Genomic DNA, 72,089 nt, shown 5'->3' on the forward strand with positions numbered 1-72,089 from the left:
TTTTTAGTGAAACAAAAGGTTAAAAGAAACATGCCCCTAAAACTAATATATTGATGGAATATGTGAAAGTTTAAAAAAAAAGGTGTCAAAATGTTTAATGCATCATGCTTTACATCAGAAAATGTCTGTACCAAGTGAATTGTACCTTTTGGGTTAGGTCAGCTAAAAAATGGAAAATTCATGAAAAATCCATATCCCCAGGCCATAATAAAAAAGTTTAAAACTCCCCCTCTTTTACAGCTTATTTGCCAAGATATTGTAATTTTTCATTCGGGTTCCAACAACATTTTTCATCCAACCCAAAAGAACAGAGGTTAATGAGTCTGCATGTTGATGATAGACCTGTGGATGTGTTCAAAAGTAACATGTATTAACCAGGATGGATAAAAACCGACATTACTTAAAAACATAAATTCAACAATCGTAACAACTGGAATCAACAAATTCAACATCAGAGAACGTACGCAATTGATGGTCCCTTGTCTATATTTGAAACACAATAGTACTTAAATAACTTACAAAAACTGGGGGTTATCTCAGGTTCTCAGAGGGTTAGCAGATCCTGCTCCACATACGTGCTTCATAAGCCAATTTTAAAACTCACAAATATGGTCAACCTGTACACTAAAAATGTATTTTGCAGTTCTTTTTATAAGCCTTGAAGATTTCCTAGGTAAAGCACTGAGACCAAACATAGCCGTTTGCAATTCGATAGAGCGGACCGTGATAGGTTTGCGTTCGGACAGTACCTGGTCATCCCGAATATGACGACAGTTTCCAAACGGATAACTTTCGTCAGCGTTGGTTCACTGTCTGGTCACTGTTTGATTTCTGCTGGGTTACATTCAGTAGAATCGTGACAGACTCTGTCGAATTTTACCATGCGAAAGATACTAATCGGATTAGAATCGGATTGAAAATGGGATGAACGGGAAAAATTCACCTGGAAACGGTTGCATATCTACGCTTCCTGAACAATATATGATTGTTGTCGAGATAACATATTTTTGTTTTCAAATTTTAATTAAAGTTTGAATTTCCATCATCGATTCACAGGATCTTTATCAGACTTTTGACGAATTCTAATCGGGAATGGTCCGGTCAAGGACGACAGTTAACATCGTGAATGTGCGACCCCAGCTTAACGGTCAACCAACTGGTGATGGCGTCCGTAAAATTTACGAAGGGGTGATTTCAAATTCATCATTTGGAACTCTTAATTTAATAGCTTCCTAGTGAGCAGGAACCCTCTATCTAGAAAATCATGATAGGAAATACAAGCACGGGAATATCGAATCAACTGGGAGATATATACCCCGTATGCAGGTGCTGCTGGAATGGGCTACTCACAAATGGAAAGTTCATAATTAAAAAGCTGAAATCATTTCTTTTATCGTGAAGTTTTGTTTTCAACTGACCCTCATAGCCAATTTCTAGATGTAAGTCAAGATAAGTTGTTTCTAAATGCTTTTGTATTCATCCACGTGAACGTTCTTGCAGAAGAGAATTGTAAATTAAAGATTTATACATATATTGACTTTATTTATTATTTCAGATATACTTAACTGAAATGTAAACATCTCAACTCACATAGCTTTCATTTATGATCAGCTTGAGGATAATGTAGTTACGAACCTTGGAATTATTACATACTATATAACCGTTTTATTTTTTGGGGGGATGGGTTATAGTATTTTACGCATCATACATTGGGTTTACAAATACAAATGCATGAATTTCACAAATATTCCATCATAAGTGTGTAAAACACATGTCTTTTCGATGAAACCGGCAGTTAACTGGGAACATGATTTAGATATCAAAATATTTCGGAATTGGTTGTCTTTGGTTTTCTCGTAATATAATTTGAACTTGAATATATGGAAAGAATCAACACAAAATATCAATAAAAAGGGTACGTACATATATCTAAAATTATTTAAAGATATGCAAATTAATTAACAGATGACGTTTGTTTTTATAAAGAATGTATTATATAGAGAGTAATTCTTTCCCCCATTCGTTTTTCTCTGGCAAATGGGAGATGTATAATAAAAGCAGGGACCTATGTGTCAGCTGCTTTATACTGCTTATATTTTAGGTATTAAATATGAAATAACGGATACAATATAAACAATGATAAGTTACCGACCAAATATCTCTGTATAAAAAGGTTCAACAACACGACACTTTTCATCAAAAGTAATGTTAAACTTAGATAACAGAAGGTCGAGTAGATCATGACCAACTGACAGTACTGGTGCCGTTACTCATTACAAGTAGACGCTCGGTGACAAATGAAATATATTGATTAACTTGTTGTTACAATCGAGAAATGAATATTTGTTAGATAAGAGCAGTAGAATATATGTCATTTTTATTTAACTCAAAACAAAATCAAAATGGAGACATAAAAACTTGCCACTTGACGAAGTTATGACTAAATAAAACTTTGTTTCAACTGTCTTGTAGGCAGCAATCATGTATCATAAAAACGAAATTCGCAAAATACCGAATCAACTACAAAGTGCTTTGATAAAATGATTTTTTGAAAGTTTCCGCCATTAAAATGTTATAAAATGAAGTCTCGTTTAAATCACAGTCCGACTAGAAAAGTTTTCTAGAAAAGTATATACATTGTAAATACCCTTGAAATTATGATTTCAAATCTTATTGCCTTTATTTTATAGTTTTCTAGTATTTGATTATCATAGTTTTCCCGTTTCCACTGTTGTGTTGAGCCCATGAATTGTGTTTTATTGACAACAACGATTTTCTGTAAAGGCAATGTCGTCTCTAAAATTACCAACACTTGCGTCGGCACTACATTTGAAGACGGATTTGTTTACGATCCTAACCAATGTAGTTAATAAGATGCACTCCCTTCATCAGTATTGAGAAAATAATATGTCTGTGTGGTGATAATGGGGGTATACTATGATATTAGAACAAATGCACAACATTTAAAGATATTACATCATAAAATGCACCAAGTATATTCTAAAATGTTTATAAGTTTTTTTTGTATGCTTGTGCGACTATCTTTAGCTTGTGTCACATCAACTTATTTCGATAAAAAGAAGAAACATCAATTATTATGCTATTGATTTATTGAAAAGTGCACTTTATTATATATAGTCAGAACACAATTAATAGTGTATACACAAAGCAATAACAAACGAAATTGTTCACATATAGTCATTTCAAACGCTCTTGTTCATGTATTGTTGTCGCAAATGCAATTGTTCATATATAGTCATTACAAACGCACTCGTTTACATATACTCAATACAAGAGCTCTTCAGTTTTTATAGACAGTCGTTACAAATGCGCATGTTCATATATAGTCATTTCAACTGTTCTTGTTCATATATAGTCACCACAAACGCACTTGTATACGTATAGTCTATCAAAAAGTAAAATCACAAAAATACTGAACTCAGAGGAAAATCAATTTGGTACAGGCATTTTCAAATGTAGAAAATGGTGGATTAAACCTGGTTCTATAGCGCTAACCCTCTCACTTTAATAACAGTCTCATCAAATTCCGCTACATTTACATGATGCGTTAAATAAACAGTCACAATTAATAAAATAGTCAAAATATGGGTACATCAGTCATCATCGTATAACAACTTAACAGGACACAAAAACATCTACTATCTACGAACACATGGATTGATTTGAGTGTCTGACGTCAGAAAAATTATATACGTCACATAAATTTGTCGTTCAATGTGCATACAAACAATTTTAAAATCTATATAGACAATGTACGTATACAGGGTTAAAAAATCAAAAGTATGTAAGAATAAATTACAGAAATAGACCGAGATTCAAACTAGTCCAAAAGTTATACATAGAATTTATGAGAATCCAAAACTTTTAAAAGAAACAATTTAACAGGACACAAAAATATCTACTGTCTAAGAACACATGGATTGATTTGAGTGTCTGACGTCAGAAAAATTATATACGTCACATAAATTTGTCGTTCAATGTGAATACAAACAATTTTAAAATTTTCATAGGCAATGTACGCATACAGGGTTAAAAAATCAAAAGTATGTAAGAAAGAGCACTTTTGTTTTTATATAAAGTCATCACAAACGCGCTTGTTCATATATAGTCATTACATCTGCCGTTCCTGATATTGTTTTGTTACATAAGCACTTGTTAATGTATAGTCATCTCTTGCTCATATACATGTATATAGTTGAATACGCACTTGTTGATATAAAGTATTCACAAAGGCACGTGCATTATAATAGTGAATACACAAACACTTTATGACATATGTAGTCATAATTAACCTCATCGTATCATGTTTATATATAGTCAAAACACAAAAAAAAATATAATTAATTGCAAATAAATTCAAAAACATAAAACAAAACATATTTGATATTTATAAGAACCAAAACAAAACAAAAATACTGGTTCATTATGTTTGACTTTGAATTAAAGTAAAAGTTCGAATAAGTTTTGAAATGTTTTTTTGCAAATTATTAACAGCCCCAACCAACAGTTTGATGATAATGCTTTATTAGAGCTATTATAATCAGTTGCTGTGTAGAAAGTTAGATAACAAAACACACCGAGCTCTGAGATATATTAAAACGGAAAGTCCCTAATCAAATGGTCAAATGGCAAAACCAAAAACCTCAAACAAACCAAATTAATAGACAACAACAGTGATAAATGACGTGACGTTGAAGAGATGATTTTATAAGTCATATTTTTTGATAAATGACAATACATACAAATCTGACAGTTGTTTCTTACATAAAAATGGTATCTATATGATTAATAGTCTTATATAATAGATATAAGCAGAATAACATAATATAAAAACAATGGTGTTCAATATCGAAATGTTTAGGGTTAAAACAAAAAAGTGCTTGAATTGTGAGAGAAGACAATTGTTCAAATTCATATGGTAGAAATGTTATGAAACAATTTCAAAACAACGTTTTACAGAGAATGCACTGATTACTTAGTTTAAGATGGCAAAAGTTAAACATAAAACATTTCACAATTTAAATGTCAAGCTTTCAGCTTACAATAACAGTTGAGTACTGTAGGTTCCTTCTATATTTAATATTTTATTATTTTTGTAGCATTCTGCAATTATTCGTCACATGAAATTGTTGTTTAAATGAAAGGTAATCAAAACAAATCTGATAACGTGTTTTCTACCATTTTGACATGTTTACCAACGTTACTAAATGCCTGTCCAATTTTACGCAATGTTGGTTTCAGATTGTGCGACCGGCAAAACTGATTTCTCCATTCTTCTAAAATATTCTTGTTCAGTCTGACCAAATCTCTGTCTGCTTGTCTGTAACAAATTTGTTCCCACGTCTCAAACTCCATATCAAGTTCAATCAAGAAGTGAAGAGAACTATTCCCAATTAATGGGGCCAATCTATCGATGTGTTCTTCCCTTGGTACTATATCCCATTTGTCATCTGCAAGACAAACGACAAAAACTCACATGTAATACACCAACTAAAGTATAACTTCTATTTTGTTTTGCGTTGACTTCGAAACTGTAATTTTGAAATTAAGATTGAATTCCAAGGTAGTAGATTGCGGAAGACATTGTACATTTTATTTTGTTTTAACGATTTAAATCTGTCGACATTCGTATTTCCCTGTACTTGCCGAAAATATTGTATCGGTCACTGTGAGCTTATATTTACGAAGACATGACTTCTTTTACACACATTTGATTTTATGACAATCATTTCCTAATGATGTAAAAATATTATTTTTTTACGTTTTTACTCGTCCTTTCGTTGGAAACTTCTAATTATGTCAGAGTTTATGGACTTCCCCTTCTTGGCAAAACACTTAAATAAAGTGACGAAGAAACAAACAACTTCCAAAACACTTAAATAAAGCGATGAAGAAATAAACAACTTCCAAAACACTTCAATAAAGCAACGAAGAAACAAACAACTTCCAAAACACTTAAATAAAGCGATGAAGAAATAAACAACTTCCAAAACACTTAAATAAAGCGATGAAGAAACAAACAACTTCTAAAACACTTAAATAAAGCGATGAAGAAATAAACAACATCCAAAACACTTAAATAAAGCGATGAAGAAACAAACAACTTCCAAAACACTTAAATAAAGCGATGAAGAAATAAACAACATCCAAAACACTTAAATAAAGTGACAAAGAAACAAACAACTTCCAAAACACTTAAATAAAGCAACAAAGAAACAAACAACTTCCAAAACACTTAAATAAAGCGATGAAGAAATAAACAACTTCGAAAACACTTAAATAAAGTGACGAAAAAACAAACAACTTTCAAAACACTTAAATAAAGCGATGAAGAAACAAACAACTTCCAAAACACTTCAATAAAGCGATGAAGAAATAAACAACTTCCAAAACACTTAAACACAGTGACGAAGAAACACACAACTTCTAAAACACTTGAATAAAGCGATGAAGAAACAAACAACTTCCAAAACACTTAAAAAAAGCAACGAAGAAACAAACAACTTCCAAAACACTAAAATAAAGCGATGAAGAAACAAACAACTTCCAAAACACTTAAATAAAGCGATGAAGAAACAAACAACTTCCAAAAAACCTAAATAAAGCGACGAAGAAACAAACAACTTCCAAAACACTTAAATAAAGCGATGAAGAAACAAACAACTTCCAAAAGACTAAGATAAAGCGACGAAGAAACAAACGACTTCTAAAACACTTAAATAAAGTGATGAAGAAACAAATAACTTCCAAAACGCTTAAATAAAGCGATGAAGAAATAAACAACTTCCAAAACACTTAAATAAAGTGATGAAGAAACAAACAACTTCCAAAACGCTTAAATAAAGCGATGAAGAAATAAACAACTTCCAAAACACTTAAATAAAGTGACGAAGAAACAAACAACTTCCAAAACACTTACATAAAGCGACGAAGAAACAAACAACTTCCAAACACTTAAATAAAACGATGAAGAAACAAACAACTTCATATGAAATATTACTATGGAACAAACCTGTTGGTCATATGCTAGTGTTTTATCTAACAGGTACAAAATGTATATTCAGTGTTTTTAAGTCATAAGTGAAAATCAAAATGACATTGTTGTTACAAATATAAAAACGACCAAAAGACAACAATTTTACAAAAAACAAGCCTAGAACACCATAGACTAACAATACGAACAACGCCACAAAACTTGTTAATCTCAGTTGCTTAGAAAAGGTAAACATGTCAGACACCTAAATTGGTATCCTAAAGTTAGGACAATTCCTGGGATTTTCCTAAGTTGAGACATGTTTGATAAACCCACTTAGGACTAAGATGTGTCCTAAGTTGGTCTTAGGACACGTCTTAATCTTAAGAGAGCTTCGATAAACAGGCCCCTGGTCTTTAAATGTACTTTAAGTACAGTGTCTGACGTATAAACATTTTCTTGATTATTTATCCTATTTCAAATATAAATTTGAATGAATTTATAAGCCTTTTTCTGCTATAATATTCAAACTTTATTTTTTAACGAAGGCTTCTGGTATGTAGTTTTTTTTTACAAAAGGCTCTCGAATTATAGACACATTAAAAAAATAAAGATGGAAAGTCAAACGCATGAGTCTGGCAAAAATAAACGGAATATTAAACGGAAAACGATAAAAGACAGAGTTATATATATATTTTTTTCCCTGCCTCAAATTTACTCAAATGCAATTTATATAGGTAACATAAAAAGATAGACGATAATGCATTCATTTACAATATTTAAAAATAGTTACATCTAAAATTTAATTTAACATATTAAGATCACGTTTTCAAGTGTTCACGGCCGACACCCGTTATTATTAAATAAGGGTGTAAAAATGAATGAAAAATTCTTCACCACGTACGGCAGTCTGTAATTGCATATAAAACGTATTGCAATCACTTGTAAACCATTAAATATAAAGGTTCAGGTGCTTATATTCAATAAATAAATATTATTTCGGCAATCTGTTGATTTTTTTTTAGTCAATTCGCGGCGATTTGTGCAGCAGTATAACTTTGAGCTACTTTTTTTTTATTTATATAATTATAAAACAATGTTAAATAATTAAATAGGAAGAAGTTAGAATTCAAATTGAATATTTGTTTTATTTAAATAACATGATTAAGGGGACGTGGTAGACTTTCAGTTAAAAAAATCGTCTTCTTTCACAGTTTTATTTTATTCTTGAAAGGGGAGCAACCCCTGATAAATAATGGGAAAGTTTCACTCGTTTTGTGTCCAAATTATTAAAATCTGAACACGACTGGACACGGTCTGACAACATCTTGACGTCAGTTTGTATCCATGGTCTGTTTTGGTCTGACACGGTCTTAACGGATCTAAACAGCTCGCTAGAAGATACAGTCTTAAATATCTTGACATTCCTTAACGGACTAATTTACCAAATGAGACTATCGATCCGAATGGAGACTTAACGATCTGATAAATCTTGACGTTTTCCTCTAGCGGTAAATCCAGTCAATTAAGATACGATCAGACCAAAATGACCGTTTCAGACTGAAATCGTGCTACTAGTGTAAGCATGTGACACCAGTTGTTCAAACCTGATGATATTTCAATTTCTTACACTTGTTTGTTACACTTCTTTAAAAGGAATATTTATACATCTGCACCCGCCTTGTCCCAAGTGTATTTAAACCGTTCTTAATTTAAGTATCACAAAGAACATGGTTAATAAAGGCATGTTTACTGCCTTGTTTGTTAAGTCGTAAATGATGATAACACATATCGTGTATGTCGGACATTCAAATTAAACTTCTACGTACCTAAATCAATATTTGCTCCTGAGACAACCTGTTAACAATCAAAAGAATTATCAGTAAAACAAGACAGACTGTACGTAGACGTGTATATTTCACATTTTACACTGCATTATTATAATGTTTTAAGAGGTTTCGTGATGGAAATTCCCCCCAAATTTGTTTTTGTATCTATTTTCCGAGAATGCTTTTTTCCATAATGATTCCAATTACATCAAACATTTGACAATGTGTGTGAACAGTTTAAACATATTGAATATATTTATCCTGTTAGTTATGTAAGTTATTGAATGCTAATAATCGTCAATGTATGTTTTAGTTAATGACAAGAAATATTTAAAAACGCTGTTTTATATTATATGTTGTGTTTTTTTCGATACAACACGATGCGTATATCAAATTAACTTATGTATTATCATATTAGTACCTTGCAGATGGTATGAGGATTTTGTATATTTGCATTCTCCGTGGCATCCCTAATGCTTTTAAATGTCAACGAAAATTTGTTCCGACATTTTCTGAGGATTTCAAATTTCAGTTTCTCCGGTTCGTCACTTTGACTTTCTTGGTCACACACATTTTCCCATTCAGCGTATGTCAGTCCCAGGTACTTAGCCAGTTGTCTTATCTCATCTCTGTTGTACAGCAGGGATAATCGACGCAAATGTAGATCTGATGGAATCTCTTTCAAAAACTCTTCAGTTGTAACTGTAACATATATCATTATGTCACTACACAAGTTTTGGATTTGTAATATCTTTGATAGTTGAGAACACATGTCAAAGTTTGCACATTGATAAATACATGACATTGTGGTATACATCAACGAAATGTTAACGTTTCTATTTATCCCTGGCTTAAAATGTTTTGCCAAAAAAAAGGTTAAATAAGAAAAATTCCGAACTCCAAAAAATTTTGAGATACGCCAGATGCACGTTTCGTCTACATTAGACTCATCAGTGAATAAAATTATCATAGATACAAGGATTATATTTTGTATTTACGCCAGACGCGCTTTTCGTCTACAAAAGACTCATCAATGACGCTCAAATCCAAAAAGATTAAAAAGCCAAATAAAGTACGAAGATGAAGAGTATTGAGGACCAAAAATTCTTGAAAGTTTTGCCAATTACAGCCTAGGTACTTTATTCCTGAGGTAGACAAGCGTTAGTATTTCAAAAATATCAATGATAAGTCTTGTCAGCACAGACGTTCAGATCAGAATAGTGTGAAAGCCAAGCAAGTATAAAGTTGAAAAGCATTGAAGATCCAACATCCAAAATGTTATGCAGGATACGGCTAAGATACTATTTGCCTGGGATCAGAAAATCCTTAGTATTTCAAATAAATTATACTTTTAAAAACAGTTATTTCATAAATTTATAAACAAGTATGGCTGATATACAAATTTTAATCCTGGTATCTATCATACGTTTATTTGATACTCGTGTCAACACCGTAGTGTTGACTACTAGACTGGCGATACCCTCGGGGTATTCAATCGGTTCTTCAGACGATACTTTGATATTATAAATTGATTGATATCCATTCAAGCATTTGTCTATGAATGACACAGTTTCTTAATCTGTTTTCATGTGTTGTTTGTTCTAGTTTGTGTATACTCATTACCATACTGTTATTAAAGCCTACATGGTAGTCCTTGGACATAATTTCAGTGAAACAGTAAAATCGTCATGGATGAGATTATACACAGGAAAAAAAGTAAAATCACAAAAAATACAAGTGATAACTATGTTTGCTTCTTACAAATACAAGTGGTAATTATGTCTGTTTCTTACAAAAGAAAATGAAAAAACAATACCTGGACAATCTGGTTCACATTTGTCGTCTCCCTGAAAAAAACATGTGGATACACGTTGCATTCATAATACAATAGAATTAACATGAAAAGGCTAACAAACAAAAAGATGGTAGATTATTCTCTTCATAAGAAAATACCTAAACCAATTCAGCAATATGACGTGTGTTATCTATTCGTTTGATGTGTGTAAGTTGTTGATTTTGCCATTTTGCAATTTAATTAGGTACTTTCCGTTTTAAATTTTCCTCGGAGCTCAGTATTTTTGTGATTTTTCGTTTTACTCTAAAAATCAAAGGTGCTGTATCTCCTAAAAATTAACATGTTTTGTCTTTAACTAATTTCCAAACGATGATCTATCACACATTTGTTGTCCAGTAGTAATTTTTTTTCACTTAGCTGTCAAATCCAAAGCTTATTGGATGTCTTTAGCGCATATGCTGCACTACGTATTCAAGTTAGGGTAGAAGTTAATACGTCTTAACCTGTTGTATTTCTTTGCACCTGTCATAAGCAAACATTTGTACATGAACTGTTCGTTGCCTTTTCGTCGTTTTAATATATGACCATTCATTATTAGTATTATTTTTGACTCATGAGTTTGAGTATCCCTTTGTTATATTTTGTTAATTATTTTAATATATGACCATTGCATTGTTAGTATTATCTTTGACTCATGAGTTTGAGTATCCCTTTGTTATATTTTGTTAATTATTTTAATATATGACCATTGCATTGTTAGTATTATCTTTGACTCACGAGTTTGAGTATCCCTTTGTTATATTTTGTTTATTATTTTAATATATGACCATTGCATTGTTAGTATTATCTTTGACTCATGAGTTTGAGTATCCTTTTGTTATATTTTGTTTATTATTTTAATATATGACCATTGCATTGTTAGTATTATTTTTGACTCATGAGTTTGAGTATCCCTTTGTTATATTTTGTTAATTATTTTAATATATAACCATTGCATTGTTAGTATTATCTTTGACTCATGAGTTTGAGTATCCTTTTGTTATATTTTGTTTATTATTTTAATATATGACCATTGCATTGTTAGTATTATCTTTGACTCATGAGTTTGAGTATCCCTTTGTTATATTTTGTTAATTATTTTAATATATGACCATTGCATTGTTAGTATTATCTTTGACTCATGAGTTTGAGTATCCTTTTGTTATATTTTGTTTATTATTTTAATATATGACCATTGCATTGTTAGTATTATCTTTGACTCACGAGTTTGAGTATCCTTTTGTTATGTTTTGTTTATTATTTTAATATATGACCATTGCATTGTTATTATTATTTTTGACTCATGAGTTTGAGTATCCTTTTGTTATATTTTGTTTATTATTTTAATATATGACCATTGCATTGTTAGTATTATCTTTGACTCATGAGTTTGAGTATCCCTTTGTTATATTTTGTTAATTATTTTAATATATGACCATTGCATTGTTAGTATTATCTTTGACTCATGAGTTTGAGTATCCTTTTGTTATATTTTGTTTATTATTTTAATATATGACCATTGCATTGTTATTATTATTTTTGACTCACGAGTTTGAGTATCCCTTTGTTATATTTTGTTAATTATTCTAATATATGACCATTGCATTGTTAGTATTATCTTTGACTCATGAGTTTGAGTATCCTTTTGTTATGTTTTGTTTATTATTTTAATATATGACCATTGCATTGTTATTATTATTTTTGACTCACGAGTTTGAGTATCCTTTGTTATATTTTGTTAATTATTCTAATATATGACCATTGCATTGTTAGTATTATCTTTGACTCATGAGTTTGAGTATCCCTTTGTTATATTTTGTTAAGTATTCTAATATATGACCATTGCATTGTTAGTATTATCTTTGACTCACGAGTTTGAGTATCCCTTTGTTATATTTTGTTTATTATTTTAATATATGACCATTGCATTGTTAGTATTATCTTTGACTCATGAGTTTGAGTATCCTTTTGTTATATTTTGTTTATTATTTTAATATATGACCATTGCATTGTTAGTATTATCTTTGACTCATGAGTTTGAGTATCCCTTTGTTATATTTTGTTTACTATTTGACACAAACTTATTCTTTATATACCTTTCCTTGGAACCATGATGTGATTATATTTATGTTATGTTCAATCCCATGTGAAGGACATATCCATATGTTGCTTATGTTTTTTAGTTGGCTGACGTCGATGATACACGGATTATCTGGTGAGTTACAGCAAATTCTTGTAACAAAGGCTGCGTCACTGATGTGACTGGAGTCGCTGCTTGTTCTGATATACAACTGACTTATTTTTTCTAACGCAGATGTTAAACACGCAATAATGCTGTAAGCCGTATCCCTCGATATCAGTGTGTTTGTTCTAGCATGAACAAGACGGGCAATAATCATGTCATCTTCGCAAGTAATGGACATATCCAAAGAAGGATCTAGAGTGAACACCCCTGACTTGTGGAACAGCATGTCATTCTTGGACTCTCCGTAAGTTTTCACCGCCCATACATATAGACAGTAACTTATAAATCTAAATGATAATGCAGGAGGTATCATCAATGAAGAAGACTGAAAAGCTATGGCAATACTTCTGTTAGCGATGCCAGCTGACTTAAGGTACCCAGTATCATCTTTCGCTCGTACCATACTTGCGATATAATAAAAGTCAGCAGGTATACGGTTGTGGTCTGAATCGTATTTCCTTGGTTCGACCAATATATCGAGATGGGTCATGACATTCAGTAAATAATCTTTATCATTGTAAAATGTCCGATATTTCTTTTTCTTCCAAATTTGTTGGATTACTTGTTTTGAGACCACCCCTTTCTTGCCCATTACATCCCATAACTCTTCTCTTTCTTTGTCTCCTTGACAGAAACTTCTATCAGTAACAATAGACTTAAAAGCATCAATTAAATGGGTTGGAGACAAAATAACATGACGGTTTAATCTGTACTCATCAAAGTATAACACCTTGCCTATGGCGTGTTGAAATTTCAGGAATACTTTTAACTCAGATTCTGTCAAGGATCTTATAGGTTGTAGTAAGTTGATTTTCTGCAAATGCTCCATTGTAATCAGTGGAATATTGCGTTTGATTAGCGATGCAAATTCTAGTTCTAAAGGAATAAAGCATTTTGGAAGAGGTTCACCCCATGTTGGCTGCATCTTCGATTCCCTGATTATGATATTCTTTATTTTTGCCAACTCTGGATCACATTTGTCTTTAGCGTTTACAAATATCTGATCTTCAATAACCAAGTGCTGCATAAATGGTGTTTGTAAAAACATGTGTTTGATTTCTGCGAATATCTTCATTCGTCTCTGTTCAATTTCCTTCTTAAATATATCAAAACGAATATGTTTTCTTCACAAAAGTATATGTATATCGTATATTTCAACTACAAATTACTTGATGTGTAAATGGGGAATATTTTATAATATATCATACCATGTAACATTCACATTATTCCAATTGACACACTATTGGTTAAAGCAAACCGAGAATATCAAATATAATTGATTAGATAAAAAGGAGTAAATAAGAACGAAAACGAACAAACATATTACGATTCAGTGATATATTGCTAATATCAATCTATTACAAACAACTCAGGAAAATGTTTTCTATTACCGGAGCTGTAATGCTCTTAATCCGAGACAAATTGTATAGGAAACTTATACAAACGCATATCTTACAAGAGGCAAAGTATATATAATAAAGCCCTTTATAGCTTGCTGTGCGGTGTGAGCCAAGGTTCCGTGTTGGAGACCTATAATAATATTTACCTTTATTAACCGTTACTTGGATGGAGAGTTGTGTCATTGGCACTCATACCCCATCTTTCTTTATCTATATAGTTCAAAAGCAAAAAGAACTTGGAATACTGATAATCTACGGGCAGTTGTTATATAATTCATAAGTAACGATGGCTCTTTAATTACACTTTTATACCAAATTTATTGACTTATGTTTTGTTTTGTTTTTCAATGGTGTTGATTTGAGCGTAACCTAGACACACTTATGCATTGACATATCGAACACAATCAAAACATTATATCATTTAATATACTTACAGGTTTTAACTTGTCCTTGTGGGTCAGAACAATGATAATTCTAGGAAAACCTTCAACACTTCCTTTACAGTATGTTACAATTGTGTTGATCCAAAATAGCAGATAATCTTCAAAATAAACAGAATAAAGTTTGTGTGTATATTTTCCAGACCATATGAGTATTTGGACCGTACGCGTACGGTCCGGTTCGTATACGTATATTCGTATGGTCCGACCATACGCGTACGATCGGACCGTATGAGTATACCCGTATGGTCCAGTACGACAGGTGACACTTGCTACAACAAGTAACGTTATATTTTTTACATTTAAAAATGTACATGTTTGCAGTGCATGCATGTTCCTATGCATTTGTATTTTTGTTGTAAAGTCATGTTGCTAATTTCTTAAACAACTGTCCTCTCATAGTATATTTACTCCAGATATCTTCAATTTTAGTGATCATAATTCAATTAATGTGTAACTGATCGACATGCTAAATACAAGAGATTAACAGGGTTGATCAGCGTGTTTTTTTAAATATATAAAAAATATACAATTGAACTTTTTTATATTAATTTGAGAGTTGAGTTATGTTGATCTGTAATATGCTTTTGTATCTAATAAACTTGACCAACTTCTTAATATTATTCAGACCGTACGCGGAGGTTCCGACCGTATGAGTATTTTGAAAAAGTACGCATACGGTTCAGACCGTACGCGTACGGTCCAAATACTCATACGGACATGAATGTATACACTACTTATATTTATCTTCTATCAACATACAACGCCAATGTTGATTATTGTATAATGGACCAAATTAAAAGGATTTGACAGCATAGTAGACCTTTTCAACAATTGTCTACACCTAAAGTTGAGCACGACTACGACAGGTAAGATGTGAGGGGTCGTTTCAAAGTAAAAATTGAAAATAATACTTTACATCACTAAGAGATGTAATGCTTGAAATTTATTTGATTGACAATGATATAACTTTCCGAAAGAGTAAACTGGCATGGATTTTTCTGTACGATGAAAAAAAAAACCAACAGATATTTTTTTTTTCTTTCTGATCGACAAAAAACGAATCAAAAATGAAGGCGAAGCATAATTTCCACCGTGTGAAGGCTGTACACAGTATCAACATTTTTAGAACTTGGTTCAGGCGCACAAAATATGCGACGGGGTTTTACTTATCTAATTAGATAAAAAAAAATACCTTCCTTATGCTGGTCATAGTCGAAATTTTAAAAAGAATCGTTAGTACGAAAAAAAAGAAAAAAGATTATAAAACCGGCAAAGATTTTTCAAGGAAAAAAGAAACAGCGAAACAATGTCGAAACAAAATATAAATATATAACCAACGATCCTTGATCAACACGGACCCCATCAAACTCTACTGCTAAGCAATTCCCGCTTCTTGCAAGAACCTCAGATCTCATTTTCGAGAACAAGGGAATGGGTCTACGATAAAAAGGACAGCGTCTGTTGTTTTTTCGGAACACGGGCAATTATATGGGACAATCAGTTCGTGGGGACGACCATATAATTAAATAACGAGTTTTAAAATTGACGACCGGGTGAGTAGTAATTAGCCAATGTTTACATATAGATTACACATAAAGTAAACTTTCATGATCGCAGAAATAGTTTAAATCGTCACATAAAATATTTCTCAAATACAACAACAAATAAACAGCTTTATTTCTACCGCTATAGTCGATAAACTGTCAGGCAAAAACACAAATAATGCTGAGGAATCAGCATTTACAGAGAAAACTGGAGATAAACAAAATATCTTAATCCAGCAAAACGTATCCACTCTTGTCTCTCTAGTTCTTCGGACCATAGTATTTGTATTGAAAACGAACTTGAACCCTGAAAAATGTGCCGAAAAAATCTGACCTTACAGAGATAGTCACCGAGATATTTAAATCATTATCCGAAAACTTGAAAAAACAAATTAAAAAAAGAGATTTTGTCTGAGGTCAAGTCAGAAGTCGAAAAATAAAAAACAATTATGATTCGAAAATATCTCACCTACATGACAATTTAAACACTCTTGAGTTTGAAAATGGAAATCTCCTCGAAAAAAAGGCTAGCCTGCATTCTGATCTTAGAAAAACGAGGGAAGTCGTTGATGAAAACAACAAGAAAGCCACTGAAAGTGTTCGGCTTGGTAACTGGAACGAACAATACTCACGTAAGAAAAATGTGAAAATAAAACACTTACGAGAAAATCGAAATGAAGACCTACCACATTCTCTTCTTAATGACCTAAAGAACCAAGTCAAATTAGACGTCAACCCGTCAGAAGTTGTGGCAATGCATAGAATACCAGGGAAAGAAGGGAGTCCAAGACCAGTTCTTATAAAATTTCACTTCTGCGTAAAAAGAATGCTATAAACGAAGCACTCAAAGTTAGAATTGGTGATGCTATAACAAAACTCAACCAGGGTCTCCTAAATAGATTGTACCAACATGACAATATTATCAGTTCATGGTATGTTAATGGTCATGTATATGGATCAGACGAGGAAGGAACTAGACATCGGTTTGAAATATTTGACGACATAAACAAAAAACTGAAAAAATTAAATGTGTGTATAAAATCACTTGAACATGCTTTTCATATTTGTTTGATATTGTCAAGTACCAATGTATTTTTATATAATTCCTGTTCATCTATAATTATTTTGTTGTCTACAACACCAACTTGAACCTTGGGATGATATTTGTCTCTTTGTCTCTCATACCAATGAATTATTTTTATTTTGTAACTATTTTCCGGAAAATATACGTTTCCTACGTATTTGGTTTAATTTTTAAAATACTCATATTTCCGGTTAGCTGTAAACATACAAATTTTATTATTTACTTCCACAGTTAACTCGTTTTTACACATGATATTTACACTCAAGTAACTGGATAATGGTTGCAATAATGAAGAATGTCACATACATCAATATCCCTCAATATACAGTATTACCATAATCTAAAACATAGATAATCTTAATCATTTGACAAAGTGTGTTTCTCACTTCTGTCTGCACTCGTAAATTGAAAATTAAGTCAAGCTAATAAACTTCTGTCAAGCATATTCTATAGATTAGTCTAGTCAATTTTACTGCGCTTTATTCAATTTTTGTCTGAAATTCAGGCCAAGTGTAATCCTACTTTTGCTTATTTATTTTGCTTTTGTTTTGTTTTCTACATTTCACATTATAATTACTGCCATACATCTTTGTAATTCAAAAAACACAGATTATTGCATGAACACAGACGTTGCTTATTTTTTCAATAGTATTACAGTATCACAAGATAAGTGATATCTGATATCATCAACATCTGTTATTTATTAATGTGTCCCTTTTGTATATATGTTCTGTACATGTATGTTTTGTTTTGTACTTTATCTGGTCTATGTTTGAGTGTCCTGTTAATTAATGTATACGTCAGCTTTCGGTTTCAAAGATCTGTCCAAAGTGTACATCATGTGCTTAAGTTTCACTATATATTCATTATAAGTTTTGATAGTTTTTACTGATCAATGTTTTTAACATTAATCGGTAAATTTGTAAACTATATTATTATTCATAACATAATCCCTCCTATAATCATAAAAAATGTTTTATCCTAAGGCTTTTCTACCTCAGGCATAGATTACCTTAGCTGTATTTGGCAACACTTTTAGGAATTTTGGATCTCAATGCTGACATCATAACTTATTGACAAAAATATTCCTTCGGGTAAATGGTTGCGCATTGCCAAGTCTGTATCAAATTTTACTAAAAACAGAGATTCCCCCCTTTTTTGGAACATGATGGCCAAATTTTTATACAGAGATCCTGAACAATCATTTCGCTGATATAGCTAATATTGATATAGAACCATAAATTCCTGATAATAATGAGCCTCCTCCATGTCATTTAAACAAATTTGTCATCACTGAGAAAGAAATTTTAGACCAGTAAAAATTTTTGAATGTTAATAAACCAGCTGAACCTGATGGTATCAGTCCTAGAATTTTAAAAGAGGTTGCTAGCTTTATTTCTAAACCATTAACTAAGTTATTTAATATGTCTCTATCAGTTAAACAGGTTCCACTGTTATGGAAAATTGCACATGTTAATCCTTTTTTTAAAGGGAAAGGTAGTCCACATTTAGCTCTAAACTATCGTCCAATATCTGTTACTTGTATTGTTTGTAAGACTATGGAAAAAGTTTTATTTAAACATTTGTATAATTATATGAGGAGTAATAACCTTTTGTCAAAGTTTCAATCTGGATTCCAACCAGGTCATTCTACTGTTAATCAGTTAATCGAAATATATCATAAAATTATTAGTAATATGGATAGTGGTAGTAATGTAAGGTTTGTATTTTGTGATGTATCTAGAGCTTTCGATAAAGTTTGGCATAAAGGACTTTTATTTAAACTTAAACAATCTGGCTTAAATGATCAGCTCTTATCTTGGATAGAAAGTTATCTTTCGGATCCTCAACAAAAGGTAGTTTCAGAAGGCTTTTCGTCAACTCTAAGAAGTAAACATGCAGGTAACCCCCAGGGTTCAGTTTTGGGGCCCTTTCTGTTTCTTATTTATATAAATGATATAGTAAATAACTTTGCTAAAGATATAAGATTTTTTGCAGATGACACCTCTTTATTTGTCATAGTAGATGATGATCATGATGTAGCGACTGCTTCTTTGACTGAATTTGGATGTTATCTAAAATTGGGCAAAATCATGGGCTGTTCAATTTAACTCTAAGAAAACTAAAATTATTGTATTTCCTAGCAGGAAAAGGGAGCATCCACCTGTATTTTTTTGGGATAAATGGCGAAGAGGTTGAGAAAATAAATATTCACTGTCATCTTGGGATAACATTTCATTCATTAGCTTCATGGCACACGCATATTGATATTATTTATAAAAAGGCATGCTCTCGTCTTTCTGTGCTTCGTGAAGTTAAACACTTATTAGATAGGAGTTCACTTATACGTATTTAGTATGCTTTTATTAGACCTATATTAGAATATGGTGATGTTATTTGGGGCAATTGCACCTAGCATGAGACTGAGCTTCTTGAAAATATTCAGATAGAAGCTGCTAGAATTATTACAGGATTACGACGTAATTCCGCCAGACAAAAACTTTATATTGAATAAGGTTTAGAATCTCTGGAGAATAGACGTAATAAACATAAGCTTATACTATTCTACAAAATATTAAATAGGATGACACCTGCATACTTATATGAGTTAGTCCAGCCATATCTTCCCGGACAAAACCATTATACTTTGAGGAATGAAAATAACACTTTTCACCCGCCTCTTGCTAGAACTAGCTCCTATTTTAATAGTTTCATTCCTTCCACTATAAGACTTTGGAATAGTCTTCCTTTGAGTTTACAAAAATCACCAAGTTTGGGTATATTTAGAAGTGGACTGGAAAAGTTTTATAGACTGATGATATATTTAAACCTTTCAACTACGGGATACGGAAACTTAATATAAGTCATTGTCAACTCAGAAATAATGCTAGCAACATTAAATCTCATTTTTTTAATCAGTTCTTATCCGAGAACACTTTTTGCACAAACTGTAACCATACTGTTGAGGATAACCAACATTTCTTTTTTATTTGCCATAAGTATAATGATGTAAGACAGATCCTTCTTGATCCCATTTACTCCATTGTTGATAATGTTGACATAAATATTGAATTACTACTTTTTGGAAACAGATTATTTTCATATGATATGAATATTGTTTTTTTTAAATCTGTTCAGAAATATATCAGTTACACTCAACGTTTTGTTTGAAACTTACTTAATTTTTGTTTCATCTAGTTTTATTTTTTTACTTTTTTTCTACACTCCAACATTAATTCATTTATTCCACTAAGCAAGCTTAGTGTCTCTTTCAAGCCATATATATATATATTTCTAATTACTTATAAAGGATATCTGCATGTTTCAAGGTACTTTAAATAACTGATGATTAATTGCCTATATATTTAAATATACTTTGCATTTAGTAAGTAACACTGTTAACATATATTTGCTCGTGTGTGCTCACAAGTAGCATACATGTTCCACTATATTGCATTATTTTGAATACAGTTGTTGTAATTGAATTATACCTTGTACATGTATTATGGAGAGAGCTTTTATAGGCCGTGCCTGTTGCTCAATTCTTTTCATATCTTAATGAATAAAATATGTTTAAAATCAACCCCTACTTAGCACTATCCACAAAGAATTTACAATGACAAAGCTCTATAGTAACTAGTATGTTGAATAAATTCCATACGCAGGTATGTACTGCTTAAATGTTGATACATCTCCGCTTATTCAACAAATAAAGACACCAACTGTAATACGGTATCTTGATCTTTTCCTTCGACCTTTGACATCAATATGTTTTTACCCCTCCCAAAATTGAATATGTACATCTGGTAAGGTTTAGATCGTTTTAAAAAAGTCTCGACCGTGTTGACAAGTGTGATAACAGACGGACAGACAGTCCAGTCATAATGTTTCAAAAATTTAGAAAATATTTTACAGATACACATTTATTCTTATTCATGTTATTGACATGCGGCATAAAGTTGAAGAGAAACCTGAACAGGATGTGGAATGATTGCAATATTTGTTTAATCAATTCAACGAGAAATGTCTTGTAAATACATGTAATAAGAATATTGTATAATAGAGAATTATTTGTATTTACTGTTTATATTTTTTATATCTTCTGTAGCCATTTATAACCGCCAAACCGAATTTATATATCGTAATGATAATCAGACGTTTTTGTCTTTGAGACGACCCCTCCAATATATCTGTAAACTGTAGGTGTCATTAGTCGGTGTCGGGAGTTGTTGAAAAGGTATATTAAGAATCACATTTGGGAATCACGTATGAATACTATTTTTCCCTATATTTGGCACTTATTCTAAGTAAAGCCTATTTAAATTAATGTTAATTATTTTTTTATTAGTACCTTTTGCTGTTTTCTGCCCACTCTTTCCAGGGAGATATTGTTCAGGTGGACAAGGATCCTCTAGTTTTCTACTTCCATCCAATACAATTATGTAAATCGCTCTGTATGTCAGAAATGTCTGATGAGTTGAATAGAAAACATCCTGCCCTCCAAAATCCCAGATAATTATAGGTGCTATGTTTTTATTGTGTAACAGCTTTTTCCCAACCTTAACAGACTTCTCAAAGAATTTTTCTTTTGTGATCGACACTTTGACCTCTTTAACTTTCTTGGAAATACCAAAAAAGTTTTTTAGCTTTCTGATTATTACAGGTTCAGTAACAGTTTCTATGTGCACATCTCCAGTAAAACCTGACTCCGAATGAAGATAATCTGGGACGCTCGTCGAAGTATTTTTATCAGATAGAACTTCATGGGTGTATTTGTCATCAAAAGTGTCAATGGGTTCCTGTGTGGCAGGTAGATCATATTTGTTTGGTTCATCCACATTTATAAGGTAGTCTGATAAATTACTGTTTTCGACTGATCTACTTGACGGGCTTACTGAACAGGCATGACTACTATCATGCATACCTGCTCTATAACTAATATCTCTGTTTTCTTCTATCTCTTTGTGTTCAGGCTGGTCATCCGATAGTTGTTTGAGTTCATCGTCAGGATTGAAATGCTTGTTTAGAAGGTGATGATTTGGCCGGAATGTATCATTTAGACTTTCTGTTTTGGAAGTCGTATTTGACAATTGACCTCCAAAATCCGACCATTTAGCTGTTGCATCAGACGTATGTGAATCATGCGTTTCATGTGTTTTTGCTGGACCTCCAGATGCAGGCAAGGGAGTGTCTTCTTTATCTAATGTATTTTGACTGATTCCCTTTTTAAATGTTCCTTTCTTTAGTGTTTCGTCTTGTATAAGAGATCTGGTAATGGTTAATTCTTCCATTGTAAAGTCTAAATAAAGAATAAATGTTAATACATTGAATGATACAAATAGGATTGGTCGAAAATAAAATAATCCCTCTGTCTAATAGGGATACACAAAAATGAATAATAAACAACATTGTTTCTCACGATATTGATTTTTTTTAGAGTAATTCCTTTTCCCAAAAATGCCCTAGATATCAATTATCTGTGACATATCTATGTTAAGCTATACAGAGATGTCTTATGACTGAAAACACATAATAAAATTGAGAATGGAAATGGGAACTGTGTCAAAGAGACAACAACTCGACCAAATCAGCAGACAACAACCAAAAAGGTCACCTATGAGTCTTCAATGCAACGAGAATCTCCCGAACTCGGAGCCGTGCCAAAGCTGGAGCTGGCCCCTACACATAAAATGCATACTTGTTCAGTGATAATGGACGTAATACTCCGGTATATACACAACAAACTAAAATTAAAAATCATACAAGACTAGCAAAGGCTTGGGACAGGCGCAAGAATAAGGCGGTGTTAAACATGTTTTATAATATCTCAACCGTCCTACTATACCTCTAGCCAATGTATAAAAAAAACTATACGCTCAGTTAAAGTCAGTTCAAAAGAAGTCCGAGTCCTATGTCAGAATAGGATCAATATGATCAATGAATATATGAAACATAATAATGTTTTTCTAATTTCAGATTTTCTTTCTTCTATTTTTATTTTTTACCTTGTTGTCCACCAAGCCAGCAGTTTGTTTCTATGTCCATGAATGATAAACCATTGTACAACTCTATTCCATCAGTTGACATTCTGAATTTTGTTGGTTGTTTACCGACAAGATGTCTGGCGATAGTAGTTTTTCCAGTGCCCTGCTCACCAGCCAACATAACTCTTGACTCAAAATGGCGATAGCTTTCTTCTTCTAAAAGACTAGAGAACAGCCTCGCTGATTTCTTATCGAATTTCTTAACTTCAGCTGGAAGTCCTGAATTATTGTTTTACATTAACATTTACTACTTTACAAATTTAATAGACGTGATCATAAAATATCCTTATTTTTTTTTAAAGTAAACAATATATTTTCAAAACGGTTTTGGAAGATATTTCTGCAGTCCTTCGCAAGATACCCACACACTGAAGCTGGCCTAGACTACACGAAATTCAAGGCTTTTTTAAAAACTTTATACCAGTCTTTGCAAATCATGCGTTATTACGTGTATATACAAAAACATTGTAATTATTCATTCAATCAAAACCAAATCATAAAAACTATACATTTTCGTAACCAGAATTTTAAGATTTGTTGGCAAAATAGGTTAAAAAATATTCAGTAAGATTGACAAAATTTGTTTAATAAGTACTAGGAACTCAACAATTTCGACTGTGTTATTACCGGTCATAAGTCATTTTGAATATGTCCAAGATTCGTCAAACTCATTAACAAGGCCCTATTTAAAAAAGATAAAACTGATATTGATCATTTTCAAAGTTTCTGACTTCTCGTAATGAAATTGAGAACGGTTACTCACATATATGTATCACCAAATTGTTCAACATGTTTTTGATTTAAGAATAATTCACATATCGTCAAAAAACTTACTATTTAAATGAATTAATGAAAATACGCTTAAGTAATTTAAGTAACTTATAAAAATTAAGACCCGATGTTCAAAATGCAGCCAAAAGTGTATCAGTGGAATAATAATGTTTTTCTTAATTCTCCTTATGTAGTAGCTCTAGATATGAACGATTGATAAAAATATATATGAAAATTCGTGTCATCGAAGTACTTACTATATCTCGCAATAATAGCTCAACGACATAATTGAGTTTGTCAAATTAATGTATCCCAAAATTTCACTGTTTCGTTTTGTCTATGTGTTAACTTTTACTGCAATGTATCTTGTAACACGAAAGTGTCGCGTTGAGAACCTTAGTAACATCTTTGATCAGTTAATATACGGCTTGTTTCAATTGTAATTTTCCCTACCTTCATCCCAGAAGGCCTCTATTACATAACCTGCCTATTGTATTTATTGTTCATTTGTTCTCGTCCTGAAAGAGCATGCAATATTTGCCGATGGACATAAACCAACCAACAATCAATGTATCAACTATATGGTTAATAAACGCATCGGTTGTGTTCTGGTAGCGTGTTCACCCCAAATGTGGGACGTCGTTGGTTCAAACCCCGGTCTGGTCAACCTGTAGACTTATCTTTATCTCTAATATATGACCCCCGTAACCATATTATAGTAGGAGACCTTAAGATCGTTCGTGAACGAAGGTTAAAATCATCCCGCAGTAAAAGACCTAAATATCGTCCCCCGTCAATCATTATTTGGCATGAATGTCATAATATAATCCCCAATTCATCCCATACTTACTCTTCGAAATGAATAAACTGCGAAAGAGCTGACAGGAAATCCATAGATTATTTTTTAATTCAGTAATGATATACGTATACAACATTTCAAAAGAACATTTACTCATAACAACCACCATAATGTCCATATATCTCGTATAAAACATAGATTAAAAGAACATAGAGGTTTTGCAAAGGGAAATCGCGAAATCACCAACATCGAAATTGATTCCATATTTGAGATAAAAAAAAATCTGTAACTAACAAACTGTGAGCTACATATTTTCAAGCAGCAACGAAAGTTCTTACTATATACTAGCTTCCGAAGCTTCACAAAATACCTTACAAATATATGTTTATTTCGCCTACAAGTCATTATTTTACTACTCAAATGTCTGCTCTACTTACAGGTACAGTTGGTACAATCGAAAACCGTTTTCCCTGCGAACATAATGTGTGTCTATCTGACAGATATTTCAGTTGCAGAACATGTGTATCAGGAAGCAGAATACAGTTTTTGTTTAAACTAAAGGTATCAATAGCAACTGGGCAAATCATTTTATTTGATGTTTGTTGAATGTTGATTGAACCAATGGAGGACTTATAATTCACCAAAAGGTAATCCCTGTTGCATGTGGGATTTATTGATTCCTCATTTGTTTTCGAAACTCATTCACAAGACAATTGTAATTTTAGCAAAGAGATGATAAACATGTCACACCTACTTTGTCTCTGAATACGGACATTGGTAGATCAACTTTAGAATTGGACGTTCTATCAGAGACATGGGAGCTTCAATCAATTCTGACAAGGTGTCCAGTTCAATTTGATCTTGTTAAGCTAGAAGGACTGCTTCATACTTTGATATTTCCTCAATATTGACACAGATGGACGACATTTAAATATATGACAAACGGAACAATTTCAGCTTCCGAATTATCAATTCCCCATTTCTCAGCAGTAACATACCCTCTGCCCCTTCGTATGGTGTCTACAAATCTCTACGCTATGCACGTGTATGTTCACACTATACATACGTCATATCAAGGAGTGTGCTCCGTACACAGAAACTGCTACAAAAACGTTATTAAAAGGAAAGATTTAAAATAACACTCCGTCAAATTTATGGACACCCACAGTAATTGGTTGATCCATACAATGTGTCTGTGTCTAAACCAACTATGGTCATAATTACCACGTCTTAGATTGTAATTTACCATTTTACATCGTCTGGTCTTTTAAATACCGAACATGACCTATTCCCGTATATGACTGTTTTGCTGAGTGTGATGATCAACATAATTAAAAAGCACACTATTATTAGTTCTTGAATGAAATTTATATTTGTATTAATATTGATGTTGTTCAGTAAAAAAATCAAACTAAATAGTATTTGTATACTCATATGCACATTTTTGGCTATAGAATTTGTCGACAACTGTATCGTGGCACATCATAAGATCATGTTACGAAAACTACTCACCAGGTACAAGTGTCTTTTCATAATCCTGCAAGGAGCGTTAAGACTTAAATATTTGTTTGTATTTTGAAAATATGTATACAAATTAGAAAACACAGGATAGTGGATATATATTCCATGACACAAAGTCAGTACACATTTTTTTAAAGAAAAGAATATATTAAATACTATGTTGATTCAGTAACATTCTCGGTATGACATATCTTTGAGATCATTCTTAAAATTCCTTAGCACGTTTTAAATCTTCACATACTCTATACATATTTTTTTTTAACGTATTTAAAAAGCGACATAAATCTCACCTTTATCAACCTCACTATGACGTTGCTGTTGGCTACTTCTATTGGCCTTTTCCCCTGAATCAAACAAGTTGTTTTGTATTAAAAGTTATAACACATTCATCATGTTCATTATGTGTAACATTTCAATATTGTAATTTTTGAAATACTGGCTCCTGACTCAGGACAGGCACATTCATACATAATGTGGCGGGATTGAAAATGTTAGTGGGCGCTTAACCCCCCCCCCCCCCTTATCCGTTAACAGTGGTACAATAAATCAATACAAGAACTGCGGAAAACAATAAACAAGAAAAGCATACGATCAACCGCATCAAATAACAAGCACTCAATTACAGGCTCCTGACTTTAGACAAGCACATATAGAATGTGGCGGGGCTAAGCATGATAGCAAACGCCAAACTCTCTCCTTATCTTGGACCGTGGTGTAGAATCTAAGAGCAAACTATAAAAATCAGTTGACATAGGCTTAACCTATACAAAAAAACGCCAAACTCCCCCCTTATCTTGGACCGTGGTGTAAAACATGAGAGCAAACTATAAAAATCTGTTGACATATGCTTAACTTATCGAAAAAATCGTCCCTTCTATTTTTAATTTTAGTATGAATTTCCATGTGCAAAACTGACATATTTAAATATAGGAAAGGACAGTTATAACGTCTAGAAAGTATTTCCTCATCAAGTAATCCGGCTGTATGTCCTCATAAAGTATTTTGGCAGTATGTCTTCTTCAAGTAATCTGGCAGTATGTCCTCATACAGTAATCCGGTAGTACATGTATGTCCTCGTCAAATAATCCTCAAATTGTTTTTTTTTGTGTTATTAATTGCGTTATCTGTGGAACACATGTACATATTCAATACGATCCTTCCTCAATCAATTTTCGAACGAGCCGAAAGACTTAATATAAAGGTTTACCTCATAGACGTTTAGTTTAATTATAGATTTAACTTCTAATATATTCTTAAATCAATAGCAAATGTATATTATATTTGTACTTACATGATCATTTGGTATATTTGGATCACAATTATTGTTTATCAAAGATTTGACCATCTCCGGATCTTGTTCAGCAGCTACATGAAGCACTGTGTTTCCAGCCTTAAAAATGTTCAGAGCAAAATTAAAATATATGATTTAGGAAGAACGATATTGTAACGTTATATCTGAAATAGCTATATTTCTCTATTAAGAATCGAATATCGGATGCTTGTATCATGACTTACACAATTTAGGAACCACTTTTTTTTTTATTTTGAGAAGTGCTGCATAGGTGGCAAAGTATAGTTAAGCAAGAGAAACACATTGTGATAACTATAGGCATTGATTAGTTGAGAAAATAAAGAATGGAAGAAGAACACTTGTATAAGAGACAACAACCCGACGAAGAGCAAACAACAACAGAAGGGGCTAGTTAAGTGATGCTGGAGGCCATACTATACTCCAAAGTTATGAACTAAAATTCAAATTCAAATAAGGCTTAAACATGTTAAGGTGGCTCGGGCCTACTCGAAGTTTCTGTCAGAAGTGCCATATTTTTTATTATTTTAATCTTTACAGACAGTGAGTCAAATTGGTTAAAAAAAAGTAGGGGGTCCCAGACCATTCAAGCTCAAAATTTTACTTTTCAACAGGTATGCAAAAGGGACCTTTTTTCAATGAATATTTTCATCGGAATGTCGAAAAACTGTGTGTGATACTTGGTCCAAAACAATAATATATTAAGCTGAAATATAGCTTAAAGAAAATAAGCAAAATAAAAGATATAGATCACCAATAAGAAGGAAACAAAAATTGCCTTTAAACCCAAAATTTTGACGGCAAAATGGTGATCTTGGGTGAAATGTCATTTTGAGCCTTCACAGATACACATTATAAGAAAATATTTTTTTAGTGACAAAAATACATTATTTAACATTTTTAATTAATCAAAATATTCATAAATAATAATAGTGAATTTACGACAATAACTTTCTGAACATGAATCTGCAATACGTTGTTGTAGTGTTTATCATAGGTATCGATGTTATCATAGTTGTACTCGATTAATTAAATGACCCAAAGTTCATATGTAAGCGTTATAAATTTGAAATACAGAACTAGAATGGACCTCTTAATCCTTTCATAGAATTTGGACCTCGTTTGGCATACCCTTCAATAAAATCTTAATAGCTCCTTGTTTTTTTTTTTGCTTTTGTTGCCATGTAAACTATGATACTTGTCACATTAGATATTGATAGATAAACTCCTATTTACATGATTTATGCAGATACAAATTTTGATTTGCTATATAACATATTTGTACCATACCTTGTCCTGTAAATTAACATCAATACCATTACCAATAAGCAAATTGAACATTTCTGTGTTGCCTTCACTTGTTGCAAGATGCAGTGCAGTTGAACCATCCTTGACATAAAAGAATGTTACATTCGTAAATAATATATGAAAAAGTTACAACATTAATAGTGAATTGGTTTAGGGTTGCAGTTCTCATCCTCAAATCAGTATGGTTTTACAAAGTTAAATAAGAAAAACTTTGAAATTGACGAATAAAACCACTTACTTTCTTTTAATCTGCACAATGCAATTTGAAGTTGTGGCAAATTTTAGAAAATTTTGAACAATTATTTTTTTTTAACAAAAAAAAAAAAAAACACCCAATTTATTTCTTGGTAAAAGAGTGATATATGAAGATCATTTTGTTGAACATGTCAGATCTAATCAACCCGACTGTTTAGTGCTTTAAATGTCTATAATTTATGTCTATATCCTTTGATCTCCCTATACTTTAGTGACCAGTTTAAAAAAAAAAATCACGTACATGTATGGTCAATTTTTAAACAATGAAAACAAACTTACATATTTTTATAACTAACTAGGGATTACAAAAGATGTACATAATAAACGAAAGTACAAAAAGGAACAAAACCTTTAATCATATGAAACAATTACAACAAACCATTGAACATTACTGAATGATATATCTGATAATCAACATGTTCGAATAATGCTGAACGCAAGCCTAAAATGTTTGGTTTTATTGCTAAATGAGATTCGACTTCAGGGTACAAAAGTGCAGGAAGAAAACAAGACAAGTAGATCTGAATTCTTCGTCGTAAACCTTTACTCGATACTTAAAAAAACTATCTGTGCACGAAACACATAATCCATTTTTTGGATTTGGTTGATTTCTAATAAATATAAAATGACGTGGTATCAGTGCTAATGAGACAACCCTCCACTGATTAACAAAAATGCCTTCATCATATTAAAATAAAGAACAAATCTTCCAGTCATCGTCAAATATATAAGAAGGACATAACCCGTATCATGCCAACTACTGGTCTTGGAATAAGTGAGTTTATTTACAATAGAACGACCATATCAATAATTCAATATTAATTCCAAAATATGTACTCTTTAAAGACCTGACGTAAAGATATTATAGTAACTATATCTCTTATTAATAGATCTAATCGTAACTAAATCCCCTATTAATAAGTCTGTTTGTTAAATATAAAAAAAGAAGATGTGGTATGATTGCCAATTAGATAACTGTCCACAAGAGACCAATTTGACAAAGACATTAACAACTATAGGTCACCGTACGACCTTCAACAATGAACAAAGCCCATACCGCATAGTCAGCTATAAAAGGCCCCGATAAGACAATGTAAAACAATTAAAACGAAAAAACTAACGGCCTTATATATAAAAAAAAATGAACGAAAAACAAATATGTAACACATAAACAAACGACAACCACTGAATTACAGGCTCCTGACTTGGGACAGGCACATACATAGATAATGTGGCGGGGTTAAACATGTAAGCGGGATTCCAACCCTCCCCCTAACCTGGGACAGTGGTATAAAGGTACAACATAAGAACGAACTATCAAAATCAGTTGAAAAAGGCTTAACTCATCAGATGGACAAAATACAAGTGGACGTGGCCGGGTACTTATACATCCCGAAATAAAAAGACACAATGAACAGATCTGAGAGTACTCGCAGTTATCTGACAGCTAGTTCAAAGCCACTAACAACTAAAAAACAAATCATGCATCTAAGACTAAACTATCAATCCTTACACATCCAACATCCAAAGACGTCATAAACAGCCAGAGAAAAACATGACCTTGTGCAATGCCAAGTTAAAGGTATCGAAAGATTGTAGATCCATGAATATTGATAATATGTATATAACATACTTGTAATATTTAGGTAGCTTTTCATTTACTGATACCACAATCAATATTAATACAATAAGAACAATATTCAATGATCTAATTACAGTGTTGAATAGGTAACCTTTTAGAATAAGTTTATTTAAAGGAGCGACAAGTTTACATGGATCATTTCTAAATTTCCGGGCACGATTAACAACATTTCCGTAAAAATGAGGATGTGCTATCCCGTTTGAAATAAGTATTCTACAGGTACATCCAAACTTCAAAACCAAATCCAAACTTCAAAACCAAATCTTTATATTTATGGAAAAATTCAGTAAAGGTTTTAAGTAATTTATGGTAACGATATCCCTGGTTTAATAATTTACCAGTAATACATAGATTGCATTCGTTAAAATCAAAAACGTCAAAACTGCATAGCGAACGAACTGTGAAAAATAAACACCGTAAGATGGTGCCAAGGAACATCATCATCTAAAAATGCAAAATTAACAATAGGAATCGAAAAATCGTCTCTTTTGTCATACATTTTAGTTTGGAGTTTCCGTTTAAAACCGAAATATCTAAATCCAGAAAAGGACAGTTATTACCGAATAATTTTGATTTATTGAAAGTAAGTTCCTTGGGGTAAATTTCAGCAGTATATTGAGAAAATTCTTGATTATTTTACGAAAAAATATCATCAAGATAACGGTAAGTGTTGTTAAATTAACTCCATTACAAACAAGTTCAGTTCAGTTCGTGTGGTATTTTATTTTTTTAATTACTCCAAGTAAATTCGGTTCAACGTAATGCTGCCTGCCATTTGCATTTTTATTGTGACTATACGTCGTAAAACGACATAAAAATTAGCATAGCGGAACGAAACATACACTTGATCTGTAACTCATCATGGTAGTCTCACATATATAAAAAAAAACACGAAATCTGAAGGCGTATAGAAAAAAATTCCGTAAGATTGTGATTTTTATCACTTTTCAACGTTTAAAAACCTTTATTTTCAGCAAAACGTAGCGGAGAGGAACACAACTTAAACTCGATCTGTAACTTATCATGGTTAACTTACATTCCGAAAATCAGCCCAATATCTGAGGGCGTTTTGAAAAAGTCCGTGTAACTGTGATTTTCAACAATTTTTCAAAGTTCAAAGCCCGTAATTTCGGCAAAAACTAGCAGAGCGGAACGAAACTTTACCATGATTTGTATTTTATTATTGTTAACACACATATTAAAACTCAGCTCATTTTTTGAAGGCGTTTAGAAAACAGGTCTGTATAATGGTTTGTTGTGGATGAAGGAATGACGGAATGACCGACAAGGATAAAACTATATCACCCCGACAACTGATAGAATGACTGAATGGCGAAATGACAGAATGACGGAATGACGGACAAAGGTGAAACTATATGGACCCTACAACTTAGTTGCGAGGCCATAAACAAAGGGAAAAATTATGGAAACATTGGTAGAAGACGGAGGCAAAATATAGCAGGCATTTAAAACTATGTTAGAACATTCTGTTAGTATCTGGAACACGCACAACCATAAGAGCCAGACTAATACGACTTCCCCGGATGGTGACAACCATGATACAGAAAATAATAAAGTCGATGCAGTTTTCTAGATTTTCCTCCCGCAAGAACACTCAGACATAATTTTTAACACACATGGATGCGTAAATACGGTATAACGAGTGTTTGTATATGACAAAATAGATGCTCAATATATAGCTCGATTAATTTTGTCAACGTATATATGTTGCAGTTAATAAGTAGTAATACAATACTCTAAATTAATATAAAAAGGGTGAAGTCAATTCAATTTGAAGAAATCAAACGTTATACTATGTTAACAAACATTGTTATTTGTCGTTGCATATATAAACATGTAGTACATAGTTTTGTGTCAGTTTTGTTGATCATTTGCTTACCTTGTTCTGTGCATTTAGATCAATACCAGCATCAATAAGCAACATGGTGATTTCCGGGTTTCTTTCTCGTGTAGCATCGTGAAGTGCAGTTTTACCATCCTATACAGAATGACATACAATAGTCTTAACATATCATTTAATGATAACGATAGCAGATTATGTCAAATAAGAGAATTAAACAACACCGGGTCAATAAAATGTTATCCGTATTTGGCACAACTTTTTGGAATTTTGGATCCTCAATGCTCTTCAACTTTGTAATTGTTTGGCTTTATACATATTTTGATATGAGCGTCACTGATGAGTCCTGGTACCTTTGATAACTATTATTAACAAAATTAACTGCAAAATACTTATTATCATTTAAACGAATGTGTATCTGTTTGTGTATTATTTGAGTTAACGATTAACGTGCAGTGAAAATTAATTATGTTAATGGCGCTGTTAATGTCGCCGTCATCTTGTTCAAATTGGTTACGAAAAGATGTTCGGTTAACGTTGACTATCAAAACATATCCAACGTCAATATGTAGTGTTGTTGCTCACTCTATGCAATCGTGTTTTCTGTTATTCTATGTAAACCATATCATATGTTGTGTTAAATTACAAAAAAAGTGCAATTTCTCATATAATTTTTATTTGGTTTAAATTTTCAGTACATGTCAGTTGAATATTGTTTATGTTTTATGTTTTTGTCGTATGATATTATCTCATCACATTTAAATTGTCGTTGATTGTAAGCGTCACCCCTAGAACTGTTACAATTTGCCCTTGTGTTTTCTCGATATATTGTGACCACAACCTGAGGAATTTTTGTTTAAGTCAACACACTTTTCCAATATTCTGCATTCTACAATGTTTGTTATGGAAGATTATAATTTGTCACTTTTAACTAATTTTGCAACCTTACTTTACTAAAGAGTATCCACACACACACTAGGAAGCTAATGTCGTCTTCTTTGACATCATATATGATGCAGTAAATGAATGTTTTGGTATTGCCGATAATTCAATATAATTGTAAGTTTAACTTATAATCCACTGACCTGATTTTGTATATTGAGATCAATACCACCATCAATCAGCAACTTTACGATATCTGTGTATCTGTGTTCTACAGCAATGTGGAGTGCAGTGTTATCAAACTGGACATAACAAACAAAATAACTATATATTAACATAATATGAAATAAAACAGGAAGCAACCTATTGGACTAAAGGAGGTAAAACAGCATAGACTGGCACTTAGCGTAAAGTCAAACTGGTACCCGATATCAAAGTTTTATACGAATGTGTCATTAGTTAATGTTGCATGGTGCATGGATGCATTTAAGCTGAATGAATATACATAGATTAATTATTGTTTAGGGATCAGCTTAAGCCCGACTACAGCTGTGGGAGTTTTTCTCGCTATGTTGAGGACCCAATGGTGACATTGATATTGTTATTTCACAGTACAGTATAAAAGGAGATTTGGTTTGACTGACATCGAGACCCCTATCCACCTTTAGTTTTGTTGTAGACTTGGTTTAACAATAAGGATTTAAACTGATATAATAAAATAATTGCGCATCTTTTTTTATTGTTTCGTGAATTAAAATTTACAATTGTCATTAGGGCTATTCCTAAATTTATCAGTCGACACCTTCCTCCATTGTCTTGAAAATTTTTAAAAATGATATACATTGTAATTCAACCTACGTCGTAGCCATATGTCTACCCAACGTACAATGCTCTGACTATTTGTAAATAAAATGTATTCTTTGAATTATTTTTAATAGTATCGACAAAATTGATACTAAAATGTATTTCTGTAGTTTTGTTGCTCATTCTATGCAATCGTATTTCCTGTTATTCTATGTAAACCATATTATATGTTGTGTTAAATTACAAAAACAGTGCAATTTCAGTAGTTTCGAGTACTTATATCAGTGTGATCTCATATAATTTTTATTTGGTTTAAATTTTCAGTACATGTCACTTGAATATTGTTTATGTTTTATGTTTTTGTCGTATGATATTAAGTCAACAAACTTTTCCAACATTCTGCATTCTACAATGTTTGTTATGGAAGATTCTAATTTGTCACTTTTCACTAATTTTGCAACTTTACTTTACTAAAGAGTATCCACATACACAATTGCGTCTAGTTTGACTTCACATATAATGCAGTAAATGAATGTTTTGGTATTGAAGATAATTCAATATGATTGTAAGTTTAACTTCAAATCCACTGACCCGTGTCTCTATATTGAGATCAATGCCACCATCAATCAGCAACTTGACGATTTCTGTGTAACTGTCCACTACAGCAATCTTAAGTGCAGTGTCACCAAACTGGATTGAAAAAAGGTAGAATTTTAACATAATAAGAAATAAAACAGGAAACAACCTATTGGACTAAAGGAAGTAAAACAGCATAGACTGGCGCTTAGCGTAAAGTAAAACTGCTACCCGATATCAGAGTTTTATACGAATTTGTCATTAGTTAATATTACATGGTGCATGGATGCATTTAAGCTTAATGAATATACATAGATTGATTATTGTTTAGGGATCAGCTAAAGCCCAACTCCAGCTGCGGGATTTTTTCTTGCTGTGTTGAGGACCCAATGGTGACATTGATATTGTTATTTCACAGTACAGTGTAAAAGGAGATTTGGTTTGATTGACATCGAAACCCCTATCCACCTACGTTTTAATGAATGGATGTAAACATTTCCTCCTTTTAGTTTTGTTCAAGACTTATGGCTACGACGTAGGCTGAATTATATAATTTGTATTTGGTTTAGATTTTCAGTACATGTCAGTAAGTCATTAGTTATATCTAATGTTTTTGTCGTATGATATTATCTCATCACATTTAAATTGTCGTTGATTGTAAGCTTCACCACTAGAACTGTTACAATTTGCCCTTGTGTTTTCTCGATATATTGTGACCACAACCTTAGGAAATTTTGTTTAAGTCAACAAACTTTTCCAATATTCTGCATTCTACAATGTTTGTTATGGAAGATTATAGTTTGTCACTTTTCACTAATTTTGCAACCTTACTTTACTAAAGAGTATCCACATACACACTAGAAAGCTAATTGCGTCTTGTTTGACATCACATATGATGCAGTAAATGAATGTTTTGGTATTGTAGATAATTCAATATGATTGTAAGTTTAACTGATAATCCACTGACCTCATTCTTTATATTGAGATCAATGCCACCATCAATCAGCAACTTGACGATTTCTGTGTATCCGTGTTTTACAGCAATGTGAAATGCAGTGTCACCTAACTGGATTGAAAAAAAAAATACAATTTTAACATAATATGAAATAAAACATGAAGCAACCTATTTGACTAAAGCAAATAAAATAAACAGCATAGACTGGCACTAAGCGTAACTTAAAACTGGAAGCCGATATCAGAGTTTTATACGAATTTGTCATTAGTTAATATTGCATGGTGCATGGATGCATTGAAGCTTAATGAATATACATAGATTGATTATTGTTTAGGGATCAGCTAAAGCCCGACTACAGCTGCTGGAGTTTTTCTCGCTGTGTTGAGGACCCAATGGTGACATTGATATTGTTATTTCACAGTACAGTATAAAGTGAGATTTGGTTTGATTGACATCGAGACCCCTATCCACCTACGTTTAAATGAAGTGGATGTAAACATTTATAAGAAATCGTAAGGCCTTCAACAATGAAAACAAACCATAAAGCACGTGGCGGGGTTATACTTATTTATGAACTCTCCCTTAACTTGGGACAGTTGTATAACAGCACAGCATATGAACATACTATACTAATAAATTCCAAAAGGCTTAAATCAACAGATTGGAGAAAAACACCAAACAAAAATATATAACGGACGTGTTGTTTATGCATCTCTTGTCTCTGTTAACAAAAAACTCCACATATCACAGATACACGAATAGCTTATCTATGAATACAAACGTATTGATGACAAAGCAACAGTATTTATATTTAAAATGTTAAGTCCGACATATTATGCTTCAAATTTCTTTTTTTGCGCCAATTGTCGAAGCTATATTTCCTACCTGTACAATCGTAATAACACTACAAATTGCTGTCCGTTGTGTTATTTAAAAAAAAAGCTGAATGATGTTTCCTTAATGATATATAAAAATATAGTGTCTTATAAAATAGAAGGAATAGGCAATATATAACAGGCATCGAAAACTATATTAGCATGTGAACTATGAACATTTATCAAAGCTAAAGGCTAATACGACTTTCCCGAATGATGACGAATATAACACAGAAGATGATGACGCCGTCGATGAAGCGTTTTCTTGAAAGTCCTCCATCCGCAACACTCAGAAATAACATTAAACAAACAGGGATGCGTCAAACGGTGTAACGTGTGTTTGTATAAGACAAAATAGATGCTCACAATATAGCTCGATTAATTTTGACAAAGTATATATGGTGCGGTTAATAAGTAGTAATAAAATACAGAACTCCTACAGTAAGAGAGCTGTTTGTTACAGAAGATTCTAATTTGTCAATTGGAGAAAAACACCAAACAAAAATATATAACGGAAGTGTTGTTTATGCATCTCTTGTCTCTGTTAACAAAAAAAACCCACATATTACAGATACAAGAATATCTTATGAATCGGTTTGATGACAAAGCAACAGTATGTATATTTAAAACGTTAAGTCCGACGTATTATGCTTCAAATTCCTTTTTTGGCGCCAATTGTCGAAGCTATAATTCATACCTGTACAATCGTAATAACACTACATATTGCTGTCCGTTTTTTTTTTTTTTTTCAAAACAATGCTACATTGCATAAACTAAGTTTATATATTAAAAGACACCCTTGATTTGCTGATGCGAAAACGTGTATGATTATAAAAGTACTAGCATATTCATTTTGTTTTATCTAACAGAAACAGAGCGCATTACTCTCCTTAAAGTCGCTCTGTATTATCAACGAACATGACGTTCTCCTCAGTTTTCTATAGTATTTCTATAACTTGTAACTTCCTCTCTGATATATATATTGAGTTTTTAATTGTCTTAATATGCCAGCTTTAGCTGGCACTTATGGTAGAAGCATCGTTTTGGAATAAAGAACGATAACTCTCTCTACACGACCCATCGGACAAGTTTCGTCATTCTCGTTAAATCTCGTACGATTATTTTTTTTAATGGCGGCCGAATTTAACGTTTCAACGTGAACTTGAAAAAACGGAACAGATCGGAATAATTTCGATGTTAAATACGACATAAATTTTCATTTATTTACAAAAACAAGAATTCAGAAATTTTTGTAACTTTTGTAATTTATTTAAATTGTATTGTACCGCGGAAATTACCGAAGTTAGGACAACAACATCTGACGCCATGTTTCGTCTGCTTCAACTTTCCAGTATCAGTGAGGTCAAAACTTACCTAAATAATCACAGGTACTTCATTTAAAAGTCACAAAATCATAATTAACGATATCATATTTAGCGTGCAAGTTCCGTCCAGTCATGGGAACTTCAATTTTCAACACAGAAAAAATCTCTGCAAGCAATACGTTTTTATGATGGCCATGCGGCATGCGGGGTAAACTCCAGACTAAGTCCAGTGCACTCCTGGTTGACCATGCCTTCTTATGTTCATCTACCACATAATTCCCCACATCAAGGAACAGTGATAATGACGTTGATTATACTGTTGAATGTGATCACGGTTATTTAGTAGCCAGTGGCGAATCCAAAATTCTTCATAAGGGGGGCCCGCTGACTGACCTCAAAAAAAGGGGAGGGCTCCAGTCATGCTACAGTGATTTCCTAAATAATCAACATTTTTTTCGCACGAAAGGGAGGAGGGGGGCGGCCCCCTGGATCCGCCTATGGTAGCCCACAAACTTTTTCAAAACTTAACAAAAGTTCAGAAAAAAAAAATCAAATCAAATGATTTACAATCTTCTAATTCTGTAATTCCTTTGGCAAACTCTCAACAAATGTTTTCATTGATTATGTCACATATCAGATATCTATTTTATAAGTCCCAGGAAATGGAAACTGTTTTGTTTTCTCTCGTTAAGTTTAATCATAAAAGTCTGAGTAGTACATTTAGTATGAAATAATGTCCAATTGTTCAAATATTTGAAGAAATAAAACAAAACATCTGTTTATATTCCAGTTTTAAGGATTTGAAATTAAACATGTATTAATGATGCATGGAATTTGGGTACTGACCTCATTACAGAATCATGGATTGTTTGGAGGTCAGTTCAAACCCATTTCTCTATGACTCTACATAGATGGACTGAAAATTAAATTGGTGTAACTACATGTATATTTTAACCAAAAATAGTCTTCAAAATAACCACAGAATGGACTTTTGTCTAGTTCATCAAAAAACTACAAATTTATTTTTATGACCAAAATAAAAAAAAATATAAACCGAAAGGCAATAAAATACTTCACCATGCACAGCCTGGTACGACCACAGATGTATATTTAGCATATAATTTTTTTTATATCAGTTGGAATCAAGCATATTTTAATTTTGGACCCTTCAAACTTTAATATGGACTAATTTGAAAACAGGTATCAGGTGAACCCAAACATTTCTATTCAGCAGCAGTCTTTAACTAAATATCTACTTAATTTTATATGATAGTCCTACAAAAATATTGAAAATGTGAAGATTTATTTTTTTTCCCTAGCTTCTCTCATGTGAAAGCGGTACCTTTTTGGTCACTATTTATATGTTGCGTCTAATTAAGAATTGTAACACTTTATAGTGACTGAACAGGTTGAACAAATACTTCTCAGGAAGCAGAAAAAACCCATTTTGGAACAGCACCAGCCATGCCAGTATGTGTATGAATAAACACTCAGATCAGAATAGCATGGACAATATGTTAGATATATGTCTTTGTGAATAGTAAGGCAAGTTATCAATAATTCTGCAGATAATGCAATTTTCATATCAAGTGTTTTGTACATTTTCTGTTTAAATTTTCACACAATCAGTGAAACATTCAAAAGGGCTTACATGTAACTAAATTTTGATTACTGAAAGTTTCAAACAATGACAAGTGTTTTATTTACCAAATAACTCGTTTGTTTCTGTGAGGAACAAAAATCATGTGCAATTTTGGGAATTACAGGGAAAGAAAATCCTTTTGCCGCGCACTGGCGCATGTCAATTGTGAATATAATTATCAAATATATTCGTTTATCATGATACTGATGTCGACATTTTCAAGGAGTACACATCGTGGGAAACATGCACAAATCACAGAGAAAAGAATTAAAACACCCCATTTTGTGTGCATCTCATACCAAATCAGTATTTGTTGCATCTAAATATATATCAGATGAGTAATAATCAATGTAAATATGGTAAATTTTAAAGAAAAACCCAAAGTTTGGTAAAAAAAAACACCCCCAAAAATGTTGTACTATAACCAAAAAATCAATTATAATCTTCCTTTTGTGTATTGAACCTTCTAGTACAATTTCTAAGATCTATGCACTTAGACTAAAGTTATTGTCTGCAAACCAAATGTGTCTTCTTGAAAACAACTACGACATGATTAAGCATTACTCCAAAGCAAGTTTTTGACATGCTTGTATTTCCCATTTTCATTCTCAATTTTATTTTGCTGTTATAAAATCAAAACTTGAAGAGTAAGCTTACGAAAAAAATATATGCAAGAAATGACATAAAACTGACTCTGAATAGTACATGAAATTGATGTAGAAACCGTAAACTGAAAATGATTAGGAATACGAATGTTTTTTTGTTCGAGTCGGATATTATTTACAGAAGCTCTTCAGCGCTATCAATCAAATTTATTTAGTCAAAATTTTACACTAGTATTTAGGTTCATCATAACAAATTGGCAAATACGACCGTATTTTCACCTATAAAACTACTGTGTACAGGGTCCTACTAAAAAGCGCCGGGGAGCGCCCGGTGAAGGAAAAGCGCCCGGGGAAAAGAAAAGACGCCTAGGGGAAGAAAAAAACGTCCGGGAAAAAGAAAAGGCGCCCTGGGGAAATATATAGAAATTGTATTGGCGTGAGACAACTTTGTGTCGATGAAATAAATTGTGCACATTGATTTTTTGTAAACTTTAGACAAGTATTTTGCAAATTCAGATAATAGTCATTTGTAATGAATATGACCTACCGAATTAGACTATTTACCGGATTTGTAATCACTTAAGCAACACGACGGGTGCCACATGTGGAGCAGGATCTGCTTACCCTTCCGGAGCACCTGAGATCACCCCTAGTTTTTGGTGGGGTTCGTGTTGTTTATTCTTTAGTTTTCTATGTTGTGTCGTGTGTACTATTGTTTTTCTGTTTGTCTTTTTTTGTTTTTAGCCATGGCGTTGTCAGTTTGTTTTAGATTTATGAGTTTGACTGTCCCTTTGGTATCTTTCGTCCCCCTTTGTAATAAAGCACAAAAACAAGTATTAATGTTTCAATTATGCTGAAGATTTAATAAAATACAAAACTTGGAAGATTGTTCAAAATGCAGTTGCGAATATTAGACCTCGGCACTGTTTTTTTTAATAACGAAATATACGTTTTGATAGAGGACAATATCGTTCATAATTCTTCTATATACTCTTGTTTATATTTACGGCTTACTTATATACACTGAAATCTAAAATGTAAAAATGCAACAACACTATCAACACACTTTAGACAAAACAAGCAATGATTTTTTTTTTATTCAGGAAAACATTTATTGTTATAAAGTATTATTATTTTCTTCCCCGGGGGCTTTTTCTTTTCTGCGGGCGCTTTTTAGTAGGACCGTGTGTGTACAGACTTACCTGTGCGGTTTGGGTAGTTTTAAATATTTTTAGATATATAAAAGTTTTAGTTTATTTTACATATCTGAAAGATATAATCGTTTTTGGTGAAGATCTGGATTTAAAATATGTTTTCGTCCTATGCTTGAACAGATATTTGTTTCATCAATTTGGGAATTGGAATTTTTTTTATTAAAAAGAAAAATACCATACCCTCTCCTGCCTTTTGAAGTTCAATGATCATTCCCTTAACATTTTCAATTTGAACTTATTATTTTATTTTAGACAAAAACTATATGTTATGTGCATGATATAGCCTAGGACATGCATGAAATATTTGCCACTGGACGTTAAGCAACCAACAACCAATCAATATATAGAACATTGTCTTGGTATAAAGCTGGCATTTAAGGTAACGCCTTCCTCATATTATAGATATAGGTGACCGATCCCCTAAAATATTATCTTGGTGTTTTTTTCATTTTTTAATGAACGTGATAAAGTTCATGAAGAACGCTGGAAAATCATCGTCACCGTAATTCTGTTATATGACATTATTATATATGTTTCCGTCATTATATATAAAAAATGGTGTCTTATGAATAAGAAGGCATAGGCACAATATAACAGGCATTGAAAACTATATTAGCATGTGAACTATGAACAACTATCAAAACTAAAGGTTTATACGACTTTCCCGAATGATGACGACTATAACACAGAAGATGATGACGCTGTCGATGAAGCGTTTTCTAGAATGTCATTCATCCGCAACACTCGACATAACATTTAACAAATAGGGATGCGTCAAACGGTGTAACGTGTGTTGTATATGACAAAATAGATGCTCACAATATAGCTCGATTAATTTTGTCAAAGTATATATGGTGCAGTTAATAAGTAATAATAAAATACAGAACTCTAAATAAATATAAAAAGGGTGATGTCAATTCAATTTGAAGAAATCAAACGTTATAATATGTTAACAAACATTGTTATTTGTCGTTGCATATATAAACATGTAGTACATAGTTTTGTGTCTGCTTTGTTGGTCATTTACTAACCTTGTTCTTTGCATTTATATCAATACCAGCATCAATAAGCAACATGGTGATTTCCGTGTTTCTTTGTCGTGCAGCATCGTGAAGTGCAGTTTTACCATCCTATACATAATGACATACAATAGTTTTAACATATCATTGAATGATAACAATAGCAGATAATGTCAAATAAAAGAATAAAACAACACCGTGTCAATAAATTTAAAATGTTATTAAAAAAATGAACTGCAAAAAAATTATTATCATTTAAACGAATGTGTATGTGTTTGTGAATTATTTTAGTTAACGATTAACGAGCAGTGCACATTAATTATGTTAATGGCGGTGTTATTGTCGCAGTCATCTTGTTTAAAGTGGTTACGAAAAGATGTTCGGTCAACGTTGACTATCGAAACATAACCAACGTCAATATGTAGTTTTGTTGCTCACTCTATGCAATCGTGTTTTCTGTTATTCCAAGTAAACCATATCATATGTTGTGTTAAATTACAAAAACAGTGCAATTTCAGTAGTTTCGAGTACTTATATCAGTGTGCTCTCATATAATTTTTATTTGGTTTAAATCTTCTGTTCAAGTTGAATATTGTTTATGTTTTATGTTTTTTTCGTATGATATTTATCTCATCACTTTTAAATTGTCGTTGATTGTAAGCTTCACCACTAGAACTGTTACAATTTGCCCTTGTGTTTTCTCGATATATTGTGACCACAACCTTAGGAATTTTTTTTTAAGTCAACAAACTTTTCCAATATTCTGCATTCTACAATGTTTATTATGGAAGGTTCTAATTTGTCACTTTTCACTAATTTTGCACCTTACTTTACTAAAGAGTATCCACACACACACTAGAAAGCTAATTGCGTCTAGTTTGACATCACATATGATGCAGTAAATGAATGTTTTTGTATTGCCGATAATTCAATATGATTGTAAGTTTAACTTATAATCCACTGACCCAATCCTTTATATTGAGATCAATGCCACCATCAATCAGCAACTTGACGATTTCTGTGTATCCGTGATATGCAGCAATGTGAAGTGCAGTGTTATCATCCTCGATAAAAAAACACACTATTTTAACATAATATGAAATAAAACAGGAATCAACCTATTGCATTAAAGGAAGAAAAAGAACATAGACTGGCACTTAGCGTAAAGTAAAACTGGTACCCGATATCAGAGTTTTATACGAATTTGTCATTAGTTAAGATTGCATGGTGCATGGATGCATTTAAGCTTAATGAATATAAATAGATTGATTATTGTTTAGGGATCAGCTAAAGCCCGACTACAGCTGTGGGAGTTTTTCTCGCTGTGTTGAGGACCCAATGGTGACATTGATATTGTTATTTCACAGTACAGTATAAAAGGAGATTTGGTTTAATTGACATCGAGACCCCTATCCACCTACGTTTAAATGAAGTGGATGTAAACATTTCCTCCTTTAGTTTTGTTCTAGACTTTGTTTACCAATAAGGATTTAAACTGACTTAATAAAAATAATTGCGAATCTTTTTCATTGTTTTGTGAATTAAAATTTACAATTATCAGTATGTCTATTTCTAAATGTATCAGTCGACACCTTCCTCCCTTGTCTTTAAAATTTAAAAAAAAATGATATATAATTCAACCTACGTCGTAGCCATATGGCTATCCAGCGTGCAATGCTCTGACTTTTTGTAAATAAAATGTATTCTTTGAATTTTTGAATAGTATCGACGAAATTGATACTAAAATGTATTCCTGTAGTTTTGTTGCTCACTCTATACAATCGTGTTTTCTGTTATTCTATGTAAACCATATCGTATGTTGTGTTTAATTACAAATACAGTGCAATTTCAGTAGTTTCGAGTACTTATATCAGTGTGCTCTAATATAATTTTTATTTGGTTTAGATTTTCAGTACATGTCAGTTGAATATTGTTTATGTTTTATGTTTTTGTCGTATGATATTATTTCATCACATTTAAATTGTCGTTGATTGTAAGCTTCAACACTAGAACTTTTACAATTTGCCCTTGTTTTTTCTCGATATATTGTGACAACAACCTTAGGAAATTTTGTTTAAGTCAACAAACTTTTCCAATGATCTGCATTCTACAGTGTTTGTTATGGAAAATTCTAATTTGTCGCTTTTAACCAATTTTGCAACCCTACTTTACTAAAGAGTATCCACACACACACACTAGAAAGCTAATTGCGTCTAGTTTTACATCACGTATGATGCAGTAAATGAATGTGTTGGTATTGCCGATAATTCAATATGATTGTAAGATTAACTTATAATCCACTGACCCGATCCTTTATATTGAGATCAATGCCACCATCAATCAGCAACTTGACGATATCTGTGTATCTGTGATATATAGCAATGTGAAGTGCAGTGCCACCAAACTGGATTGGAAAAAATACAATTTTAACATAATATGAAATAAAACAGGAAGCAACATATTGAACTAAAGGAAGTTAAACAGCATAGACTGGCACTTAGCGTAAAGTAAAACTGGTACCCGACATCAGATTTAAATACGAATCTGTCATTAGTTAATATTGCCTGGTGCATGATTGCATTTAAGCTTAATGGATATAGATAGACTGCTTATTGTTTAGGGATCAGCTTAAGCCCGACTCTGGCTGTTGAAGTTTTTCTTGCTGTGTTGATGACCCAATGGTGAAATTGATATTGTTATTTCACAGTACAGTATAAGAAGAGATTTGGTTTGATTGACATCGAGACCCCTATCCACCTACCTTTAAATGAAGTGGATGTAAACATTTCCTCCTTTAGTTTTGTTTTAGACTTTGGTTACCAATAAGGATTTAAACTGACTTAATAAAATAATTGCGCATCTTTTTTTATTGTTTCGTGAATTAAAAATTACAATTGTCAGTATGTCTATTTCTAAATTTGTCAGTCGATACCTTCCTCCCTTATCTATAAAATTTAATAAAAAAAAATGATATATAATTCAGCCTATGTCGTAGCCATATGGCTACCCAGCATGCAATGGTCTAACTATTTGTAAATAAAATGTATTCTTTGAATCATGTTTGATAGTATCGACAAAATTGATACTAAAATGTATTCCTGTAGTTTTGTTGATCACTCTATGCAATCATGTTTTATGTTATTCTATGTAAACCATAACATATGTTGTGTTTAATTACAAAAACAGTGCAATGTCAGTAGTTTCGAGTACTTATATCAGTGTGCTCTAATATAATTTTTATTTGGTTTAGATTTTCAGCACATGTCAGTTGAATATTGTTTATGTTTTATGTTTTTGTCGTATGATATTATCTCATCACGTTTAAACTGCCGTTGATTGCAAGCTTCAACACTAGAATTGTTACAATTTGCCCTTGTATTTTCTCGATATATTGTGACCACAACCGTAGGAAATTTTGTTTAAGTCAACAAACGTTTCCAATGTTCTGCATTCTAAAATGTTTGTTATGGAAGATTCTAATTTGTCACTTTTCACTAATTTTGCAACATTACTTTACTAAAGAGTATCCACACACACACTAGAAAGCTAATTGCGTCTAGTTTGACATCACATATGATGCAGTAAATGAATGTTTTGGTATTGCCAATTTTTTATAGTATATTTGTAAGTTTAACTTATAATCCACTGACCCGATCCTTTATATTGAGATCAATGCCACCATCAATCAGCAATCTGACAATTTCTGTGTATCCGTGATCTACAGCAATGTGAAGTGCAGTGCTACCAAACTGGATAAAAACAATACAATTTTAACATAATATGAAATAAAACAGGAAGCAACCTATTGGCCTAAAGGAAGTAAAACATCAAAGACTGGCACTTAGCGTAAAGTAAAACTGGCACCGATATCAGGGTTTTATACGAATTTGTCATTAGTTAGATTGATTATTGTTGAGGGATCAGCTTAAGCCCTACTACAGTTACGGGAGTTCTTCTCGCTGTGTAGAGGACCCAATGGTGACATTAATATTGTTATTTCAGAGAACAGTATAAAAGGAGATTCGGTTTGAGCCCAGTGCACTCCTGGTTGACCATGCCTTCTTATGTTCATCTACCACATAATTCCCCACATCAAGGAACAGTGATAATGACGTTGATTATACTGTTGAATGTGATCACGGTTATTTAGTAGCCAGTGGCGAATCCAAAATTCTTCATAAGGGGGGCCCGCTGACTGACCTCAAAAAAGGGGAGGGCTCCAGTCATGCTACAGTGATTTCCTAAATAATCAACATTTTTTTCGCACGAAAGGGAGGAGGGGAGCGGCCCCCTGGATCCGCCTATGGTAGCCCACAAACTTTTTCAAAACTTAACAAAAGTTCAGAAAAAAAAATCAAATCAAATGATTTACAATCTTCTAATTCTGTAATTCCTTTGGCAAACTCTCAACAAATGTTTTCATTGATTATGTCACATATCAGATATCTATTTTATAAGTCCCAGGAAATGGAAACTGTTTTGTTTTCTCTCGTTAAGTTTAATCATAAAAGTCTGAGTAGTACATTTAGTATGAAATAATGTCCAATTGTTCAAATATTTGAAGAAATAAAACAAAACATCTGTTTATATTCCAGTTTTAAGGATTTGAAATTAAACATGTATTAATGATGCACGGAATTTGGGTACTGACCTCATTACAGAATCATGGATTGTTTGGAGGTCAGTTCAAACCCATTTCTCTATGACTCTACATAGATGGACTGCAAATTAAATTGGTGTAACTACATGTATATTTTAACCAAAAATAGTCTTCAAAATAACCACAGAATGGACTTTTGTCTAGTTCATTAAAAAACTACAAATTTATTTTTATGACCAAAATAAAAAAAAATATAAACCGAAAGGCAATAAAATACATCACCATGCACAGCCTGGTACGACCACAGATGTATATTTAGCATATAATTTTTTTTTATATCAGTTGGAATCAAGCATATTTTAATTTTGGACACTTCAAACTTTAATATGGACTAAATTTGAAAACAGGTATCAGGTGAACCCAAACATTTCTATTCAGCAGCATTCTTTAACTACATATCTACTTAATTTTATATGATAGTCCTACAAAAATATTGAAAATGTGAAGATTTAATTTTTTTCCCTAGCTTCTCTCATGTGAAAGCGGTACCTTTTGGTCACTATTTATGCGTTGCGTCTAATTAAGAATTGTAACACTTTATAGTGACTGAACAGGTTGAACAAATACTTCTCAGGAAGCAGAAAAAAACCATTTTGGAACAGCACCAGCCATGCCAGTATGTGTATGAATAAACACTCAGATCAGAATAGCATGGACAATATGTTAGATATATGTCTTTGTGAATAGTAAGGAAAGTTATCAATAATTCTGCAGATAATGCAATTTTCATATCAAGTGTTTTGTACATTTTCTGTTTAAATTTTCACACAATCAGTGAAACATTCAAAAAGGCTTACATGTAACTAAATTTTGATTACTGAAAGTTTCAAACAATGACAAGTGTTTTATTTACCAAATAACTCGTTTGTTTCTGTGAGGAACAAAATCATGTGCAATTTTGGGAATTAAAGGGAAAGAAAATCCTTTTGCCGCGCACTGGCGCATCTCAATTGTGAATATAATTACCAAATACATTCGTTTATCATGATACTGATGTCGACATTTTCAAGGAGTACACATCGTGGGAAACATGCACAAATCACAGAGAAAAGAATTAAAACACCCCATTTTGTGTGCATCTCATACCAAATCAGTATTTGTTGCATCTAAATATATATCAGATGAGTAATAATCAATGTAAATATGGTAAATTTTAAAGAAAAACCAAAGTTTGGTAAAAAACACCCCCAAAAATGTTGTACCATAACCAAAAAATCAATTATAATCTTCCTTTTGTGTATTGAACCTTCTAGTACAATTTCTAAGATCTATGCACTTAGACTAAAGTTATTGTCTGCAAACCAAATGTGTCTTCTTGAAAACAACTACGACGTGATTAAGCATTACTCCAAAGCAAGTTTTTGACATGCTTGTATTTCCCATTTTCATTCTCAATTTTATTTTGCTGTTATAAAATCAAAACTTGAAAAGTAAGCTTACGAAAAAAATATATGCAAGAAATGACATAAAACTGACTCTGAATTAGTACATGAAATTGATGTAGAAACCGTAAACTGAAAATGATTAGGAATACGAATGTTTTTTTGTTCGAGTCGGATATTTTTTACAGAAGCTCTTCAGCGCTATCAATCAAATTTATAGAAATTGTATTGGCGTGAGACAACTTTGTGTCGATGAAATAAATTGTGCACATTGATTTTTTGTAAATTTTAGACAAGTATTTTGCAAATTCAGATAATAGACATTTGTAATAAAGCACAAAAACAAGTATTAATGTTTCAATTATGCTGAAGATTTCTAAAATGTTAGACTTTTCTTAGTGACTGGCATGTTGAAACCCTACCGCTATCTTCCAATGTCAATTCAAGTATGTTTAATAAAATACAAAACTTGGAAGATTGTTCAAAATGCAGTTGCGAATATTAGACCTCGGGCACTGTTTTTTTTTAATAACGAAATATACGTTTTGATAGAGGACAATATCGTTCATAATTCTTCTATATACTCTTGTTTATATTTACGGCTTACTTATATACACTGAAATCTAAAATGTAAAAATGCAACAACACTATCAACACACTTTAGACAAAACAAGCAATGATTTTTTTTATTCAGGAAAACATTTATTGTTATAAAGTATTATTATTTTCTTCCCCCGGGCGCCTTATTTTCTTCCCCGGGGGCTTTTTCTTTTCTGCGGGCGCTTTTTAGTAGGACCGTGTGTGTACAGACTTACCTGTGCGGTTTGGGTAGTTTTAAATATTTTTAGATATATAAAAGTTTTAGTTCATTTTACATATCTGAAAGATATAATCGTTTTTGGTGAAGATCTGGATTTAAAATATGTTTTCGTCCTATGCTTGAACAGATATTTGTTTCATCAATTTGGGAATTGGAATTTTTTTTATTAAAAAGAAAAATACCATACCCTCTCCTGCCTTTTGAAGTTCAATGATCATTCCCTTAACATTTTCAATTTGAACTTATTATTTTATTTTAGACAAAAACTATATGTTATGTGCATGATATAGCCTAGGACATGCATGAAATATTTGCCACTGGACGTTAAGCAACCAACAACCAATCAATATATAGAACATTGTCTTGGTATAAAGCTGGCATTTAAGGTAACGCCTTCCTCATATTATAGATATAGGTGACCGATCCCCTAAAATATTATCTTGGTGTTTTTTTCATTTTATAATGAACGTGATAAAGTTCATGAAGAACGCTGGAAAATCATCGTCACCGTAATTCTGTTATATGACATTATTATATATGTTTCCGTCATTATATATAAAAAATGGTGTCTTATGAATAAGAAGGCATAGGCACAATATAACAGGCATTGAAAACTATATTAGCATGTGAACTATGAACAACTATCAAAACTAAAGGTTTATACGACTTTCCCGAATGATGACGACTATAACACAGAAGATGATGACGCTGTCGATGAAGCGTTTTCTAGAATGTCATTCATCCGCAACACTCGACATAACATTTAACAAATAGGGATGCGTCAAACGGTGTAACGTGTGTTGTATATGACAAAATAGATGCTCACAATATAGCTCGATTAATTTTGTCAAAGTATATATGGTGCAGTTAATAAGTAATAATAAAATACAGAACTCTAAATAAATATAAAAAGGGTGATGTCAATTCAATTTGAAGAAATCAAACGTTATAATATGTTAACAAACATTGTTATTTGTCGTTGCATATATAAACATGTAGTACATAGTTTTGTGTCTGCTTTGTTGGTCATTTACTAACCTTGTTCTTTGCATTTATATCAATACCAGCATCAATAAGCAACATGGTGATTTCCGTGTTTCTTTGTCGTGCAGCATCGTGAAGTGCAGTTTTACCATCCTATACATAATGACATACAATAGTTTTAACATATCATTGAAAGATACCGATAGCAGATTGTGTCAAATAAAAGAATAAAACAACACCGTGTCAATAAATTTAAAATGTTATTAAAAAAATGAACTGCAAAAAAATTATTATCATTTAAACGAATGTGTATGTGTTTGTGAATTATTTAAGTTAACGATTAACGAGCAGTGAACATTAATTATGTTAATGGCGGTGTTATTGTCGCAGTCATCCTGTTTAAAGTGGTTACGAAAAGATGTTCGGTCAACGTTGACTATCGAAACATAACCAACGTCAATATGTAGTTTTGTTGCTCACTCTATGCAATCGTGTTTTCTGTTATTCCAAGTAAACCATATCATAGGTTGTGTTAAATTACAAAAACAGTGCAATTTCAGTAAGTTTCGAGTACTTATATCAGTGTGCTCTCATATAATTTTTATTTGGTTTAAATCTTCTGTTCAAGTTGAATATTGTTGATGTTTTATGTTTTTGTCGTATGATATTTATCTCATCACTGTTAAATTGTCGTTGATTGTAAGCTTCACCACTAGAACTGTTACAATTTGCCATTGTGTTTTCTCGATATATTGTGACCACAACCTTAGGAATTTTTTTTTAAGTCAACACACTTTTCCAATATTCTGCATTCTACAATGTTTGTTATGGAAGGTTCTAATTTGTCACTTTTCACTAATTTTGCACCTTACTTTACTAAAGAGTATCCACACACACACTAGAAAGCTAATTGCGTCTAGTTTGACATCACATATGATGCAGTTAATGAATGTTTTTGTATTGCCGATAATTCAATATGATTGTAAGTTTAACTTATAATCCACTGACCCAATCCTTTATATTGAGATCAATGCCACCATCAATCAGCAACTTGACGATTTCTGTGTATCCGTGATATGCAGCAATGTGAAGTGCAGTGTTATCATCCTCGATAAAAAAACACACTATTTTAACATAATATGAAATAAAACAGGAATCAACCTATTGCATTAAAGGAAGAAAAAGAACATAGACTGGCACTTAGCGTAAAGTAAAACTGGTACCCGATATCAGAGTTTTATACGAATTTGTCATTAGTTAAGATTGCATGGTGCATGGATGCATTTAAGCTTAATGAATATAAATAGATTGATTATTGTTTAGGGATCAGCTAAAGCCCGACTACAGCTGCGGGACTTTTTCTCGCTGTGTTGAGGACCCAATGGTGACATTGATATTGTTATTTCACAGTACAGTATAAAAGGAGATTTGGTTTAATTGACATCGAGACCCCTATCCACCTACGTTTAAATGAAGTGGATGTAAACATTTCCTCCTTTAGTTTTGTTCTAGACTTTGTTTACCAATAAGGATTTAAACTGACTTAATAAAAATAATTGCGAATCTTTTTTATTGTTTTGTGAATTAAAATTTACAATTATCAGTATGTCTATTTCTAAATGTATCAGTCGACACCTTCCTCCCTTGTCTTTAAAATTAAAAAAAAATGATATATAATTCAACCTACGTCGTAGCCATATGGCTATCCAGCGTGCAATGCTCTGACTTTTTGTAAATAAAATGTATTCTTTGAATTTTTGAATAGTATCGACGAAATTGATACTAAAATGTATTCCTGTAGTTTTGTTGCTCACTCTATACAATCGTGTTTTCTGTTATTCTATGTAAACCATATCGTATGTTGTGTTTATTTACAAAAACAGTGCAATTTCAGTAATTTCGAGTACTTATATCAGTGTGCTCTAATATAATTTTTATTTGGTTTAGATTTTCAGTACATGTCAGTTGAATATTGTTTATGTTTTATGTTTTTGTCGTATGATATTATTTCATCACATTTAAATTGTCGTTGATTGTAAGCTTCAACACTAGAACTATTACAATTTGCCCTTGTTTTTTCTCGATATATTGTGACCACAACCTTAGGAAATTTTGTTTAAGTCAACAAACTTTTCCAATGATCTGCATTCTACAGTGTTTGTTATGGAAAATTCTAATTTGTCGCTTTTAACTAATTTTGCAACCTTACTTTACTAAAGAGTATCCACACACACACACTAGAAAGCTAATTGCGTCTAGTTTTACATCACGTATGATGCAGTAAATGAATGTGTTGGTATTGCCGATAATTCAATATGATTGTAAGATTAACTTATAATCCACTGACCCGATCCTTTATATTGAGATCAATGCCACCATCAATCAGCAACTTGACGATATCTGTGTATCTGTGATATATAGCAATGTGAAGTGCAGTGCCACCAAACTGGATTGGAAAAAATACAATTTTAACATAATATGAAATAAAACAGGAAGCAACATATTGAACTAAAGGAAGTTAAACAGCATAGACTGGCACTTAGCGTAAAGTAAAACTGGTACCCGACATCAGATTTAAATACGAATTTGTCATTAGTTAATATTGCATGTTGCATGATTGCATTTAAGCTTAATGGATATAGATAGACTGCTTATTGTTTAGGGATCAGCTTAAGCCCGACTCTGGCTGTTGAAGTTTTTCTTGCTGTGTTGATGACCCAATGGTGAAATTGATATTGTTATTTCACAGTACAGTATAAGAAGAGATTTGGTTTGATTGACATCAAGACCCCTATCCACCTACGTTTAAATGAAGTGGATGTAAACATTTCCTCCTTTAGTTTTGTTTTAGACTTTGGTTACCAATAAGGATTTAAACTGACTTAATAAAATAATTGCGCATCTTTTTTTATTGTTTCGTGAATTAAAAATTACAATTGTCAGTATGTCTATTTCTAAATTTGTCAGTCGATACCTTCCTCCCTTATCTATAAAATTTAATAAAAAAAATGATATATAATTCAGCCTATGTCGTAGCCATATGGCTACCCAGCATGCAATGGTCTAACTATTTGTAAATAAAATGTATTCTTTTAATCATTTTTGATAGTATCGACAAAATTGATACTAAAATGTATTCCTGTAGTTTTGTTGATCACTCTATGCAATCCTGTCTTCCGTTATTCTATGTAAACCATAACATACGTTGTGTTTAATTACAAAAACAGTGCAATGTCAGTAGTTTCGAGTACTTATATCAGTGTGCTCTAATATAATTTTTATTTGGTTTAGATTTTCAGCACATGTCAGTTGAATATTGTTTATGTTTTATGTTTTTGTCGTATGATATTATCTCATCACGTTTAAATTGCCGTTGATTGCAAGCTTCACCACTAGAATTGTTACAATTTGCCCTTGTATTTTCTCGATATATTGTGACCACAACCGTAGGAAATTTTGTTTAAGTCAACAAACGTTTCCAATGTTCTGCATTCTAAAATGTTTGTTATGGAAGATTCTAATTTGTCACTTTTCACTAATTTTGCAACATTACTTTACTAAAGAGTATCCACACACACACTAGAAAGCTAATTGCGTCTAGTTTGACATCACATATGATGAAGTAAATGAATGTTTTGGTATTGCCAATTTTTTATAGTATATTTGTAAGTTTAACTTATAATCCACTGACCCGATCCTTTATATTGAGATCAATGCCACCATCAATTAGCAATCTGACAATTTCTGTGTATCCGTGATCTACAGCAATGTGAAGTGCAGTGCTACCAAACTGGATAAAAACAATACAATTTTAACATAATATGAAATAAAACAGGAAGCAACCTATTGGCCTAAAGGAAGTAAAACATCAAAGACTGGCACTTAGCGTAAAGTAAAACTGGCACCGATATCAGGGTTTTATACGAATTTGTCATTAGTTAGATTGATTATTGTTGAGGGATCAGCTTAAGCCCTACTACAGTTACGGGAGTTCTTCTCGCTGTGTAGAGGACCCAATGGTGACATTAATATTGTTATTTCAGAGAACAGTATAAAAGGAGATTTGGTTTGATTGACATCGAGACCCCAATCAACCTATTAAATGAAGTGGATGTAAACATTTATAACAAATCTTGTATTGTATGGTGCACGGATGCGTTTGACTTAATGAAGATACATAAACGAAATGCTGCTTAGGGGACAACTGAAACCTGACTCAAGTGTGGTATCTTTTCGCTGTGTTAAAAACTGATTGATGACATTGATGTTGTTAGTTTGCAGATAAGTTTTGAAAAGGAGATTTGGTTTGATTGCAAACGAGACAACTATCAACCTACGTTCATATGAAGTAAATGGAAAAATTAATAAACTACCGTACGGTTACAAAAAAGAGAACAAAGAATAAAAAATGTGGCATGGTTACATATGTTTAAACATGTGCTCAACCCTCTTTCAACCTAGGATATAGATGTAAAAGAACACAAAAGGAACAGACCATACAATTCAGTTGAAAAAGACTTACATGATGAATTCGATACAAACAGAAAAACATCAAACAAAAATATAGACCAGACGTGCAGGAGTATTTATCCTGATGACAAGGCAACCAATTTGCATCAATCGTTTTACGCCTCGAACGCTTAACTGGCGCCAATAGTTTAAGTTATAATCCCTATAATCGAAATTAAACTACACAGTGTTATCCATTGTTGTTTGTTTCTTTTCAAAACTATTAGCTTGGTTTATATATTAAAAGGAACGCTTTATTTGCTTGATGCATATGCTTTCATGATTATAAATATTCTGTCATACAAATAAGACTATGTGGTATGAGTGCCAATGAGACAACTCTCCGTCCAATCCTGGGACAAAAGCATCATTATCATCAAGAACAATACACAGATTTGCAAACAGTAAATTTTATAAAATTGCCAATTCAAACAAACAGTCTGAACGTAGCATGCAAATGTTAAATCCCGCTAGTATTTTTTGGGGGCCTTTATAGCTTGTTGTTCGTTGTGAGCCAAAGCTCCGTGTTGATGGCCGTACATTGACCTATAATGGATTACTTTTATAAATTGTTATTTAGTGGACAGTTATCCCGCCTAAAATTAATTTTATAACATTTTGTTACTGCCATATTAATTACTTTGTTTTTAATTTTTAATTCCTGTAATTAGTTAATACTTCAGCTTTATCATGCACATCTTTTGAATATTCATTTTATTAAATTTACTGTTTGCAAAAGTATAAATTACTCTAAATTATAGGGATTTTCTGGTAACTTAACAGAAAACCCTTGCCGTTTTTGGCACAACCTTTTTGATCTTTTGGTCCTCGATGCTGTTCAACTTTGTACTCGTTTCGGCTTTCAAACTTTTGTATCTGTGCGTCACACATAGGTCTTGTGTGGACAAAATACACTTCTGGCGTATTAAAATTTTGAACTTGTTGCCTTTTGTTGGCTGTTGTTCGTGTGATTCTTTGTCAATTGTGTTCTCCAATTTATTTATATTGTAGTCCTGTGTTGTCATTTTGATGTTATATTTCACATGGCCATAAAAGTGCGAGGTTTGGCATGCCACAAAACCAGGTTCAACCCACCATTTTTTCCTTTAAAAATGCCCTGTACCAAGTCAGGAATATGGTCATTGTTATATTATAGTTCGTTTCTGTGTGTATTACATTATAACGTTGTGTCGTTTGTTTTCTCTTATTTTTGAGTGTAAATTCACATTGCGATAAGACGTGTCACGGTACTTGTCTATCCCAAATTCATGTATTTGGTTTTGATGTTATATATATATATGTTATATTTGTTATTCTCGTGGGATTTTGTCTATATGTGTTACATTTTAGTGTTATGTCGTTGTTCTCCTCTTATATTTAATGCGTTTCCCTCGGTTTTAGTTTGTTATCCCGATTTTGTTTTTTGTCCATGGATTTATGAGTTTTGAACAGCGGTATACTACTGTTGCCTTTATTTACTTGAAAGATCTTAATGTCTAAGTTTTGTTATGATTTTTTCCGGAGAATGTGAGAAAAAGAAAAAATATTTAGAATTACAGGACTTCAAAAAAGACAGTCAATTTGTAAATTAAGAATAAGCGCTCACTCTTTAAAATGTGAGACAGACAGATATTCAAAAACATATAGAAAGATCTGAGCGTCTTTTTTCTAATTACTGACTTGGTAAAGTTGAAGATTAGCTTCATGTTTTTATTAGAATGCTCTCTTTATGATATTCAAAGGAACGATTTTTTTCCAAGACATTTTTAACAATTGTTATGAATTTATAATTTCAAATTAATCTAAATTTTTTTGGCTCTTGGCCCAATAATATGTTACTCTTATGGAAAAACTAGGCTGTTATATTTTGGACTGTTTTGAATTAAAGAGATCAGGTATGAACACTGACACTTAGTCTAGTAAACAATTTGAAAAGAAAGGTATATAATGTAATTATTTTATTCACAAAATATATGTGGTTTTTGGCTTGATTCTCACCATGCTTATATTCCAAATATATATTTATATGCCGCTATATTTATTGTTGTTACCAATTATGTAAATCAATTATATCTGAGTTTATGCCCTTTATGGGCTTGGTAATTTGGGAAATAAAAATATTCTATTCTATTCTATTTCATTCATCCACTGCAAAATTTTGATAATAATTCAGTTCTTCTTTTTTTCTTCCAAAAACCAATTTGAAAATGTTAATATTCTTTAACAGTAACTTGTTACATTTTCATTTTATCAAATATTGGGCACTAACATATCCAACAAATTTTCTCTTATCATAAGTCTATGAGTTCCTATATAAGACCTCGGCGGCGTAAATGTTTTCTATTTAATATGATATTTTCCTATTACATATTTTGGTAATTTGCAATTTTCTATTGTAAAAAAGAGGAAATATCAGCTTATAAATTAAGTCTTGAAGAAAATGTCATTATATAAGACCAACGGATCCAGCAACACATTTCACTAAATATTTTTTTTTATTTTACGCAGAAATAAAAGGACACTTTAATAATTTGCTGTTTTTCACTTTTTCATGTATATGAAAATTGACCAATAGTTACCGGGACATAGTATTCCGACCTTATATCGGTTTATGAAATTATCCTTCAATACTGCATGCTTTGCGAAGGACCGCAAATGGTTCAGTTTGACATTTTGACTATAGGACCCACACCCACAGTTCAAGGGCAGTTCCAAACACTTCTTAAGACTTTATTAATAAAAAATATATACTTACTAGGTTCAGGAAAAGGTTGGGGCTGTAATTTTAAAAACTCGCACAGTACACAGGAACGCTATATCACTTATTAGTCGGTGATTTTGGCAAACTTTAAGTTCTGTCTTACTTTATGATTTGAGTGTTTAAAAGGGAAGCTAATAAGGAAAGTATTTGATAAAAAAAAAAATTGGAGTGTGTCATTGCAACTAAAATTATGAATGCCAATTGTCTTTATGAACACTGGATTGATCCACCTGATGCAAAGAAACGTAAACAATTTATCGATCTATGCATAATGATATAATAAGATGTTTTTTTATTATATTGACTTTTAAATTTGAACTTTTGTGGAGAGTTGTCCATTGACAATCTTCTTATTTTCATATCGCATAGGGTTAACATAGAAATATGAAAAAATATTCCCTTGCTTAGACAGAGTGTTCATACAGCTGGATGTATAAAATACGATACCTCGTTTTGTAAAAAGGGGGGATTTTGCCCATACCAAGCATACATTGTCGATTCATTTCTTATGGTAGTGCATATATCGAACTCCTCCTACTTTGTATAACTTTTCATCTATATGTTTTCATCCGTATTATGCTTGAAACATTTTTCAGTGAAAGTTCAGTATGCACACATTAAATTGTTATTATGTGCAATACATAACAAGAAATAATTTCTGGGCCTTTTATCGGTCTCTGGTGGAGAGTTGCTTCATAAAAAATTATACCACATCTTCCTTTTTTATATGCATATTTCACACATATCTTCAACTTTTGTAATCGAAAATTTACTGTGGTATCGTAATTCCGAATCAATTTAATGGTAAGGGAATAGAAAGGTTTGTGATGTGAAAGTTGGTGCGAAGGACGTTATCTACATTCCCCTTTTAACAAGTACACGGTTAGACTTGATATCGTAAAACGATACATAAAAAACTAATTAAAAACTGTACTTTCAGGCAATTTAATAGAATTAATAACTTGGTGTGGAAGTTTTTTTTTTCTGTAAAAATCTTACCTTGAGCAAGGTTTCACATCTGTTTGTTTACCATGAATTTGTTTTCATAGCATGGGAAATAAGATTCAGTTTTTTGGTGAATTTACTTTTTACACAGTAACATGTTTCGAAACACAATCGAAAATGTGGAGGAATTGAGCCAAAATTGTGAAAACACATACGCCAAAAGATGAAAAATCGGCACAAAGAAACACTCAACACTGCTACAAAAACAAACGCTATCAACATAAATCATGCACAATTCCTCCTGCATAGGGTCTAATATCATACCATCATATAATTTCTTAATGACCTGACATCAATATCGTGACTTAATCCCTTTCTAATATTAGTCTGGGTAAATATTTTGTTAGCTAATGATTTGAATGCCGACAGTTCATGCTTTTTGAATAATATTGCAAACAAAAGATTGCACGTGATATTTATGTATTTATCTACTTATTCTTTGAAAAAAGTAATTGAAAATTGTGAACGTAATCCTAACAAAAGAGTGACAACAACATCTTATAAATTTCATACGTCCAAATCACGTTTCTGGATTTTACTTCATCAGGAACGATCAACGCAAAATCCAAATATTTTATATTTCAGATCATTTATATCGTTAATTTCGTTATTCTCTTAAGGCCGCATCAGGAAACCATGTCTCCATTTGAACTAATCTTCTGAAACTGCGAGTGTTAAAACTATAAATAACATACCATAGGAAAGAGAAGGATGTCGATGGGTTTTTTCAGAATAGAGAATGATCGGCTATAAATATGAATAATAGAGAAAATGGAACAAAAAAGTAAAGAATAGAGAATAATAAGGTGCTTGATATATAAATATTGATAATAATAGACAAAAAGTATAAAGAATAGAAAACAAACAGCCGAAACATTAAAGAAAACAGAAATGAAGGACCCCATCCAGATCCTCATAGATTAAAACAATATAACCTTATTTTAAGTTCAGAATCGAGTATATGTCTTAGTACATCTGTTTGTATATGCGCTTATCCTTTCTTTCATTTGAATAAAAAACTTATTTAATATAAAATATGTTATTATTAATTGTTTATTCAGATTGCACTATTATAAATAATTCTTCTTCTTCTTCTTCCTCTTAACTGTAAAAGTAACGTATGTATGCGTTAATATTCTGTCTATAAAACTCAAGTTCGATGGCACGTGCCAATAATCTAAAGGTAATAAAATCAACGATCCATAAAATAACGTGGCAATTACGTTGGCTATTTCACAGTTACATCAAACGTTCACCCGTCATTGTATCATACATGTACCTCCGTATGTGTAGTAGAAGGTTCTAAATCATTTTTTGATAGCTTCTGTCTAACACTATTGACGACATTGTTCAAACTACATGCACATATCACAAAACCGCAAATTTAGTATAGTTAAAAAGATAAACGATATTGAAAATGCATTTTTTTTTGTATCAAAAATGTTTGCTCGTGTATTCGTATCTCTAGGTGTTTACCTAAAATGTATTGAATATGTAAATTTTTTTTTTTTTTTCTCAAATATTTGCAAAAAGAAACATTTTCCAAAAAAACAATCCATATACTAACGTTTTGTCCGTTAATTCTTTTTTTTTGTGGTCCGTAGAAATACCGCAAAAGACCCCTTAGTGCACCAAGAACAAAAAATTGCGCTAAGGACCTGACGGAATGATACAATTAACACAAAGGACATTGCATATAGAACATGTAGAAGTTAAACTGCCGTACGTTCTAAAATATTTTCCAGTATTGCACAAACCACAGTGGATTTGATGCTGGGTGCACAAAAATCAACATATTTGAATGACTTGATGTACTTAGCAAGATTTTGTTTTCATCTATTTTTGAAAAAAACAAAATGGCGGCTATTTTCAAATGGCCGCCTTGAAAAATAAGCAAATATTTATCATTAAGAATTTACCGGAATATAAGCATTTGATTGATGTATAGTGACATTTGGGATCTGTCCCAGTTCTGTCCTTTGTGATTTTGCCTGGCTTGTCATTTCATACACAAAGTAGTAACTTTCATAAAAAGCTGCACTATTTGTTGTCTTGGGTCACACATAAAAGCTGTGATTGGGGATTTATCTGCCTTAAGATGTTATTCAGTGCCTATATTATCTCTTGAGTCGCAATATTTTGCAATTTGAGACATTAAACTGTGAATTGAGAATCAGTTAAACACATATCAGTGAAATGGCAGGAATTGAGAACAACAAGGACAAGAACATTGAGATGACAGAAACTGAATCACTTGGGGAAATGGAGAAACCCACAGCTGAAGACGCTTAAACAGAGAACAGCTCAAAATGACTGTTAAACAATTGTACCAAGAATATTTAGCAGACAGAAAATCAAACGTTCAAAGAACAGCTGAGATTTACCGCTATATAAAATAGAGCGAAGCGCAAATATATAAATATGTGTTGGTCTCGTTACGTTTCAAGCTGAACAGAAAGTGGCAATGAATATTAATAAAAAACAGATGAAAGCAATATCTCAGCAACTTCAGTAGTCTAAAGACAGGATAGACCACAAGGCTAGTAATAACTGCTTGGCGGAATTGATGGTCAGACCAATAAGATATAAAATGATGTGGTGAGACGAACGGACAAGCTGACAACAACTGAGGAAGGAGACACAGTTTTATTACCTCCAACAACTGACATCTGTTGTAAATGAATCAGTGGACAATCGAAATAAAGAAGTTAATATTTCTGCAATGGACACATCATCCAAGCCAACATTTGACCTTAGCCAGTACAACGCAAGTCTATCAAAAGTACACAACAAAATCCATGCCGTGGGTCTTTCCTCAATTGTAGTTCGCATGAACTATAAACCGCGCCAACTATGTTGAAGGTGTCTTCACCATAAGTCAAATGTCCTATGTTAGGGCCCTTGGCCCTGTATGAAACAGTTAAAATTGTTCAACAACAATCTCCATTTAAGAACATACTATAAACCTCTAGTACTAATCAAAGATACCAGCAAAAGGCTAATGTGTCTTCTTACGCACACTAACCATCTACTATGAGTCAATAATATTTGGTTTAGATCAGCACACCATTACAGAAACAATTGGCTGCAGGTGGATTCTTTCAATTTTCTCCAATGCTGCATGCAGTGCCTACTTACGGTATCATTCCCGTCGAGTCAATGGCAAATCCCACATTTATTACTCCAATTATGACAACCTCGTTCGCTTCTGAAGCTCTTATATGCTTCCCATAACAGCAAGTTGACTCCATTGACCGATCCAGAAAAAGGGCAGAGGAAACACAAAGAGTGTGGCAACACCTTTTATTCAGACTCTTCACTGGAGAGAGAATATACCCGATGGCAAGAAAATCTTTGTGCAAGGGACCGGAGCCGAAGCCCCAAACTGCCAAAAATTCAAAAACTCAATTGAAGAGGATCCATCACTAAGGAGGCGTTCCTTTACCAATTTGAACGAACTGCCGGTAGATGACAATGGGAAATCAGGAAAAATGTGTGTAGGCCCCATATTGCCAGTCCGATGTTGGCTTTGAGTACGCTCGCATGGTTAACACAGATGATGATTCAAAGGCCTTAAAAAAACATTCATTTGGTGCAGTGCTTCAGCAAGAAAGACGATCAAACCAGATTGGAACCAAAGCATTCCGTCGAGGATGAAAAGACAAAGATTCTTCAAGGCATGTAATAGAGAGGAACCCAGAAACATTCAACAAGGCGTTAAAACAATTGAAAACCTCAAAAGCAAACCAGATGGCGATATATGGATAAAAAAGTGCCAATTATGACCATCGACAAGTCTACTGTGCTGATGGCGCAGTATCACCGACCGATAAAGAAAATATGAGCAGTCCTTTGGATTGTAAGTTGCATAACCTCACACAAATTGTCACAAAACTAGCTGATGTTATGCTTTCAACTAATCAGCATTACTTTGGATTGGCCGATCAATATTATCTCGGTTCTTCTGATAAAAAAATCATGGAAGAACACCAGTTCGATGGAAGATCTCCTGATCAATATAATCGTGGAAGATCTCTTGAGCAATACAATCGCGGTAAATCGGCAGATGATGTACACATAAGCTTAATGCCTATCGATCAGCAACACCCCCACTAAGCTAGAGATCATATAGTCCCTCAAGACAACGGTTAGCATCTCCACGGACAAACTCCAGAAATCCCGAATAATTCAGACAACGGTCACCTTCACCAGGATACGCGTACGCGTACGGTCTGACTCATATTAAGAAATTGGTCAAGTTTATTGTATACACATTTATATAACGGATCAACAAAAATTTTATCTCAAACTAATATAAAAACTTCAATAGTAATTGAAATAAAATCTTTTAATATTATAACTATTTAAAAAAATCCCGCTCATTTAATCTGTTAATCTCCTGTATTTAGCATGTCAGTAATTCATTAATTGCAGCCCAGTATGCTCGTTGAAATTGAAGTTATTAGAAGTAAACATAGAGTGGGAGGACAATAGTCTAGAATATTTAGGAGGGGTCTCGAATAGTTGTGTTTTTTCTAATGAACCAAAAACGTAGGCAAAAGTGTTTGTCCTATTCAGAAAAAAATAAAAGATTTCAAAATTATACCGAACGGCTAGTGAAATTTCATGAATAATAAGGAGCTCAAAAACACCCGTCCGCTGGATTTCCTCATTCTCTTAAAAACAAAATAAAGGAGAGAAAGTATGTCTTAGCATAAACATGCTAACATGCTGCGTGATTGGTTGCACCTTTCCTATCACAAAGTATTACTGACTTTTTTCAGCAATTGTTCTGGTCTAGTTACTGCAACGACAATTGAGATATTTCGTGTGTTTCATGTTAAATTTAGTTTATCACAATCTTAGTTCATTTTATCATACTTCGTACAATTACAGCATTTTCAACCTGGATAACAACGTATACAATACTTAATGTTAATATATTAGAAAAAAAAAATATGTACAACTTCAGAAAAACATAATTATCGTTTCATTGTTTTGGATTGACGGTTAATTTTTATACTTTGAAAAAGTCTAGGATGTATATGCTACATGTAAGTCTAATTGTAATCCTAATCATAGGTGAATGACAGTGTCCGCAAATGTCTATTAGGACAATCACCATTCTTTTGTAAATTAGTTTATATCTAATCTATAGCTTACCTTGTCCATTACATTAATATTAATACCCTTGTCAATAAGCCAGTGGACAATGTCTGTCTTTCCTTTTAATGTAGCGTCAAACAGTATAGTCGAACCATCCTTAAAGACATTGTAGTTATTAAATATTAATGTTAGATGTATCAATAAGGAATACCAAGAAGATTGAAGTAACTTAGTGTTGTAGTTGCAGTTCTCTATTTTGTTTACATCAAGGTATCATACAAGTTCTTTTTTCATCAAGTGTATGTTAATGTTTTTTATTGCATTATTTATTTGTCATATAAATAACACATGTTAATGGTTTTTACGATTTTTCATTGTCAAAACTTACTAAATGCTTATGCTAGTATAATTTAACTATCTTTAATATTTAAGTATTTTTTTTCATTATTTAATCATACATGTATACAGTTGTGTAGACCTATCATGTAGACCAATCAAAAATCGATTATTTAAGGGACAACAAATTGAATTTACACGTAGTTATTAAACACAATGCTTAAGTTCTACGTTTTGGCTAAGATTATATTATTTGATTGTTAAAATAAAAACAAAAAATATCTGGCTTCACCTCTAATACCCGTAACATTGTAATATACGAAACGTACAAAATCAGTATACTTGTGTTGCCTTCATTTATATAGTCGTCCTAGAAGGTCTCAAATCCCATTAGAAGTGTAATGAGAGTGTACTATGGTTTTATTGTTTTCTGACTGATGTTTATATTGTTCATTCAATATATTGTTTCTCTTACTTCTATTAGATATTTCGAAACTATTAAATAAAGGCAACAGTAGTATACCGCTGTTCAAACTCATCAATCCATGGTCAAAAAACTATATCGGGATAACAAACTAAAACTGAGGGAAACGCAATATATATAAGAGGAGAACAACGACACAACACTACAATGTAACACACACAGAAACGGACCAACCATCAGGCAAAATCCCACGAGAATAACAAATATTACCTCAAAACTAAATACATGAATTTAGGATAGACAAGTACCGTGACACGTCTTATCGCAATGTGAATTTACACTGAAGAAATAAGAGAAAACAAACGACGCAACGTTAAAATGTAACACACACAGAAACAAACTATAATATAACAATGGCCATATTCCTGACTTGGTGCAGGACATTTTTAAAGGAAAACATGGTGGGTTGAACCTGGTTTTGTGGCATGTCAAACCTCCCTCTTTTATAGCCATGTGAAATATAACATTAAATGACAACTCAACACCACAGGACTACAATATAAATAAACTGGAGAACAAAATTGACAAAGAAACACACGAACAACAGCCAACAAAAGGCAACAAGTTCAAAATTTTAATACGCCAGAAGTGCATTTTGTCCACACAAGATCTACTAGTGACGCCCAGATACAAAAGATTGAAAGCCGAAACAAGCGCAAAGTCGAACAGCATCGAGGACCAAAAGATAAAAAATGTTGTGCCAAAAACGGCCAGGGTTTTCTGTTAGTTGCCAGAACTTCCCTATTATTTAGAATAATTTATACTTTTGCAAACAGTAAATTTATAAAATTACTATACAAAAGATGTACATGATAAAACTGAAGTATTTACAAATTACAGGAAACAACGGAAATACATTACATAACCAGACATTTGCAACACAAAATGTAGACACATCCGAATAAGTTTAAACCTCAACGCCAAGTGACGTCATATTTGAAATTGTAAAAAATGACAAAAAAATGACGTCATTTGAATTTGTAAAACAGATCATCAAAAAATGAAAAAAATGACGTCACATTTGAACGAGTAAGATAGAATTAGGATTGATTTAAGATTAAATATCAACTAAATACTGATATTGCATTTAGTAACAATGCACTATCAATACTTATTAATAGCAAACTAAAATAGCAATTAACTATATTATAAAGCTATGTCCGGTTCACGACGCTGAGAGTAAGACAGCAAACCGCTGGTAGTGGTATTCGTTGTTGTAAGACATATAAAATAAATTGTGGTTGAAGGGAAAAATTGTATAAGCTGTTTCGTCGGAAGTGTGTGTTGTTTTGCCCCTTTTGTGTCTTTTTATAGTAATTAAGACTATATCACTTTCTGGTATTGATATTTTTACATAAACATGTAAACATGCATTTTTGCGCCTGTCCCAAGTCAGGAGCCTCTGACCTTTGTTAGTCTTGTATTATTTCTAATTTTAGTTTCTTGTGTACAATTTGGAGTTAAGTAAGACGTTCATTATCACTGAACTAGTATATATTTTTTAGGGGCCAGCTGATGGACGCCTCCGGGTGCGGGAATTTCTAGCTACATTGAAGACCTGTTGGTGACCTTCTGCTGTTCTTTTCTATGGTCGGGTTGTTGTCTCTTTGACATATTCCCCATGTCCATTCTCAATTTTTACTATCATATAGATATAAGAAGATGTGGTATAAGTGCTATTGAGACAACTCTCTATCCAAGTCACAACTTGTAAGAGTAAACACTCATATGTCAAAGTAAGGTCTTCAATACGGTCTGCATTATGTCTGTGTTTTTTTCATACATCTTTGTCTATATAATGGTATCTGATGCGACTGTCACACAAATGAGAGGTCTAGCTAGCTATAAAACCAGGTTTAATCCACCATTTTTAACATAAAAAAATGCCTGTACCAAGTCAGTTATGATTTTAATTTTAAATCGTTTGTTATGATGAGAATTATTGCTAGATTCTACTATCTTTTTTTATCCAATATAGCTTCTTTTCGTGACAGACTTAAAGAGATTTAACAAATCATATTGGAAGTGGAAATATTATACAGTAAAACCTTTTCTCGGAGACCCCTTGAGGGAGAGCAAAACAAGTGGTATCTTAAGACAGGTGGTCTTTTGATATAGGTTCCATTTATATGTAATGTACTACAAATGTGTGGTATTTTAACCCATGTTTTTGCTTAATACAGATGGTCTCTTAATCAGGTTTGACTGTATAGGATGATATATTATCTCATGCTATAAGTAATTGACAAGAGGATCTGTCATGTATTTCCTCTAAAATGGCTGAAATGTTTTGATAAATTATTGAATGACAAATGCTTGAAAGGTGTTAATCAATTAATTCGAAGGCATCAGTAGTATACCGTTGAACGAAATTCATAAATCGATTGAGAAAGAAAGAATCCGATGTAAAACTAAAACTAAGGGAACCACATCAAAAATATGAAGAGAACTACGACTCAACAGACACACAATATTAACATAGGTGTGAATCAAACTCACATCGACAATAAAACATACAAATTATATTGCAACATGAATCTTAAACTATAATAAGTACAAAAAGGCTAAAATAAGCTCTTTTCTCTCAATTGCATGTACTACATGTATTTTGAATACATTACACATCATGTGTGAGCTATTGAATCTTAGCAACCATATGCTTAACCCTTTACATATGTTTTTTTTTCGAGCAATAAAACGTCTAGAAGTTCATTTAAAGAAAACTAAATGAAAAACAATCCATCAGTATAGGTCTTCTATATACAATAGTTCATGCTCCTTTTTTAATAACGTTAGTGAATTAGGCAAAACGCTGATGTTATATTCACGCTCACTCTACATTTTGTACACTGTTTTTTCACGGAAATTATCCACATAATCATTTTAGATAAGTTTTTAGTTTGTTATTTATTTTATGTACATCTTACCTTGTTCTGAAAATTGATCTCGATTCCATTATCAATAAGCAATTGAACAATTTCTGTATTTCCTGTACTTGCAGCACTGTGTAGTGCAGTGGAACCATCCTTCATAGAATAAAGTAACGATATAACAGTGTTACAAATAAAAAAAATCAGCGTAAGGGAATTAAATAACGGTCACACATCCCTTTAGAAGTGTTATTGGTGTTATTGTTTTTTTCGGCTGATAATTAAATTGTCCATGTCTTATTTCTTTCTCTTACTTCTATGAGATCTTGCTGAAAGATGGAATTTTCATACAAATGAGACTAAAACTGCAATGTGTTTCAATTCCAACTTAAAACCGTGTGTAGTGACGTATTCGTTGTTGTAAGACATATACATTAAAATTGTGGTTAAGGAAGTAAAAAAAATTGTGAGCTTTGTTGTCTCCTGTGTATTCTTTTCTCTCTCTGTTTTGTCCACAATAATTGTGTGGGACAGCCGTGTAGGAGAATCTAATTGGATGTTACAATATTATATAAAATACTATTTTTTTAAATGCAGATCGTTAGTCAACATTTTTTTTTTATTGTATTAACTCTACATTGCCGACATATTTATCAAATGTTGTTGCCAACGCACGATAAGCGTAAATCAAACTCATATTGACTAACTCACAGTTTGACTTATATCGAGGCATGGATCTTAAAATCAATTAACGACGTACACAATGAAAATAAACCTATTTACCTACTGAATACTTTATTTTTCAGGCATGTGCTATCCTTTTTTTTATATGCATATTCGTGACCTATTTGTTACTTAATCCTTATTCCTTATTCGATCCTTATTCCTTACCTAATATGTTACTCCCGTTTAATGGTTACTTGTTACTTATATCAAAACAAATCATTAGAACTTATCACTATCATCGTTGAAGAGATGAATAGCGTAAATAAATGAATTATTAATAAACTTGTACTTTTTAATGCTGACCTCGTTTTTAAGTAAGAAAACAGAAGAAACTTGAACATTATCTTGATATGTGAACCTTCATTTTGTTTTGATACAATGTCATAAACAATGTCGTATCATTAACTACGTGGTGTGACGTCAGATTGGGTTAACTTGTCGGTTTTTATATGACTGCATTAGAATTTATTCCTCTTGGTAGTACATGTAAATATTGATGAAAATCGGAAAAAAACAAATTGCATATCTCATAAAATTGGTTCTACTCATAGGTCCAAATTTTAAAGAACAAAGTACGCAACAATGTAATTAAAGAACATCACATGTTTGACATTTTCAAAACGTTAATACTTTTCAATTACAGGTAAAATTTTGTATTACTCTACAATTTATATTTTGTTTTTCCCTTTAGATTTGTTTTTTGTTCTATACAACAAAAGTTAATTCCATAATATCTTTGGTTTCGCAGAGAAATGTTATCGAGAAGAACATTGTCACAGGAAATTCATTTCCTAATTATGAACAATTGTTTTAGACGAACCTTAAGGGATATTGAAATACAGGATTATTACTCTTCTTTTATATGTTGCACAGAAACCCGTTGATTTGTTAAAACATATTGTTGTCACTTATTCACTGTTAAAGGATAATGATTAATAAAGAACTACAATGTAGAAAACATGTAAGATATAACAAGAATCACATCGCCGTTCATGCAATATCATTTGTAGACAAATGTACGTGGTAACAAATGAGCAAATGTCTCAGATTTGGAACACAAGATAACGTAAAAAGAAAATAAAACCTAATGACGTAAACAAACTTATCAAAATTGTCAGATGGAAAATTCACCAACAAGTAATCTAAATAAGGAAGCGTATTTGAATGTTTGTAATATATTATATAGTATACAATATTTGCCATACAAAAGCTTCGTATTAGACATTTGCGGAAACTAATTCTATACCTAGGATTACCCTTTAGACTTACGATTATACGTGATATAAAGAAGGGGTCATCTCAAAATACAAAAACAAACCAACAATACAGATAAAAAATCGCAAATTGGGTCTTCTGTATAAAATAAGATGTAAGCAACACGTTAAAATGTCATGTGTCCTTTTCTGGATTTACAATCAGGATCGCACGAAGCCGAATATTTGAAAACAAGGATGTATAAGGACCGAAGGTGTAGATAGATGTATGATATATATATTATCAGCAGAAGCAATAACAGGTTATTATTAATGCTATGGTTGATATACGAAAACCAGCAAAAAATATTGTTCAGAGGATACTCTACAAACTGTTTCATTTGAAAGAGTAATGTTGGTGTCGTTTTTTTTTTATGCACCATAAAAACTTTGTATCCGCAACTAATGCCTTACTGACCTAAATAGGTTGTCATTTTGTAACAATTTCTTCTCGCCTGCTAGATTTTGAATTTTTGTTTTATCCCTAACAATCAATTAAATAGATTTGCGTATAAACTCTGTGTTGAAATGGATACGTCGCAGTGAGATATCTCGAGTTGTTCCAGTGTTCGGGATGTATAAGTACCGGGCCACGTTCACTTGTGTTTTTGTCCATCTGATGAGTTAAGCCTTTTCCAACTGATTTTTATAGTGCGTTCTTATGTTGTACTGTTATACCACTGTCCAAGGTTAGGGGGAGGGTTTGGATCCCGCTTACATGTTTAACCCCGCTACATTATTTATGTATGTGCCTGTCCCAAATCAGGAGCCTGTAATTCAGTGGTTGTCGGTTGTTTATGTGTTACATATTTGTTTTTCGTTCATTTTTTTTACATACATAAGAAGGCCGTTAGTTTTCTTGTTTGAATTGTTTTACATTGTCTTAACGGGGCTTTTTATAGCTGACTATGCGGTATGGGCTTTGTTCATTGTTGAAGGCCGGACGATGACCTATAGTTGTTAATGTCTGTGTCATTTTGGTCATTTGTGGATAGTTGTCTCATTGGCAATCATACCACATCTTCTTTTTTATATTTGGAACACACATTTTTTCTTGCCAATCAATGCTTTCGAATAAAGAAATATAGTCGGAAACCCAAGCCCCCTCCCAACAACACCCAACCCCAACCCCCTTACCATAGGTTGCAATCCCCTTTTAAAAATGGCTGGATCGACCTCTGCGTCGTCAGTGCAATCTATATTACAATTCCATGAAAATAGTACGAGTCTCGGAACAGGGGTTAAAGGTCGTGTTTCGAGCATACCAGTCCCATCCATGTCCATGGAGATAATTATCAACACCGCTAAAAAAACAACCCGTCCATAATTAATTAATCCCAAGATCTTTATTAAAATAATTGGATGAAAGAAAAACAACTTGGAACTCGTTTGTCATTTTGTTGTTGTTGCTGTTGAAACATAAATAGCAAAGTTTTGACTATCTGTGTACACTTATTCTTACAATTCAACTTGTTCTGGCGAACAGTCTAAATTATATTTCCGACATAGATAATTTTGTTGATAACTGTTTTTTTTTTTTGGGGGGGGGGGGTGTTCTCGAATAGTTGTGTTTTTTTCTTTTGAACAAAGAACGTTGACAAAATTGTTTGTCCTATTCAGAAAAAAATAAAAGATTTCAAAATTATAGCGAATGGCAAGTGAAATTTCATGAAGAATAAGGAGCTCAAAAACACCCGTCCGCTGGATTTCCTCATTCTCTTTAAAACAAAATAAAAGAGAGAAAGTATGTCTTAGCATAAACATGCTAACATGCTGCGTGATTGATTGCATTTTTCCAAACACAAAGTATTGATGACTTTTTTCAGCAATTGTTCCAATCTAGCTACTGCAACGACAATTGTGATAGTTTGTGTGTTTCATGTTAAATTTATTTTAACATAATCATGTCAACCTGGATAACAACGTATACAATAATTATGTTAACACATTCCTGTAAATATATTAGAAAGTAAATGTTGTACAACTTTAGAAAAACATAAAGTGTAATTGTAATCCTTATCGTGGGCTAATGACAGTTTCCGTAAATGTCTATTCGGACAATCGCCATTCTTTAATAGATTAGTGTATATCCAATTGATAGCTTACCTTGTCGATTACATTAATATCAATACCCTTGTCAATAAGCCAGTGGACAATGTCTGTCTTTCCTTTTAATGTAGCGTCAGACAGTATAGTCGAACCATCCTTAAAGACATTGTAGTTATTAAATATTAATGTTAGATGTATCAATAAGGAATACCAAGAAGATTGAAGTAACTTAGTGTTGTAGTTGCAGTTCTCTATTTTGTTTACATCAAGGTATCATAAAAGTGTTTTTTTCATCATGTGTATGTTCATGTTCTTTATTGCATTATTCATTTGTCATATAAATAACACAAGTTAATGGTTTTTA

The 72,089-nt window shown here is 32.3% G+C and overlaps 2 protein-coding genes across 2 annotated transcripts; both read right to left on the minus strand.

The window, feature by feature from the left end:
- Nucleotides 1–3,950: 3,950 nt before the first annotated feature.
- On the minus strand, nt 3,951–47,007 carry LOC139503391 (uncharacterized). The gene is made up of 20 exons (XM_071293165.1): nt 46,981–47,007; nt 46,431–46,529; nt 45,086–45,184; nt 42,793–42,891; nt 36,113–36,211; nt 35,161–35,259; nt 33,969–34,067; nt 32,923–33,021; nt 29,108–29,206; nt 27,800–27,898; nt 26,799–26,852; nt 26,500–26,524; nt 23,379–23,636; nt 21,725–22,672; nt 14,737–14,843; nt 12,754–13,998; nt 10,640–10,670; nt 9,245–9,525; nt 8,824–8,851; nt 3,951–5,471 (listed from the first exon to the last, which is right to left on the minus strand). The coding sequence occupies exons 1-20, from the start codon at nt 47,005–47,007 to the stop codon at nt 5,170–5,172; spliced, it is 4,197 nt and encodes a 1,398-aa protein (XP_071149266.1). The 3' UTR covers nt 3,951–5,169.
- Nucleotides 47,008–50,668: 3,661 nt separating this feature from the next.
- Nucleotides 50,669–55,766, minus strand: LOC139503392 (ankyrin repeat domain-containing protein 2-like). The gene is made up of 4 exons (XM_071293167.1): nt 55,761–55,766; nt 54,318–54,416; nt 52,974–53,072; nt 50,669–50,779 (listed from the first exon to the last, which is right to left on the minus strand). The coding sequence occupies exons 1-4, from the start codon at nt 55,764–55,766 to the stop codon at nt 50,669–50,671; spliced, it is 315 nt and encodes a 104-aa protein (XP_071149268.1).
- Nucleotides 55,767–72,089: the final 16,323 nt, after the last annotated feature.

Source organism: Mytilus edulis, chromosome 14, assembly GCF_963676685.1.
Source record: "Mytilus edulis chromosome 14, xbMytEdul2.2, whole genome shotgun sequence".
NCBI classification, from domain to species: Eukaryota; Metazoa; Mollusca; class Bivalvia; order Mytilida; family Mytilidae; genus Mytilus; species Mytilus edulis.

Coding starts and splice junctions, on each gene's coding strand:
- LOC139503391 (XM_071293165.1), bottom strand. CDS start 47,007: ATGACTGGAGCCCTCCCCTTTTTTGAG. Junction 35,260..36,112: donor ATCTCAATATAAAGAATGAG/GTCAGTGGATTA, acceptor TTTTCAATCCAG/TTTGGTGACACTGCACTTAA. Junction 14,844..21,724: donor TGGGCAGAAAACAGCAAAAG/GTACTAATAAAA, acceptor TTTATTTTGAAG/ATTATCTGCTATTTTGGATC.
- LOC139503392 (XM_071293167.1), bottom strand. Junction 53,073..54,317: donor ATCTCAATATAAAGGATCGG/GTCAGTGGATTA, acceptor TTTCCAATCCAG/TTTGGTGGCACTGCACTTCA. Junction 50,780..52,973: donor ATCTCAATATAAAGGATCGG/GTCAGTGGATTA, acceptor CATTATGTATAG/GATGGTAAAACTGCACTTCA.